The sequence below is a fragment of the Papio anubis genome, unplaced genomic scaffold (assembly GCF_008728515.1).
Source record: "Papio anubis isolate 15944 unplaced genomic scaffold, Panubis1.0 scaffold71, whole genome shotgun sequence".
Lineage (NCBI taxonomy): Eukaryota > Metazoa > Chordata > Mammalia > Primates > Cercopithecidae > Papio > Papio anubis.
In genome coordinates this window covers 285,001-338,432 of record NW_022167319.1, presented here as the reverse complement: position 1 = coordinate 338,432, position 53,432 = coordinate 285,001, and the positions used below count along the sequence as shown (strand labels likewise).

Sequence of the window (53,432 nt, the reverse complement as noted above, 5' to 3'; positions counted from 1 at the left end):
TTTAAATAGAGACAGGGTCTCACTGTGTTGCCCAGGCTGGTCTCAAACTCCTGGGCTTAAGCAATCCACCCACCTTGGTTTCCCAAAGTGGTGGGTTTATGGGTGTGAGCCACCCTGCCTAGCTAAATGTCCATCTCTTACTGCTTTCTCTCTCTCCCCACTGCAATTTCAGCCTCATTCACCTTCTAGTTCCTGGGATTTGACCCATTCGTTCCCACCTTTGTCATTGCTCAGAATGCTCTTTCCCCTAATTTTTGAATGGTTAGCTCCTTGTCATTTAGATCTCAGCTGAAATGTTACCTGCTTCAAAAAGCCCTCCCTAACCACCTGATAGAAAGCATTGCCAGAATCATTCTCATATCACATCATCCTTTTTATAATTATTGCATAGTACTTAGCATCTGATATTTTATTAATTTGTTTTTGTTTTTCTGTGACATCACAACAATATAAGCTCCAAGCCCCATTGTCTACAAAAGTGCCTGGAACCTGGTACTTTTATGGTATTTGTTGAATAAATGAAGTCTTAGTACCTACATAGTGGTTATGTTAACTGAGAGTCCCATTCTTTGAGCATAACCTCTTCCACTAATTCTTAATATCCATTCTCAGGTGCCTCATCTCATTTCCATATGTTTCTCATATGGAATCTCACTGACATTCCAGTTCTTACCTAATTTTTTTAAACATTTGTTTTTAAAAAGAAAAAGTGTTTCAGATACTAAGTTCCAGTTTCTCAATACCAGAACCAGTATACTGTTACCTGTGTGTGTCTTCACAAATGCCAGTATTAAGTAACCAAACTAGGACCTACTTTAAGAAATAGTAGGCCTGGTGCAGTGGCTCATGCCTGTAATCCAGCACTTTGGGAGGCCAAGGTTGGTAGATCACTTGAGGTCAGGAGTTTGAGACCACCCTGGCCAATATAATGAAACCTCATCTCTACTAAAAATACAAAAATTAGCCGGACATGGTGAAGCGCACCTGTGATCCCTACTCAGGAGGCTGAAGCAAGAGAATTGCTTGAACCCTGGAGGCAGAGGTTGCAGTGAGCCAAGGTCATGTCATTGCACTGCAGCCGGGGTGATAGAACGAGACTCTGTCTCAAAAAAAAAAGAAAGAAAGAAAAGAAATAGTAAGTGTATTTGTGTATTCTCATGCTGCTAATAAAGACATACCTAAGACTGAATAATTTATAAAGAAAAAAAGGTTTAATGGACTCATAGTTCCACATGGCTGGAGAGGCCTCACAATCATGGCAGAAGGTGAAAGGCACATCTTAAGTGGCAGCAGGCAAGAGAGAGTATATGCAGGGGAACTCCCCTTTATAAAACCATCAGATCTCATGAGACTTAGGAGACTTATTCACTATCACAAGAACAGAATGGAAAAACCCACCCCCATGATTCAGTTACCTCCCACTGGGACCCTCCCATGACAGGTGGGGATTATTACAATTCAAGGTGAGATTTGTACAGAGCCAAACCATATCAGTAGGGGTTACAAAAAGTAGTAACTCATTAATTAAAAATATAGGACACTGGGACTGCTTTTATTGCATATTATTTTTCAGTTAATAGGAGTTACTTACCTAATGCTAGTCAGAGAATAGTGATTTATTTACAATTTAGTATATGGGATTATGTGTTTGCTTTATGGGACTGATAATATTTTGTTGTATATATGTCTGTCTGTGCTTATATATGCTTGTGATTCCACAGATACATAATCCTAACATTGTTGTTAAACATTAGGTTTTTACTTACATTGTAGATATGTTTCCTTGTCAAAAGTAGATATGTCATTATTTTAGATCTAACTGAACCACAGTATATTTAACCAGTCTCATATTGTTGAATATTTAGGTTGATGCCAATTTTTTTAAGTTGGTATAAACGTTTTCATAAACATCCTTGGACATTTGGCTTGGTGTACTTCTTCCGTTATTTTCTGGGGATAAATTCATAGAAGGAGAATTTTTATTCGCAATACTCAGTTGTACATCATGAAGTAAAAAGGACACTTTTTATTTTTATTTTTTGAGACAGAGTCTCGCTCTCTTGCCCAGGTTAGAGTGCAATGGCATAATCCCAGCTCACTGCAGCCTCAACCTCCAGGCTCAAGTGATCCTCCCTCATCTGCCTTCCGAGCAGCTGCAGGCACGTGCCACCACATCGGCTGATTTTTGTAGAGATGGGGTTTAGCCAGGTTGCCAGGCTGATTTTGAATTCCTGAGCTCAAGCAATCAGTCTGCCTGAGCCTCCCAATGTGCTGGGATTACATGCATGAACCACTGCCCCTGGCTGGACATTATTTTTAGATAAACTTTCTTAGCAGCAATTCCCCAGGCTGTTCCCAGGCCTCCTTTTCTATGTTAATTCATGGCATAAGAGGCCTAGGCGCCTTCTCCTTCCCTGGCAGGCCTTAGGGAAAAAACAGCGTATATAACAGCCTAGCAATGGGAAAGACACTCTTCTTTCACTCCCATTGAAGTAGCTTTGAGCCATCCTGGTTTGTTTGTTTGTTTGTTTGTTTGTTTTCCTAAATCAAGATGTATGTGTATATAATGAGTAGTGCTTCAGCTGGGCTCCTGGTTAGAGTCTCTCAAGAAGGAGTTAGTGGTTCTGGTCTCTCTCCTGTGGTTTTTCTGAAGAGCAAAGCACCATAAATTCTCAGAGTTGGACAAAACCTGAGAACAAGCCTAATTGAGCCACTCGCTTACATAAATCTCTTCAGCCACACCCTGGCAAGTGTTTATGAAACTTTCCTTGAACACCTCTAGCAATGAAGAATTTACTTCTTAGTCTGTTTCGTCTACGGATCACTCCGGTTGTTCAAAGTTTTCCCAATGGCTAAGTTGTTCACTTTTCTCGATGGACAGAACAGGTGGGGAATTTTAAGAAGCTGCTACACTCCAGAACCAGAAGAGCATGCAAAAGCAGTCAGTCTGATCATAGCTCCCAGACAGCCTAGTGCAAGCACAATCCTCATTGAGGTCTTAGGTAAAGGGACCCCCAGAACTGTGTTTTCATTGGTTAATCACTGGTGTCCAGTGATCTGTCCTTCATAGCATGTGAAAATTTATAACATACTTTCTGTTCTCTTCAATATTACATTTTGTGTCCAATAATTTATTTTTCTTTTCTTTTTTTTTTTTTTAAGACAGTCTCTCTCTGTCCCTCAGGCTGGAGTGCAGTGGTGCAATCTCAGTTCACTGCAACCTCCACTTCCTGGGTTCAAGTGATCCTCCCATCTCAGCCTCCCAAGTAGCTGGGATTACAAACATGCACCACCATGCCTGGCGAATTTTTGTATTTTTAGTAGAGACAGGGTTTCACCATGTTGGTCAGGCTGGTCTCAAACCCCTGACCTCAAGTGATCCACCTCCAGGAGTGAGCTACAGGAGTAAGCCACCGCACCTGGCCAAATAATTTATTTCTTCTAACATGCGAAACTGGTAAGAAGGCCTAGCAGTTCATATTAGTCTAGATTTGAAACATTTTTTTTTTTTGTAAAAGTAGACTTTTTCAGGTGCTCTAAAATCAAACTTTATTTCTAGTGTGAGCTGTGTCCTCAGAATATCAAATTAGATCTATTGAATTCTCTTTAGTCCGACATATTTCGCAATTATTGGTCATATTCTTCAGTAAACTCTGCTGTTGTGTTTAGAGGTTGACATTATAAAAATGTTAATGATGTAACTTTTCTTTAAAAAAATTTTTTACTGCCAATTTTCAAGGACAATCTATAACAATGTAACTGTTCTGAGGACTACTATGATTTAGTATTCTCGTTTATTAAAGTTAGACATTCTTGACAAATTTCTAAAAGTTGTCATCACATATCACTTGTACTTAGGTAATACTTTATGTGTTTCAAAATACCATTGTATAATCCATAGTATTCCTTTCAATACTTATGTAATAGTTACACCAGTAATTAACAGATAACTAGTATCATCTCTAATCTTTGTTTCAGATTTTTCATTTAAACATTTAACACCCTTGCTGGGCGCCCTGGCTCACGCCTGTAATCCCAGCGCTTTGGGAGGCCAAGGCGGGCGAATCACGGGGTCAGGAGATCAAGACCATCCTGGCTAACACGGTGAAACCCCATCTCTACTAAAAATACAAAAAATTAGCCGGGCGTGGTGGCAGGCGCCTGTAATCCCAGCTACTCGGGAGGCTGAGGCAGGAGAATGGCATGAACCCAGGAGGCGGAGTTTGCAGTGAGCTGAGATCGCACCACTGCACTCCAGCCTGAGTGACAGAGCAAGACTGTCTCAAAAAAAAAAAAACATTTAACACCCTAAGTTCAGTAAGTCATCTGAGGGATTGCAAACTCCAGTCATGGTTTTGAAGTTTGTTTAGTTTGTACCCTACAGAGACAATGACCAAAGCAACCAAATTTTAGTCCAATGTTACATTATTTAAAAGTGGCTTGGGGCAGTGGCTCACATCTGTAATCCCAGCACTTTGGGAGGCCAAGGTGGGAGAATTGCTTGAGGCCAGGAGTTTGAGGTTAAAGTGAGCCATGGTCACGCCACTGCACTCCACCCTGGGCCACAAAGCAAGACCCTGTCTCTAAAACAAAAAAGAAGAAGAAGAAAATACTCTTTTGTAACAGTTCAGTGTTTATCACTTTAAACTTGATAATTCCTACTGCAAGAGTTAGCCACTCCATTCCAGGAGCTTTGGAAATGTATTGCAGCTTTGCAGGCATAAGGATAACAAGTCATAGAGTCCTGGTAACATCTATCTATCTTTCAGTCATTGCACTTTCTCCACCTTCTTCCCCACTTTGTATGTCCTTTCCTAATCTAACCTGTTAGTTTTGCAGAATTTTATCTCTGCAGAAATGATCAGGTGCTCTTTAGGATATGTATAGTGGTAGTGGTAGTGTTTAAAAAGTAGTTTTAAGAGACATCCTTGTTAAGAGTGAAGAAAAATTGGGCTGAGTGCGGTGGCTCACACCTGTAATCCCAGCACTTTGGGAGGCCGAGGTGGGCGGATCACGAAATCAGGAGATTGAGACCATCCTGGCTAACACAGTGAAACCCCATGTCTACTAAAAATACAAAAAAGTTAGCCGGGCATGGTGGTGGGTGCTTGTAGCCCCAGCTGCTCGGGAGGCTAAGGCCAGAGAATGGCATGAACATGAACCTGGGAGGCAGAGTATGCAGTGAGCCAGTAATGTGCCACTGCACTCCAACCTGGGTGACAGAGCAAGACTCTGTCTCAAAAAAAAAAAAGAGTGAAGAAAAATAGATGAGGGCAATGATGAGTTTTTAGCCAGGCTTTGGTATACAGTATTTGGGGAGATCATATACATTAATGCTCTGGGTAGAGGCCTGCAGATGAGTCATGCTTGATACCAAGGTGATAATGCAGAGGTAGTCAGTCAATTATGTGTTACAATTATGTGGATTTGGTTTTAAAAGAATTATGGGCTTTCTTACAAATTTTACATATTTATTTATTTATTTTAAATAATATTTATTCAGAAGTGGAGACTATGTAATGTGATGTGAAAAATAAGATTAAAAGCTACATTGTATGAACCTAAGTTTGTTTTAAAAGTTGTATATATGCGGCCGGGCGCGGTGGCTCAAGCCTGTAATTCCAGCACTTTGGGAGGCTGAGACGGGCGGATCATGAGGTCAGGAGATCGAGACCATCCTGGCTAAAACAGTGAAACCCCGTCTCTACTAAAAAATACAAAAAACTAGCCGGGCACGGTGGCGGGCGCCTGTAGTCCCAGCTACTCGGGAGGCTGAGGCAGGAGAATGGCGTAAACCCGGGAGGTGGAGCTTGCAGTGAGCTGAGATCCGGCCACTGCCCCCAAGCGGGGGAAAAAAGGGGAGTCCCCTTCGTCTAAAAAAAAAAAAAAAAAAAAAGTTGTATATATGCTTAAAACAAGGCTATTAAGTTAACAATAGATATCTCTGAAAAATGAGTTATTTTTATCTTACTCTCTGAATTTTATAAATTTCTCAGTAAATGTGTTACTTTTTAGTTAGAAAATCATTATTTAAATTTTGAAATAGTCACATTTTTGGAAAGTTTTATTTTCCTCAATGTTTTAGTGTGCTCAGGCTGCCATAAAATACCATAGACTTGGGCGGCTTAAACAACAGAAATTTATTTTCTCACATTTCCGAAGGCTGGAAGTCCAAGATCAGGGTGCCAGCATGTTCAGGTCCTGGTGAGAGCTCTCTTCCTGGCTCACAGACAGCTGCCTTTTCCCTGTGTGCTCATGTGGCCTTTCCTTGAAGAGAAAGAAAACGAGAGGGAGACACATGCGGGCTGTGGGAGGTGGGGGAAAGCAGGGAGAGAGGAGGTCACTTTCTCTTCTTTTAAAGCTACCTGCATTACCACCCTTATGACCTCATTTAACTGTAATTACCTCCTAAAAGCCTTATTTCCAAATAGAGTCACAGTGCCGGCTAAGGCTTCAACATATGAATTTCGATTCAGCCCATCACTCAGTTCTCATTTATAGACTAGCAATTTTTTTGTTTTTGATGATTATCTTCTCTAATTTCATAACTATATTTTAGTTACTAGTCAAGGTGCTTTTGATTAGAAATAATTCACTCAACAAGCTTAAAGGAATTGATTGCTAGGGATACAGAGTTCTCTCTCAGTAGGTTTATGAGGGACTGGAACATTGTCAGGAATCAGGCAACTACTTTTTCTGGCTCTCTATGGCTACAAAGTCTCCTTTCTCTCTCATTCACTATGTAGCTTATTTCATTCTCTTATTTTCTGTTCCATGCCCATGGCAGTCTATGATCATTACATAGCTCCTGGGTGTACGTTGCCTCAGTTTAAGTCATAGCAGATAGGGACAAACTAACATCTCTGAATCCTAACTCCAGTGTCTTGGGAAATAGACTGACCCAGGATGGGTCAAGTGCCCACTTTGAATCAATTGGCTTTGGTGGGGTTGGGAAACAGGGTCACACTTTTTTGTATATATAGTAGAGACAGGGTCTCCCTGTGTTGCCCAGGCTGGTCTCGAACTCCTGGGCTCAATGGATTCTCTTGCCTCAGCCTCCCAAAATGCTAGGATTATAGGCATGAACCATCACTTCCAACCAGGGGTCACACAACTTAAAGAAGGCTGCCGGTGTTCACTCTTGACAATGGCCACTGTTAAAATCTTGCTCTATGTGATCTTCCTAAAGCTCTTTCAGACAACTAGGCAGATGTTACCCTCATTTAATGGAAGAAAACAGTAAGTGACTTGTCTCAAGCAACACGTCACTCCTGTAGAACCCTTCCTCACCACTGTCTTCACCACATACCCCTTTAGAACCTTTCCTCACCACTGTCTTCCACCACATACCCCTACCCAACTACTGGCCACCAGTCTGTGCTCTTATAGATTGCTAATGTCTGTACGAGTGGTTATCACAGTATGGTATGTATTTGGTTGTTGTGTCTGCTGCTCTGAGAATTTTTAAAGTGTATGATCCATATATTTTTTAACCTGGGGATGTATGATAAACTGAATGAATTGACTGGGAATAGAACTAGAGCCCAGGTTCTGGAGCTAAACTGTCCAGCTTCCAAATTCAACTTTGCTACTTCCTAATTGATGATCTTGGGCAAGTTACTTAATCTTTCCATGCTTCATTTATCTGAAAAATAGAAGCAATAGTCCTCACCTTCTAGAGCTGCTCCGAGGATTAAATGAGTTGATGTGTAGAAAGTACTTCGAACTGACAGTGATAAATTACCAAATGTTGGCTGTCATTTTATATGTTCCAAATGGTCACTTTAGAGAAACTTTTCTGAATGGTCTTAAAATGCCAGTTCAATAAAGTTTACTTTAAGGCTTCTTCCTTTTCTGATAAGCCTTCCTGAAGCTAGAAAAGAGCATTCTTCATCATACTCTTCAAAGCTATTCATAATCTGGCTCCAGTCCTTCTTTTTGCATACTTTTCTCTATAAGAAATCTCTGCTCAAATTCACCTTCTCTCTTCCCATTTCATGCTGCATTGTTCTGTTTGTTTTTAAAATTCTTTGAATTGTAAAGGTTTCAAAACTAGGAACTATGTGCATATGACTCTGTGTCCCCCTATTACCTGAGGTATAATAGGCACTTGAAATATTTGTTGCTTAATTGGCAGAGATAAGAGCAACTTTTTGTACAACAAATTATACAACAAATTGAATAGTATGTGCACTTTTGTGTATGAACAACTTGTATAGCGGGTTAACAGTTTTTAAAATTAACTGTTAAAAAACTAGGAGCACGCGTGAGAAATATTTAAATTACCATAACTACATGAAAAAAAATCTATAGATTAGATTGTTTGAAACTGTAATAACCAAAATACCACATTCCACATATTGCAAATCAGGCTTTGTGCCGCTGCTGGATAAGTATAGCATTTCTTCCTTAGCAATTGTTACTACTATATAGTAAAAGCACAGAGGACCCCATGACTATGAATTTTCATGTCACAGAATTAGTGCTGTGAAACTAAGGAACTAGTAAAGGAAGGGAGGGGGAGAGAAAGAGAAACATGCAGTGGATCTGTATCTTTTTCTAATATGTAAATAATAGCAATAGAACATCTTAGCTAAAAATACGACATAAGACATTTTAACCTTTTAGCTATTAGTGATTATTTGTGTGCAAAAACTATTGTACCTGACATCCAAAAATATAATTTTTTTTTTTTTTTTTTTCTGAGACAAGAGTCTTGCTCTGTCGCCTAGGCTGGAGTGCAATGGGGCGATCTTGGCTCACTGCAACCTCCACCTCCCGGGTTCAAGCGATTCTCCTGCCTCAGCCTCCTAAGTAGTTGGGATTACAGGCATGCACCACTGCACCCAGCTGATTTTTGTATTTTTAGTAGAGACTGGGTTTCGCCATGTTGGTCAGGCTGGTCTCGATCTCCCACCCTCGGGTGATCTGCCCACCTCAGCCTCCCAAAGTGCTGGGATTACAGACATGAGCCACCACACCTGACCCAAAAATATAATTATTATAGGCTATAAAGTTAAAATAGATATCTCTGAAAAATGAGTTATTTTTGTCTTACTCTCTGAATTTTATAAATTTCTCAGAAAATGTGTTACTTTTTAATTAGAAAAGTAAGCCACCACACCTGACCCAAAAATATAATTATTATAGGCCAGGCGCAGTGGCTCATGCCTGTAATCCCAACACTATGGGAGGCTTAGGCGGGCAGATCACCGGAGGTCGGGAGTTCGAGACCAGCCTGACCAACATGGCAAAACCCCGTCTCTACTAAAAATACAAAAATTAGCCATTCATGGTGGTACATGCCTATAATCCCAGCTACTTGGGAGGCTGAGGCAGGAGAATCGCTTGAACCCAGGAGATGGAGGTTGCGGTGAGCCAGATTGTGCCATTGCACTCCAGCTTGGACAAAAAGAATGAAACTCTGTCTCAAAAAAATAATAATTAGTATTATTATCATAGGATGATAAATGTATTTCTAAACCTTCAGTGTTTTAACTAATGTTTATGTAAAAACAATTCCATAATTTTAACCAGTTCAACTAGAATTTGGAATTATCCATCATCTCCTCACTTCTGTATAGTTTGTGAATCAAGAGTTTAGTATATTTTGATTGTCTTGATTTTATTATTTTCACTCTTTGTTAAATGAATATTCTTAAATGTGTAATGTGACATTAGTTATTTTAGGCAGACCAGATGAGTTCTTACTAAGAGTACATTAAATTGAGGACCCTTTGCCCCTTTTTTAATATCAGATACTCTGGATGAATATTTTGAATATGATGCAGAGGAGTTCTTGGTCTCTTTGGCCTTGCTGATAACAGAAGGACGAACACCTGAATGTTCTGTAAAAGGTCGAACAGAAAGCTTTCATTGCCCTCCAGCACAGTCTTGTTACCCAGTAACTACCAAACATGAATGTAGTGACAAGCTGGCCCAGGTGAGAATCTTGTGTTGAATGCTTTATATCTTTTATATAAACTAGTTTATGTTCATCATCACCTTTATTTTGTTACAATTATAATTATCACATTTCAATGTAAAATTGATCATAATCATAAAGGGGAAAAAATCCAAATCCTGGACCATAGCTAATAAACTTAGCTCTCAAATAAGGCTCTTGAAGGCATTGCAGGTAGTTTTGCTGATCAGTGGGGAGGTGGGCACCCAGTTTCGTACCGGCCATCTCATAAGCTGGATTTAAGACTATCTATGCTGTTGGATTTTACTTTGTTTATTTATTTATTTATTGGAGATGGAGTCTTGCTCTGTCGCCCAGGCTGGAGTGCAGTGGCGCAATGTTGTCTCACTGCAACCTCCACCTCCTGGGTTCAAGCAATTCTTCTGCCTCAGCCTGCTGAGTAGCTGGGACTACAGGTGCGTGCCACCACACCCGGCTAATTTTTGTATTTTTCGTAGAGATGGGGTTTCACCATATTTGCCAGACTGGTCTCCAATTCCTGACCTCGTGATCCGCCCTCCTCAGCCTCCCAAAGTGCTGGGATTACAGGCATGAACCATGATGCCCGGCCTGCTTTATTTTTAGAATCTCAACCCTGGCTCTTCCACTTTGTATTGTTATTCATTTGGTAAATTGATGTTGTTATGATTATTTTCCCCACATTAACCAATTTCCCTTTTGTATTCCTTTTTTTTAATGGTAAGATTTTTGTGTAACATTGTTCAAAATATTTTGGTGTAGGTAGCAAACAATTTGCTTTAAGAATTTTTCTCCCACTTATTAGTTTCTCAAATGTGATCCAAAATTTTAAACTTCAAAAATCTTGTCTATTTTGAGGCCTGGCCAACACGGTGAAACCTCATCTCTACTAAAAATACAAAACATAGCTGGGCGTGGTGGCGGGTGCCTGTAATCTCAGCTACTCAGGAGGCTGAGGCAGGAGAATTGCTTGAACCCGGGAGGCAGAGGTTGCAGTGAGCCAAGATCATGCCATTGCACTCCAGCCTGGTCAACAAGAGTGAGACTCCATCTCAAAAAAAAAGATCTTGTTTATTTTGAGTGTTTAATGAAAATGAGTTTTTAATATTTTGGTGTTCAGATTTAAGAAGTAATCTTTCCTGTGAAATGATGAAATTAATAAAGTAGTCAAGGCTGGGCCAACTCAGAGGCCTGTCAGACATTGGATATAGCAGTTGTTTTTCCACAAGGTAGAGCAAAGATACACTCCTCAAGAAAATTTGCATTACAAATGTTCAATACAGCCGGGGCACAGTGGCTCATGCCTGTAATCCCAGCACTTTGGGAGGCCAAGGTAGGCAGATCACCTGAGGTTAGGAGTTTGAGATCAGCCTGGCCATCATGGAGAAGCCCTGTCTCTACTAAAAGTACAAAAATTAGCCCGGCATGCTGGCGGGCGCCTGTGATCCCAGCTAATTGAGAGGCTGAGGCAGGAGAATCGCTTGAACCCGAGAGGCGGTGGTTGCAGTGAGCTGAGATCGTACCACTGCACTCCAGCTTGAGCGACAGAGTGAGTCTCAGTCGCAAAAAATTAAAATAAAATAAATGTTCAGTACTAATCATTGCACTCTAGAGCTCACTAGCATAGATCCATTATTAAATGAGGAAACCTAGATAGCATTCTGAGCAAAAGCTCTACAATAGATGACTCATTTCTCATACAAATGTCTACTTTACAATTATAATTTTCTATAATACAAAATTAGGTGGGTTTTTGAGACATTTTGCTCATATTCATTTTCTCTAAGTGCCGCCAAGCCAGACGAACTAGGTCTGAGGTCACATTGTTGTGGAAGAATAACCTTCCAGTCATGGTGGAAATGATGCTACTACCAGACTGCTGCTACAGCGATGATGGGCCCACCACAGAGGGAATTGATCTAAATGATCCTGCAATTAAGCAAGATGCATTATTATTAGAAAGATGGATCTTGGAGCCAGTTCCTCGACAGTAAGTTGTTGAACGTTAGTTCAGAGTTGTTCTTGGTAAATCACGTTTTCCATTACTTCCTATAAATTATTTTAATGTATCATGTCTTTTAATTCCTCTATTTATGTAATAAAATTGAGATAGTATTTATATTTGGCACTAAATATGAGTAAATGTAGTACTTACATTTAGTAGTTGTGACTTCAAGTGACATCGTAAGTGCATTCCTATGCTCTTCAAAGCACAAATCCTGAGTGATAAGTTTATGGATATCAGCTTCTGCCATTCTAAAATTCAGTCATTTTGTACGTGCTTACATTTAAATTATGCTTTGTTACTTCCCTTAGGAATGGTGACCGATTTATTGAAGAGAAGACACTTCTGTTGGCTGTCCGCTCATTTGTGTTTTTTTCTCAGTTAAGTGCGTGGCTGAGTGTTTCTCATGGTGCTATTCCACGAAATATTCTCTACAGGTATGTCTAGGGCCAAAAAAAAAAAAAAGGACAGTGCATATTCAAACACCTTGGTTAGCAACCGAATGGTATTTTACCTTTTAAATGGATTATTTCCTGCAATTCTAAATATAAATGGATAAAATTTACTGAGGTTTTTCAAAACAAGTTAGAGAGATTTAGATTGAATCAGTATAAATTTTGTTTGTTGTATTAAATTTGATATAGAATAATATCAAGAGAACTTTTAAGCTTACTTTAGAGAACCAATGGACTTAATGCTACTATTATAAAGTAGAAAAGTTTTCTGGGCTGCTGAATTTCTGTGTTTTACTTAATTTTTGGCATCTTGGATAATGTTAACAGGCTGTTAACAATTAGCTGTTTAGCTAATTGGCTTTTTAGGCAAATGGCCATGAGATAGGGTGTCTCTTAATCACCTTGCACAATAAAATTAGCTGAATCCATTTATGTACTAGTAATTACAAAGTCCTTTTTTTCTGTTTTAACAAATATTTTTAAATTATAATATTCTTGAGCTTTAATGCTTAAGTGATCTGTGTTCTTAAAAAGGTCATCTCTTCCAAGCATAAGCTATTGTATTACTTACATTGGTTTTATCAGAATTATATGCATGGTAAAATGGCTAAAAGTAAACCTCAGTGGTAATTAATGCAAACAAAAATAAGTGTATGACTGCTTTACATTTACAATAATATGCAATAATAAGGATATAACCTTTGTAATCCATTAATACAGTATTTTTCTGTGTGATTCTAGAATCAGTGCTGCTGATGTAGACCTACAGTGGAATTTTTCACAGACTCCAATTGAGCATGTGTTTCCTGTTCCTAATGTTTCTCACAATGTTGCCTTGAAAGTCAGTGTTCAGTCCTTGCCCAGACAATCTAATTACCCAGTTTTGACCTGCAGTATTCACACTAATATTGGCCTTTATGAGAAAAGAATTCAACAACATAAACTTAAAACCCATCAGCACCATAATCCAAATGAAGCAGAACAATGTGGTACAAACAGTTCACAGCGTCTGTGTAGCAAACAAACTTGGACCATGGCACCTGAAAGTGTATTACATGCAAAAAGTGGCCCAAGTCCAGAATATACTGCAGCTGTCAAAAACGTCAAACTATATCCAGGCACTGGCAGTAAATCTGACCATGGGACATCTCAAGCCAATATTCTGGGCTTTAGTGGTATAGGCGATATAAAATCACATGAAACATCAGTGAGAACTTTAAAATCATTTTCAATGGTTGATTCCAGTGTCTCTAACCGCCAGAGTTTCTGGCAGTCAGCTGGTGAGACTAACCCTTTAATAGGCTCTTTAATTCAGGAGCGGCAAGAAATCATTGCAAGAATTGCCCAGCATTTGATTCATTGTGATCCAAGCACTTCACATGTTTCTGGACATCCATTTAATATTCAAGAGTCTAGTTCACTCCATTCAAAACTTTCCCGTGTTTCACAAGAAAATGAGAATGTGGGAAAAGGTAAAGAAACTTTCTCCATGTCTTTTGGTAATCCAGAGTTTACCTCCCCAGAAGACAGCAATGAGGGGAAAATTCGACTAAAACCAGAAACTCCTCGAAGTGAAACTTGTATTTCTAATGACTTTTCTTCTCATATGCCTGTTGCAGAGACTAATCCTTTGATAGGCTCTTTACTCCAGGAGCGGCAAGATGTTATTGCAAGGATTGCTCAACACTTGGAGCACATTGATCCAACAGCATCACATATCCCCCGGCCGTCATTCAACATGCATGACTCCAGTTCAGTTGCATCTAAAGTGTTTAGGAGTTCATATGAAGACAAAAATTTGTTGAAGAAAAATAAGGATAAGTCCTCAGTTTCCATTTCTCACACAAAATGTTCCTTGTTAGGAGACACCAGTGATGGGAAAAACTTAGTATCTAATAAATGTTTTACTTCTTTTAAAAATAATAGTAAAGAAAAGTGTTCTTTGAAACGTCAAACAAGAAATCAATGTCAGAACAATCCTAGTGAAATCATCCAAAGTACATATCAGGAAACACGGAACAAAAGTTCTAGTTTGTCGACTTCCTCAATTTTGTCTCAGCACAAAGAAAATAACTTAGATTTGACAAGCAGATTTAAGGAGCAAGAAATGAGCAATGGAACTGATAAGCAGTATTCAAATTGCAGCAGTATTGACAAACAGATTTGTACAAATAAGTATAAGGAAAAAATAATAAATGAGAACTATAATCCAAAATTATTTGGCAATCTTCAATCTGATGATTCAAAGAAAAATGACTCAAAAATAAAAGTTACTGTGTTGGAAATGTCTGAATATTTGAACAAATATGAAAGCATGTCCTCAAATAAAGACTCAAAAAGGCCTAAGACATGTGAGCAAAATACTCAACTCAATAGCATAGAGAATTACCTCAATAAAGATAATGAAGGTTTCAAATGTAAAAAGTCAGACCAATTAAAAAATGAACAGGATAAGAAAGAAGATCCAACTAATGAAAAATCCCAAAACTATTCTCAGAGAAGTATGCAAGACTGTTTTTCTACGTGTGAGCAACCAAAAAATACAGAGGTATTGGTAAGTAACATCTAATATGTCAAATATAATTCTGAAATATTTGTTATGATTTAAATTTTGTTCACAGGAGATTTAGTTATAAAGTCCCAAGGTTCCATTATCTATAGGACACACAATCTGATACAGCAATAAACCTACAGAACTAGTATTAACATCCTTGCAAATAACCCACTCTCTTAAGAACAAAAAGTAAATGGAGGAAATAAAGATCAGGCTGTTTAAAAACTAGGAAGTGGTACCTTTTTTTAAAGCTATTAATAGGACAGTAATTGTTTTCATGAGGTGTTACGTCTATTATTTAGGTCTTTTAGCTCTGTTCTCCGCCTGCTCCCCCATCTTAAAGGCCTCTTTTTCTTCTAGTCAGAAGCACCCAGGCCAGGCACAGTGACTCACAGCCTATAATCCCAACACTTTGGGAGGCCAAGGCAGAAGATCACTTGAGCTCAGGAGTTGGAGACCAGCCTGGGCAACATAATGAGACCCTATCTCTACAAAAAAAAATAAATAAATAAATTAAAAATTAGCTAGGCATGGTGGTACATGCCTGTAGGCCTAGCTATTTGAGAGGCTGAGGTGCAGGAATCACTTGAGCCCAGGAGTTCAAGGTTGCAGTGAGCTATGATTGTCCCATTGCATTCCAGCCTGGGTGACAGAGTGAGACTCTGTCTCAAAAAAACAAAAACAGAAAAAAACCAACCAACCAAAAAAAAACACAGAAGCACTCAGCTTTTTAATATTTGATCTGTAATGTCAAGAGAATACTATATAATATTTATAAAATATTACTAGGATTTTGTATGTTGCTTGTATATAACGTTCAGTTATATTACATATTAGGTTTCTGCAAAAGTAATTGAAGTTTTTGCCACTGAAAGGAATGGAAAACCTCGATTGCTTTTGCATGAACCTAATAGGATACTTGGTTCTTTGTGGTACTTCACCATATGGGACAGGTAGGACAGTTATGAGGAAACTGGGACTCAAAGAGAATAACTGACATACCAGTAGCTGTACAAAGTCCTTAGTGATTCAACTGGCACCCTCACCCCAGTCTCTTGACTCCTAATCCAGGCTCCTTTCTACTACCTGACAATAATCAAGGACAAATTTGTGGACTATACAAGTCCTTGGTTCATCCCTCCTGTTGAGAAAACAAATTAATCCCTCCTGCTGCCCTTTTTTGTTTATTTCAGCACTTACAAACAATTCTTGGAGTGTAAACAAGAGTCAGAAATCAAATTTGTATTAGCTTAATGTATTATTTGTTAGCAGGTCCGACCCAATATTAGCGGTGTGCCGATTGTGCTATGCCATTGGTCAGTTAATGACTTTCAAATTGTCTATAGGGAAATCACCAAGCTACTGGTCAAAACACCTGAGTTCTAGTCCTGGCTTCACAGTTTAATCCTTGAGTGACTATAAATAAGTCATATTACTTCTAAAAACCTGTTTCCTCAATTTTACAAGATTCATGATTAATATCTTTTGCCTTAGAGCAGTGATAAACAATTTATAAATATTTTGTAGTCCTTAATGTACTATATACATAAAAGATATTTTAAGTTATTTTCATTTTATTTGATTTCCTACCGAACTACCTTTTAATTTCTAAAAATCATTAGGCTTCACTTTCCTTTACTTTTCCAAGCAGTATCTCAATTATATGGAAAACTTCTTCTTAAGTACCTTGATCCAAGTCTAAATGACCTTGGTTTGTCTTTTTTATCACTCAAATTCGTTTTTCTGGACATTTCAAAATTATGTCATGTTTCCAGTTTATATTTTTCTTCAGAAGATCTCACCCTAACATGGGGTTTAATCAAATGGTAGTTTCCAATTTTCTAAAAGCATAATTGTCACAAAAACCTACACTGGCCTTAAGAATATTCGGTTCTTTTGATCCTGTTATCTAATAGGGAGGCTTAACCCTGGCCATGGTATTTTTCAAGCCCACTAAAATTCATTTTTTTCATGTACCTGTTTTAAATATAATAAACAGTTTACTGTGTGCCCCATCTGAATATTTTACACATGTTGACTTACTTAATCCCTCTCACTTTGATACGAGATTAAGTGATTTTACTAACTCCAGTTTACAAATGAGGACCTTGAGCTAGGGAAATTACATAACTTGCCCAGGTCACAAAGCTAATAAATGGTAGAGCCAAGACCCAGAATAGTATTTTATAATTTTTATTCATGTAATTTTTATGAATTTCTGATCTTTGGGTATAAGCTTGTCCAGTCCTTAAGAATTAACCTATTTCTTGTATCACATCAAAAACATAGTGCTGTGACTGCATTATATATAATTTTAAATTTACAGTGTTTCTTATATTTCTATATGATGTTCCACCAAATTATATCATCTGAAAATGGTTTTAATATTGACATAGTTTTATATTTTTCATTATACTAGTATTTATATAATATAGTAACATTATACTAATTTTTCCTGTGAGTACAGTAGTCGCCCCTTATCCATGGTTTCCTTTCCATGGTTTCAGTTTACTCATGGTCAACCAGGTCAGAAAATAGGTGAATACAGTACAAAAAGACACTTTGAAAGAGAGAAAGACTACATTCACACATAACTTTTATTACATCATATTAGTATAATTGTATTTTATTATTACTAATCTCTTATTGTACCTAATTTATAAATTAAACTTTAGGATAGGTATGTATAGGAAAATATATATATATTGTTTGGTACTACACGTGATTTCAGGCATCCACTGGGGTTCATGGAATATATCCCCTGAGCATAAGAGGGGACTACCATAGTAGTTTTTTCACAAATTGAAATAATCAAATATTAGCTTGCTAGATGATAAATTCTGAACAAACATGAACATATAAGGCATTTACATTTGGACATATTTTCTTTAGAACTTAATTCAACATATTACAATAACCATTTTAGACATTATTTTCCAATTGAAATATATATATTGTGTGTAAACATAAGATGTAGATATACAGGTTGAGCATCCCAAATTTGAAATGTTCCAAAATCCCAAACTTTTTAATTGCTGACAAGGTGCTCAAAGGAAATTTTCATTGGAACGTTTCAGATTTGGGATTTTTGCATTTAGGGTGCTTAACCAGTAAAGTATATAGGATGCAAGTATTCCAAAATTAGAAAAAAAATCCAAACTTCTAAACACTTCTAGTCCCCAAGTATTTTGGATAAGGGATATCCCACTTGTATATCACCAACTTCACCAGCAATACCTCAGAATGTATTAGGAACGAGTCTAAAAATGAAAAAGCTGTCCACATTCTTTAAATGGTATTTAAATATTACAATTAAAATCTAATTATTTTCCTAACAGAGAACTACACTGAAACATTCAAATGTCTGGCGAAAACATAATTTTCATTCCTTGGATGGAACTTCAACCAGAGCCTTTCATCCTCAAACTGGTTTGCCTCTTCTTTCAAGCCCTGTAAGCATTTTTTTTTTTTCTTATCTCATGCTTAGAACTTGCACACATCTGAAAGGTTTACAAATAATTTCATTTGAATTTTAATTGAAAAAAATTTAAATATCTTTAAATTTCCAGTTATGAAACATTTTATTTTTTGATCACACATTTAACAGCTATGTGATAATACAGGGAAAGACAAAAATGTGAATAAAAATGAAATGTATTAGAGTTATAAAATTTCTCTGAAATTCTTTTGCCTAACATTTTAACTGTTACTAGATGTGAAAAAAGCAAAAACCATCAAGTGGATTTGTATCTTACTGATACCACTAACTGGGTCATCTGCAAGTTAAATCTATTGCTGTTTTTGATTTGGAATCCCTTCACTTAATCATCTTGAGACATATAAATCTGTCCACTCCTCAATTACAAATAGATTTACAGATCTGAGTGCAGTGGTTAAAAGCATCACTTTGGAGTCACATTGACTTCCCCCTAGTTATGCGACACAATCTCTTGGAGTCTCAGTTTCCTCATATGTAAATCAGGATGATAATGTCTACCTTAGTGTTGTGAGGATGGTTAGTATCATCCCTCTTTCATGTAAGCAGTCAGTAGTTAGTTGGTATGGCTACCATTTCAGTTAAACTTGAGGTAAGCAGTAAATTGTGTAGCAGAACTAAAAATCCTTTTAATTTGCTACAAACGTATTTTTAGTTGTATGTGTTTTTTAGTAACTAGAAAAATACAGTATCTTGTATATGTTCAAAAAATAATTATTGGACAATAGACGCAGAATTTAAATGTATAACGTGGACCTCAGACTTCTATTTTAGAAAAATTAAAGTCCAAACAACTTTTAAACAATTCCAAATGGTTTTTGCTGTTTTTTAAAAAAATTCTTATGGGTACATAATAGTTGTATATATTTATAGGGTACGTGTGATGTTTTGATACAGGCATACAATGTGTAATGATCAATTCGGGGTAAATGGATTATCCATCACTTCAAGCCTTTATCATTTCTTTATGTCAGGAACCTTCCTATTTCACTCTTATTTTTAAATATACAATAAATTATTGTTAACTGTAGTCACCCTGTTACGCTACCAAATACTAGATCTTATTCATTGTATCCAACAGTGTTTTTGAACCTATTAACCATTCCCACTGTATCCCTGCTTCCTCACAACTCTTCCAAGCCTCTGGCAACCATCCTTATACCCTTTATCTTCATTAGTTCAATTGTTTTTGTTAAGCTCCCCCATATGAGTGAGAACATGGAATATCTGTCTTTCTTGCCTGGCCTATTTCACTTAGCATAATGTCCTTCAGCTTCGTTCATATTGTTGCAAATGACAGGATTTCATTCCTTGTGTGGCTGAATAATATTCCATTGTGTATATACTACATTTTCTTTATTCATTCATCTATTGATGGACACTTAGGTTGCTTCCATATCTTGGCTGTTGCAAATGGTGCTGCAGTAAACATTGGAGTGCAGCTCTCTCTTTAATATACTAATTTCCCTTTTTTTTCCTTAAGATATATGCCCACCAGTGGGATTGCTGGGTCATATGGTAGTTCTATTTTTCGTTTTTTGAGGAACTTCCATAGTCTTCTCCACAGCGGCTATACTAATTTACATTCCCACTAATAGTGTATGAGGGTTTCCCTTTTGTTCCATTCTTGCCAGCATCCATTATTGTCTGTCTTTTGGATAAGAGTCATTGTAACTGGAGTGAGACAGCATCTCGTTATGGTTTTAATATGCATTTCTCTGGTTAGTGGCATTGAGCATTTTTTTATATACCTGTTGGCCATTTCCATGTTGTCTTTTGAGAAACGTCTGTTCAGATTTTTTTTGTCCATTTTAAAATAAAAACTCCAAATGTTTGACCTACCTGTGCGGTGATTTAAAATGCCCAAGAGATCAGGGAAAAAATTTTCAGCGTCTTGCTAGTGTAAAAAGCACCACAGACTTCTGGTCAATATGGTGGACTGAGTCAATATAGGAAGACACTTGCCCCTTCCCCCCACAGAGGTTCTAGAAGAGGTATAATAACTTCCAAATGCATAACGTTGTGTAAGAGCAAGAAAGAAAAATTCCCAAGGAGTAACCTGGGTCAAATTTTGCTCCGCTAGGATATTTGAACCTAAAATAGCACTAGGGTTCAATGCCCCTGCTGAGACAGGAGTCAAGGCTGCAAGTCTGTAACAATCTTAGCTGAGACCAGATTCTTCATAAAGCCAGGCACAGGGAAGACTGGCCTTCTCTAAATGAGAGAGGGGGAAAAAATATCCATCTATTTACTCAGGGGTGGAGTACATGGGAGGAAAGGAAGCACCCGAAAGAAATTGTACCTAAATCTAAGCCACACATAGTAGGGGTTCTGAATTTATGCTACCTGTGAGATTCAGAGATGTCCAGCTAAGAAATAGCCATAAAAACTAAAGAACCCATGAAATCCATTTAGTATTAGTAGGGGAAACATGAAACTATCCCACATCTATAACCCAGGGCAGCAAAGATTTATTTTTATGGAAGATACCTCTTACTGAAGATGATCTTAGAGGAAAAAAAAATTACAGAGCACCTTAAAAGAATCAGCAGGAGCAAGAAATGGAAGGATGCACATATAGGAACTCTGTTATCAGAGCAACTTGAGAGTTAAAAACTCTTTTAAGTGTTCTGGGAGAGAAATGAAGGCAAAGATAGGGAATTTAGATGAAAGAACATGGATTTGAACTAAATAGAAATTCTAGATATGAAAAATACATGAAGTGTATACACACACTTGCATGCGCATACAGATGAATTAAACAGCAGACTAGGATCAACTCAATAGAGATTTTGTGAGTGGACGGACAAATATTTAGGAAGCACCTAGAATGAAGCACAAAAAGGAAGAGAAATAGTAAAACACGAAAAAGCCATAAAGAAAAGAGAATGAGATGTTCAATGTAAGTCTGGTAGAAGTTTAAAAGGAAAGACTAAATAGAATAAGAAAATGCAATATTAGAAATGAAGGTAGAGAACTTTGCAGAATTGAAGACATGAGGATTTAGATTGAAAATTTCACAATTAAGTTCTGACTACAGTAAATAACATGGTGCACTTGTACAGCTCTCCAAAATGTTGAGGTGGTTTAAATTTTCAGTGTCATCTGTCTCTTCAGTCACCAATTAGACCAGAGAGTCAGGTACACATATTTAATATTCTAGAAACGAAACTGTCTAACTTGTATGTTGTGTATGATTTTACCTTTAATTAACATTTAGGTATTTTATTTTAGGATATTTTGAGCTAGGTGGTGTTTTGCTTTAAATGTAATCTGGTATACAATGATGGTTGAAAACCTAGGAGTGTAGTACTTTTCAAATCTATTCTCTGTAAAACATAGGATTCTTGGAAATGTTGCAGTAGGTGGAATGGGCAAAGAGTGGGCAGTGCTGGCGGGACCTCAGGCTCCTATCTGTATTTTTGTTTTTTTGGTTTTTTTCCTTTTTATTTTAAAGTTGGAAGTGTTTTCCACCTCCCCAAAAAATAGAGAAGTATATAAAAAAGCAAAATATTATTTATACTATATATTGGAATTCCATGCAATTTTTTCCATGTTTTTCCAAACAGGTTTTGGAAAAAACTGTTTCTGCTTCTTAAAAAATCAAAACATAGTAAAAGTGCTTTTATTAATCATCTGTCTTTTCAACACTAGTTAATAAAGTAAAAATAAGAACAATATGTAATGAACAGCATGATTTTAAATAAGCAATTATAGGAGAAGTTGTAGTATTTCAAAGATATGCTTAAATTTCATTTAAAAACTCTTTTATCAATTCGAGAAAGAAATTACGGGTTTTTTTTTAATATCACAAATGATCATTTTGACTTTAGGTTCCTCAGAGAAAAACACAATCAGGTTGCTTTGATCTGGATTCTTCATTACTGCATCTGAAAAGCTTCTCATCTAAAAGGTATTTATCTCAAAATTCATTTGTGTGTTTCAAACAGAATTTCACAAAATTCTGGTCTTTAACAATAAATAATGTTGATTCTAAAAATCAGAATTGTAACAGGAATCTTATTTACAGCATGATACCATGTACACACACAGTTATTAAGGATGAGTGTGGAAGGAATTAAGGCAGTGAGTAGCAACTATATAGTGGTCATCATAATGAACTCTTACATTGGTTTTAACATTTAAATGGTTTTATATATTTCTAGTTACTAACCTCTACTACCTTTCACTCTTTCAGGGGGGAAAAAAAAACAACCCTGGCCATTTTTTTCCCTGTTGGCAAATAATACTCTGATTATATTCTTTAGTGACAAAATTTTGCCCTTGTATTCTCATACTTAAAATAAGATTGATATAGAAGTCTGAATTATTTATTTCCAGTAGATGCCACTATGTGATATGTTCTAAATTCCACCTCGAAATCTTTTAGGATATGTGTGTGTGTGTTTATAAAATATTGTAACAAAGATAAAATCTGATTGGGAATTTTAAACTTGAAATTTTATATTGTAAAATTTGGTAACATTAATATGGTAGTTTGAGTAGGATTGTTCAGATTTTCCTAATTTTGTACATAATATTATGTACAAAGTAATAATATTGTGCCTTGGCTTGGTGGCTCACACCTGTAATCCCCAGCACTTTGGGAGGCTGAGGCAGGAGCATTGCCTGAAGCCAGGAGTTTGAGGCTGTAATGAGCTATGATGGTGCCACTGTACTCCAGCCTGGGTAACCGAGTGAGACCCTGTGTCAAGATTAAAAAAATAAAGTATTGTGGCTAATGTGTTCTTTTGCTGATTTGTTTTTCTAATAGTCCTCGACCATGTTTAAACATTGAAGATGATCCAGATATTCATGAAAAACCATTTTTGAGTTCTAGTGCTCCACCTATAACAAGTCTTAGTCTCCTAGGAAATTTTGAGGTAATGTGCTTTGAAACTGTTTTTTAAATGAAAATTTTATACCCTAGGTTCCAGGATGTCATTTTATGTCTTTAACTTTGGTTGTGAAAAAGAAATAAATAATTGTCTTTTTTCAAGCCTTGAAATCTTTTTACTTTATTTTCACAAGAAGGGAAGTCAGAATTGTTGGCACTGACATCTTAGATTTGGGTAGCTGGTAGTGGAGAAGAGAAGACCTGGTGAAATTAGGTTGGATTGAGGAATCTCGTACTTAAGCCAGGAGGATAGATTTGGCTACATCTTCTTACTTGGTAAAATTGGGTCTAGGACCCAGAGAAAATAATGGGGGACTATTAGCAGCCTCTTCATAATCAGGAAAGTTGATTTACAAAACCAAAAGGTTCTCTGTACTTTATTTGCAACTTCTTTGTAAATCTACAGCTATTCTAAAGTAACAAGGTTATTTTTTAAAAATTCAAATAAAGATTTCTGATGTGTTTACTCCCAATATTTTACTTGGGGTCAAGTAGAAATCATGGGTTTCAATTGTCTATAATTAGAAATCAGCTTAACCTTAAACATGAACGTGTAAATGACATTTTTGAAGTGATTTTAACTGGTGAGTTTTTTTAGGGGAAAATAATTAAAATTTTGTGTTTTTAAGATAGTTTTACAGGAGTTGTGTTTTGATATATTAACCATTTGCTTTATAACTATTTTACTAGTGAAGCTATCTTCCAAAGTTTTAGTGGGAATGAAAAGATATTTCATGGTAAGTAAGTCTTTTCCATGTCACTTCCAAGGTATCAGTTCAAAGATGTCAAGCTTTCTATTCCTCTTTGTCATCAAATTAAAAGTGCATAGGCCATTGTGAGGGTCGGGTGGCTCTGCAGCCTTTGTACTACAAGAAATTTTTTTTATTGCTCCTTTTGAGGCATGCATGTACTACAAAAAATGTATAAGGGAAAAAGAAAGTAGTCTGATATGTGAAAAGTTTAGAAAAGGGAGTGTATTAGGCTGTTTTTGCATTGCTATAAAGAAATGCCAGAGGCTGGATAATTTTTAAGAGGTTTATTGGCTCACAGTTCTGCAGGCTTTACATGAAGCATGGTGCTGGCATCTGCTTCTGATGAGGCCTCGGGGAGCTTTTACTTGTGGTAGTAGGCACAGCGGGAGCAGGCAAATCATATGGTGAGAGCAGGAGCAAGAGAGCGAGGGGGGAGGTGCCATATGCTTTTAAACAACCAGATCTTGTAAGAACCTACTATTGCAAGGATGGAACCAAACCGTTCGTGAAGGATCCACCTCCATGACCGAAATAGCTCCTACCAGGCCTCCACCTTCAACATTGGGGATTACATTTCAACATGAGATTTGAAGGAGACAATATGTAAACCATATCAGGGAAGATAGTTAAAAATCAGTACACAGTTTTTTTCAGAGGATTCTATTTGTGCAGATATACATACATTTTTCAAGTGACTTAAGGAAGAAATAGAGATGCTCTGAGACTGTCCAACCCATAGGTCTTATTTATGATGAATTTGATGTTTTCTTAAGTAAATTACAGAAGATATTTCCTCAGCTTAGTGAATTTGACATTCTGTGCAATAAAAGATGGGGTTAGACTTGAGTCACTAAAATGACACATTAGACTTGTTTAGTGAAAACAGGGAAAGTCTTATCCCTGTAATGTTGTTGGGGGAAATCATCATCCTTAGACATTATTTGTGGGGCATTAGGTGGAGTCTGGAAATACATGGACACAGAATAACACCCAAATAGTCTACTAGCTAATAGTCACCTTTTCTTGCCACCATTTAGAGCAAGCTTGTCCAGCTTGGGGCCTAGGACAGCTTTGAATGCAGCCCGACACAAATTCATAAACTTTCTTAAAATGTTGTTAGATTTTTTTTGTGATTTTTATTAGGCTTATCAGCTATTGTTAATGTGTGGGTATATGTATCTACCTATCTATATATAGAGAGAGAAAGAGAGAGATTTTTTTTTTTTTCTTTTTGAGGCAGTCTCACTCTGTTCCCCAGGTCTGGGTGCAATGGCGCAACCTTGGCTCACTGCAACCTCTGCCTCCCAGGTTCAAGCAGTTCTCCTGCCTCAGCCTCCCAAGTAACTGGGATTACAGGAACACACCACCATGCCCAGCTAATTTTTGTATTTTCAGTAGAGACGAGTTTCACCATGCTGGTCAGGCTGGTCTCGAACTCTTGACCTCAGGTGATCCACCTGCCTCAGCCTCCCAAAGTGCTGGGATTACAGGCATAAGCCACCATGCCCAACCAGTGTTAGTATATTTTACATGTGGCCCAAGACAATTCATATTTTACATATGCCCCAAGTCAATTATTCTTCCAGTGTGGCCCAGGGAAGCCAAAAGATTGGACACCCCTGATTTAGAGTTTTCTACTGCAAAACCTTGTCATCATCCATTCAATTCATCTGTCCTGTGATTTTCTTCAGTCAGTTCAGTCAAGCATAATACAACCATTGGAAATGAGTTATTTTTCCTATATGAGGGAATCTTAGTGCTTTCTGTCAGTATAAAATAGCTTGTATATTCTAGAATTGTATATAAATACAGTCACACAGTATGTACTCTTAGGGGGGTGGCTTGTGGATTTATTTAACTCAGTGTCATTTTTTTAAGATAATCCGTGTTGTCCTGTGTATCAAGAGTTCATTCATTTTTAATGCTGTTGTATGGATAGACCACAGTTTGTTTATTCATTCACCTGATTTTAGACATTTGGGTTGTCACCAGTTTGGGGTTATTAAAAATAAAGCTGCTATAAACATTTGTGTATGAATTTTTATGTGGACATAAATTTTCATTTCACTTAGGTAATTACCCAGGAGAGGAGAGGAGAGGAGAGGAGAGAATAGAATAGAATAGAATAGAATAGAATAGAATAGAATAGAATAGAATAGAGTAGAGTAGAGTAGAGTAGAGTAGAGTAGAGTAGAGTAGAATAGAGTAGAGTAGGTAATAGGATAGATGTATGTTTAACTCTTAAGAAACTGCCAAGCTATTTTCAAAAGTGATTATACCATTTTAATTTGCATCAGCATTGTATGAGAGTTCTAGTTCTTCTACATCCTTGCCAATGTTTGCAATGATCAGTCGTTTTCACCTTAATTATTGTGGTTTTAATTTGTATTTCCCTGATGACTATTGATGTTGAGCCTCTTTTCCTGCACTTATTTGCCAAATAAGCATATATGTTTTCCAAGTCTGAAGTTTGGCTGTACATTTTTGTGACAGTGTCTTTACAAGAGTAAAAGATTTTAAGTTTTTTGATGTCTAATTTAGTAACATTTTCTTTAATGAATCTTACTTTGTGATGTTGAATCTAAAAAAACATTGCCTAGCCCAAGGCTTCTTTACACTAGTACTGTTGACATTTGAGTTAGATAATTCTTCTGAAGGGCTGTTTGTGCTTTGTGGGGTGTTTAGCAGAATCTCTGGCCTCTACCCACTTGATTCCAATAGTACCCCCGTTTCCAGTTCTAGTAACCAAAAATGTCTTCATATATTACCATATATCCCCTGGGTGAGAACCACTGGCTCAACCCAAGGTCACAAAGCTTTTTTTCTGTTTTCTTCTGAAAGTTTGTGTTAGCTCATATGTTTAGATCTGTCATCTATTTTGAGTTGATTTTTACATGATAGGAGGTGTGCAGTCAAGGTTCCCTTTTTTATGCATATGGATGTTCAATTTTCTAGTCTTGAAATCAGGTAATGTGAGTCCTAACTTTATTGTTTTTTCTCAGAATTGCTTAAACCATTTTAGCTCCTTTGTTTTTTCATATAAATTTTAGAATCAGCTTGTCTATTTCCACAAAATAGCCTGCTGAGATTTTGTTTGGCTTACTTTAATATAGATCAATTGGAGGAAAATTGACATCTTAAAAATATAAAGTCTTTCAGTCCATGAAATCTATTTATTTAGATATTCTTTTATTTCTTTCATCAGTGTTTTATAGATTTTAGCATGCATATCTCAGACATCTTTTTTTAAAAAAATAGGGGTAAGGACTTTTCTCTGTTACCCAGGCTGGAGTGTAGCTGCGTGATCATACCTCATCGCAACCTCGATCTCCTGGGTTGAAGCATTCATCCCACATCAGCCTCCCGAATAGCTAGGACTCCACACTTGCACCAACACACCCAGCTAATTTTTTAAAAAATTTTTGTAGAAATAGGACCTTGCTGTGTTTGCACAGGCTTTTCATAAACTCCTGGACTCAAGCAGTCTGCTCACCTCAGTCTCCCCAGCTGCTGGGATTACAAGTGTGAGCCACCACGCCTAGCCCAGATTTTTGATATATTTTTGTAGATGTATACCTAAGTATTTCATGTTTTCTGGGATATTGTAACTTAAAAATTGTCAATTGTTCATTGCTAGTATTTTTAAATGAATGTATGTGTGTGTGTTATCTATAAAAAATCAGTGATCTTGTTCAACTCATTAATTTCAGTAGATTTTTAAAAATAATCCTTGGGATTTTTCTACACAGACAGTCTTGTCCTCTATAAATAGGGATAGTTTTGGCTTTTTATTTTCATGCCTTTTTTTTTTTTCTTGTCATACTGCACTGAGTGGGGCCTAGCATATATGCCTGTATATTAAATTTACAAAAATCTAAATTATCTCAGATAGAGTCAGCAACTAATATTGGTCATTTGCCTTAATCCATAAACATTTTTGTATGTGCCTCTCCTATGAAAATTTTTTGCATCTTCAGAATGGACTTCTTATTTAGGACACATTAGTTGAGTACTTACTATATGCTAGGAATACAAAGTTTAAATGATAAAGTTCCTGCCTTAGAGACGTTTATTGTCTACTGGAGAAGGTGGGCATATAATTTACCCAGATGGGTAAATAATTTATAAACTCAAGTAATTAGCATTGTAATAGAAGTTTCCTAGTACTTGTATATCTACTGTCTCTGCTAAAAAGGGATTGAGGAAAGCTTTACTGAGGAACTGTCATTTGAGCTTGGTCACAAAAGATGAGAAGGAATTTGCCGAGTAAATTTGTGCAGGAATCAGAGATTCTAGACAAAGGGAACTGCATGTGCAAAGGCATATGTGCAAATGTAAAAGAGCATGGCGATGTTGGAAAGGATCAGCTGGAGCTGGAGCATGGGACTCTGTACATATTGGGAGAGATGAAACAAGAGGCATGGTGGAGCTTAAGTGCTGTGCTATGAATGTTGACCTCATTCTATAGACAGCAGGAAACAAAGTTTTTAAGTGGTAGATGATACTATAAGCCTTTAAAAAAAAAAAAAAGAACTCTGGCAGTACTACAGAGGATACACTACAGATAGAAAGACTAATTAGAAGATGGAGCGTTAATTTAGAGGAGAGGTTATGAGGATCACCTAGGTCACTAGGATAGTGGTGGTGGTGGGGATGGAGATGAGGCCATGAGACTGAGAGGTAAAATCAACAGGATATGGATTGGATTGATTAGAGGGCAAAAAGGAGATATAGAAGGTTGATTGTGACCCAGGTCATTTGGCTTTATCTTTTTGATCAGGAGATTAGAATTGCTGATATGTCACTGTTTCGCATTTAGACTACACAAACTTTTAGAATCATGAGGCTTTGTAACCTTTCTTTTCAAAGAATTGAAGGAATGCTACTCACGTTTCATGATGTATGCATATATGTGTTGATATATGTATATAAAATAAAGCTTGTGAAAAGTTTTATATGTTTCTCATAACTGGGAAGATAACCACTAAATTGTTAAAAGTAGTTATCTCACTAAGTGACCTCGGGTGAGGGATGGATAAGGGCTTCTGTACTATTTCTGTACTTTTAACTTTTCATAAATGCATGTTTTTATGTTTTAAATTAAACGAAATAAAACTTGTCACATACTACAGTATTTATAAGAGAAGCAATTATTTCTTGGTTAGAATTATAAGTGCTTGACTTCATCTTTTAATGGAACTTCCATATATAACCTGTTAGGTTTTCAAGTGTTTCTCTGTGCCTAGCACCATGAATAGGCACTGCGAGGGATAAATACCTGCTCTGATAGAGCATATTTTTAAATTTACAGATATAAAAACAACGTAGTAAATAGTTAGGCCTAACTAATGCTGAAGTTGCAGGAGAATTCAGTGTGAGTTGGAATAGTGAGAGAAGACCAAACTGTTGTAGGATGGTAGAAGACTGATGGGAGATGGAGTTGACTTCAAGTCAGATGAAAAGCAGAAATAAGGACATGGCAATGGTAACAACCACTGTTCTAGTGCTAGAAAGCATAGTAATATATTTCTTGTTATCACTTCTCTGCCTTTAGGCTAAGTGTATATTTCTTTAAATAGAAAAAAAATGAATGTGTTAGCTTTTTAAATTGAGTTATAAAAATTATTTTGTCTTCCAGGAATCTGTCTTGAACTATCGTTTAGATCCTCTCGGCATTGTTGATGGTTTTACTGCCGAGGTAGGGGCAAGTGGTGCTTTCTGCCCCACACATTTGACTCTTCCAGTTGAAGTGTCATTCTACAGTGTTTCAGATGACAATGCTCCCTCTCCTTATATGGCAAGTATTTTTTATATTGTGTGTTTTCCTGCCAAATCAACCGACTTAATAACAAATTTCTTTAAGTGCTTTGGTACAATACTTGAAAGTATAAATCACTTCCTAAGAGCTGAATACAAACTAACATGCCAAAATATTACCTCACGACTTCTTTCTAAGCTAGTTCAAACAACAGATAACCTCTTTTACATTTAAGGATGGTACTAAAAACGTACTTGTTTCTCCTTGTCTTGAAAAAATGGTAAAAATTGATTAGTGACACTGTAATTCCATCGTGCTGAGTTCACACACATTCTCAAATGCTTACTGTGCACTCGGCCCTCTAGTCCTACAAGGCTTTGGTGACATAAGGCTTCTGTAGGGCCCTTTTACTCCTTTTTCTCCTGTTTAGTTTGGTTTGTCTTTGGGCCTATTCTTTTCTAATCCTAGGGTTCTTTTTTTTTTTTGGATAAGCTCTCACTCTGTTGCCTAGGCTGGAGTGCAGTGGTACAGTCATAGCCCACTGCAGCCTCAAACTTCTGTCCTCAAACCATCCTCCTGCCTTGGAGCTCCTAAGTAGCTGGGTCTGCAGATATGCGCCACCATGCCTAGCTCATTTTTATGTTTTGTAGAGGCAGGGCCTCCCTATGTTGCCCAGGCTGGTCTTGAACTCCTGGCCTCAAGCAGACCTCCCACTTTGGCCTTCCAAGTGTTGGAATTACAGGCATGAGCCACCACAACTGGCCTAATCCTAGAGTTCTTTAGGATACTAGCTACTTCAGACTCATGCTAATGTCTTAATGGAGAGTGAAATAACTAAGAGGAGTTAGAGCAAGCTTGTCCGGCCTACAGCCCACATGCAACCCAGGAAGGCTTTGAATGTAACCCAACACAAATTTGTAAACATTCTTAAAACATTATGATATTTTTTGTGTGATTTTTTTCTTTTTTTAGCTCATCAGCTATTGTTAGTGTTAGTATATTTTATGTGTGACCCAAGACAATTATTCTTCTGCCAATGTGGCCCAGGGAAGCCAAAGATAGGACACCTCTGAGTTATAGTGTTGAGCCTTAAGATCAATTTATGATTTTACCTTTCTGATTTTTTTTTATTCCAATGGCTTGTGGATAATATAAGCATTCATTTGCAAAAACGATACTGAGTACTAGTATATGATTAGTATCAGCCCTCCTCCAAAAGACAAAGAGAGGTAAGTAGCTAGCTATGCAGGTCTGTAAAAAGTTGACAGTGATGGTATCAAATATGGAGTCAAATCTGGGTTTTCATGTTAGGTGTTACTTTTGAGAAATGCAGATTACTGTAGGCATTGAACATTATAGCCTAGTCTTGCTGCTTGAATTTCCTAACTTACTACCTGGCCCAACTGCTTCCTCTCCTAACATGCCTGTCTCCAACCTTCTAGGTTTTCAAGGACATTAGTAACAATGACTTTTGTTATTAAATAAAAGCTGTAAAAAGGGACATCTATATAATTGAGAAACAACAGACAGGAAAGGAAGCTACTCTTAGGAACCTATATGTGACCTACTCATTATTGGCCCAGTTTCCTCAAGGAAAGCTTACTCCATTCTAAGGGTGAAGATTTTAGTCAAGAGCTTGATTAGTGTTTCACACTTTGATAGCAAAAGCATAGTGGTGTCTGCTTGTTTATTCAAAATTTTCTTTTCCCAACAACATTTACATCTGTGGGTCATAAGCGTGAAGATGCCCAGCATAGGTTATTATCGAATGAAGAGGCCCCCCTTCACAAACCTGCCCAGTTATTACATATGCTACCTGTTCATTTACCATAGAAAGATGTACCCACTTTCCCAGAATTATTTTGGAAAAAATAATTTTGGACAATTAATGAAATGGAAAGTACCACTGAGATAAGTTTAATACCAGAATAAATGCATATCATACTCAAATACTTACAATATGAGAGTATATCTACAGCCTGTTTGCCTTACCAGGACATCAAGAATCTCATCAGTTTCACACCTTTTATTGGCATGTAGTAATAGAGGATGGAAAGATAAGGTCTAAAATACTGTGATCTGGCCGTGTGCGGTGGCTCATGCCTGAATCCCAGCATTTTGGGAGGCTGAGGCGGGCAGATCACCTGAGGCTGGCAGATCACCTAAGGCCAAGAGTTCAAGACCAGCCTGGTCAACATGGTGAAACCCTGTCTCTACTAACAATACAAAAAATTAGCTGGGCATGGTGGCACACGCCTATAATCCCAGCTACTTGGGAGGCTAAGGCAGGAGAATAGCTTGAATCCAGGAGGCAGAGGTTGCAGTGAGCCGAGATCGCATCATTGCACTCCAGCCTGGGCTACAAGAGCAAAACTCTGTCTCAAAATAAATAAAATAAAATACTGTGATCTGTCATTAGTGAACAGAGTCCCTGTTGGCCATTAGGATGGCTTGGAAACAAGATAAAAGGGTAAACTGGCTGAAAATCAGCTCAAATAAATATCTTTGATGGAAATTAATGAGCAAAAGGTAATTTGAACTATGCTTTTAAAAAGCAAAACGCATTAATCTTTCACCTTAGTTGATGTCTAAAAAATGAAGGATTGAGAGATAAAAGATTTTATCACTCCAGAAAGTACTAGAGATGTACACACAGATGATTGCAGATCGTTGAATAGATATTGGCAAGGGTATGAATCAGGTTACTGAATTTAATCTATCCTTTTGAGAATCTCTGATTTTCTTTTCTCTGACAACATTCTTCAATCAACTATCCCGTTTATATTTTTCCTATGAAAAAATTAGAATATTTTCAAAAAATAGTCTGTATTTTTCTATTAAAAGTTTACTTATTAGGAATGCATTCTTTTTGCAAATGACCCAGTCCCAGTGTTTCCTGCTATGGATTAATTTTGTTCCTCAGGGAATATTCTCTATACTTTTGTAGTTGAGTCTGTTTTCAAAGAACTGATTATGTTTTGGTAAGACTATGCATATCACAGACCAGCAGGGCGAAGACATAAAACTCCTATTTGTTACTCTTATAATAACCTTGTTACTCTGATAATAATTTTGGGACCTCTTATCACAGATTATAGAAATGACTCACACGGGTAAAATTTTAGCACAGAAAATCCTATCTTTGTGGTATAGAGGTGGTATAGGATTTCTCATTAAATGATTCCTTAAAGACTAACTCAAAGCCATATAATATTATTCTCCGGTTGGGAGTTAGTGGTAAAAATGTTCTCCAAGTGTTATATGACAACACTTAGCTGTCTAGAAACTGTTGTATTGTGAAACCAGGCAGAAATATCTAAGGCAGGTGTGCCAGTGGCAAATTTATAATATGACTTTCATTATAATATTATCAGGGCCATGTATGATTTCCTTTCATTTGTAATTAACCAGATCAAGATACATTTCTTTCAGTTTTCCACTTATTTGTGCATATTTACTATTCCATAATAATTTGAGGAATTTTTGTATAAGATTTTGACCACATTTATTTTAACCCTACTATTCCATTTTAAAATCCCAGAAGAAAGGCCAGGCATGGTGGCTCACACCTGTAATCCCAGCACTTTGGGAGGCTGGGGCAGGCGGATGCCTTGAGGTCAGGAGTTCAAGACCAGCCTGGCCAACATGGTAAAACCCCATCTCTACTAAAAGCACAAAAATTAGCTGGGTGTGGTGGTGGGTGCCTGCAATACCAGCTACTCGGGAGGCTGAGGCACAAGAATCGCTTGAACCCAGGAGGCAGAGGTTGCACTAAGCCAAGATTGTGCCACTGCACTCCAGTCTTTATGACCGAATGAGGCTCCATCTCAAAAAAAAGAAAAACAAAAATGCCAGAAGAAAATGTGTTTTTCTCTTTTGTGTTAAATATGGTAACTTTTCGTAGGTATTAATATGCTGATCAGTTAAAATGATGAAATTATTACAATAATGATGAATAATAATAAAATTCCAAATAATTTCCCAGTCCCCTTCTAAAATTCCTAACTTGCCAATGCTACTAGTCTTAACATTGCTTACAAATTGTTTTAAATTGTTGCCTTAAACTTTATGGTTTTTTTCAAAAAGCTATTTTTTTAAATAAATTGATTTAGTTACTGTTACTGTGTTCTAAAAACTATTGGAATTGAATGTATTAAAGGAAACAAGCATAAACTTGGTAGTAGTTGCCTTACCACTTTTACTGTATGTATTTGGTGGGGAGGCCGATGGCTGTCAAGGAAGAACGGTAGTATATTACATGTAGTTATGTGATTTTAAAGATAGCTATTATTTAGGTATATTTTACTTTTTCTTTCTGAAACTAGGAAGAAGATGCATATAATATTCCATACCTTTTTCATGTAGAGTAAATAGCCACACTGTGCTCATTAAAAAAATGTGGTATACAGAGTACCTCATTAGGCATGTAGGGCAGATTGTAAGAGATAAATTGTTTAAGTTTCATTGCTGTTTTGGTTAGGGTTGCAGTTTGTTGATGTGCTTTTTTCATGCTTTAAATAACCACTTGACAAATCTGATTTGTCAAGAACCACGTATGTGTTAACCTTAATGTGTTAATTTAATAATCTGATGTCAAGTGTTGTTCACTTGACGTTGAGGAATCCATATGTCAGAATGTGGCTTTCCCTTTTACCTTTATCCACTCCTTTTTACTTCCTAACCCTGGAACCCAACAGAGAGATGTCACCTAATAGGACAGTCCTGTTTTATATTTGCTTTTACATAAGTTTGGCATGTACAATGTATAATAATGGAATCATGAAATGTAGAACATACAGTTCTCCTTAACTACCTTAACTGCTTGAAAGAAAAGTATTATCCCAGTTAACATAAATGCATCAGCATTCATTTTTTAAAGCTCTTAAGTATCACAGGCTGGGCACGGTGGGTCACGCCTGTAATCCTAGCACTTTGGGTGGCAGAGGCGGGTGGATCACCTGAGGTCAGGAGTTCAAGACCAGCCTGGACAACATTGTGGAACCCCCCCCCCCCAGCCGCTGCCATCTCTACTAAAAATACAAAAATTAGCTGGGTGTGATGGTGAGCGCCTGTAGTCCCAGCTACTTGGGCGGCTGAGACAGAAGAATCGCTTGAACCTGGGAGGCAAGGGTTGCAGTGAGCCAAGATCACACCACTGCACTCCAGCCTCGGTGACAGAGTGAGACAGCGTCTCAAAAAAAAAAAAAAAAAGTATCGCAATTACCACCAATAGTCATTTGGTTATCCTAGTTATTGATCATCCTGGTTATTGAGAAACTTTTACACATTCCGTTTGAACTTACCTTGTTTTAACAAATACGCTTTTACCCCATTGATTGGATTTTGCAGTAATGAGAACATCCTGAGAAAAACTACTTCAAATACTGGAGCAGGGCTCCCAAACCTTAATGTAAATTGATATCATCTGGAGAATCTTGTTAAAATGTATATTTGACTTCATAAGGTCTGGGAAGAGGCCAGACATTTCACAGTCCTAACGAGTTCACAGGTGATGCTGATGATGCTCATCTGAGGATTGTTCTTTGAGTACCAGAACAACTGGAGGACTCCTAATGTCCTCTTTTAGACTTCTCTAATGAAATGACCCTCATTTAGCTTTAACCTTGACTCAAATCAGCTCTCAATCCATTGTGTTCTGATTTAGAATCAATTTGGATTCTTAGATTCCTTAACAAGTAAATGACCAAACAAAAGCAAAATACCTTAATAATATCCAGATTAAAACACAACATGATATAAGGTTGTTTCTGAAGAAATATTTAATTTTAGGAAAGTGAGATTTTATAGCTTTACTATAGAACATTCCACAGCCTGAAAGTTATTGATTTAACTTTCATTTTCCACATTTTGTCTTAAACATCTCTTATCCCATAAAGTAGTACCAGGCAGGAACTACAGACTTCCAAATTCCTTTATTTTTTTTCTGTCTTTATTCGGAAATCCAGATATGTAACTTAACTCCCAGACGGAAGAATTGACTTTATTTTGGGCCAAGACTTACTTTCCTACACTTGTGACTTTTTACATGCCCAAAGACCAATAAATTACTTGCTTCTTCATTTCCCCTCTCCCTCAAGATACATGGAAAGGGTCCTGTTACCTTCCTTCATTTCCTTTTTAGTTAGGAACTCCTTACTTTTATTCCTATATCTTAATAGTAATTTTGAGTGCTGTGGCCATTGATGTTATATATTCTTTATAGTGACATCACCAGGAAGAACAGTAAAGTGTTTCCTTAGGGGTAGAAACATAGAATGTATCTCTATTAATTCAATATGAATGTTTTTCCATAGAAATAGAATTCTGAAATTTTAATAAATTACATGAGTTATTTTAGTCTTTTATGTACATATGCATCAGTTTGTACTCAATTTGTCTTCTTTTATTTAAAGGGTGTGATTACTTTAGAGTCCCTTGGTAAAAGGGGTTATCGAGTACCTCCTTCAGGAACAATACAAGTGGTATGTGTTTTATAGCCTACAATTGCAATAATCATTCTCTCACATACATATAGAACTTAGCCCTTTCTCCTGCTACTGCTGCTGCAACAACTTTGGTAAGTAACAGTGGGGCTGCAGCTTTGTTTGGAGTTTCCCTGCTCTGCCCCAGGAATGACCATTTGGGGACCTCCATAAAAGGAAAGCATTAATAAGCTAATCAAGGTGAATACTTAAGAAAAATAGCATATGACAGTTTGCATAACTTCAATAGGGCTCTTTTCAATATATTTAGAACCTAATATTACTGGTGCCTTCTTTTTAATAAATCAGATTGAAATGAACCTATTTAAAAGGAGACCCCAAATATTAGAATTGCTTTGGCAGGAAAACTTGGGAAACAAAATTATTTCTAATAATTTGTAAAATTGATTTAATGAGATGACCACACAAAGCAGAAATATAGTCTGACAGATGTCAGGGCAGAGAAGGCATCATTCCTTTTGGTGTAGGCATTGATCTCGTTTTGGCTCAGGAGAGTCCTCCTATCTCAGAACAGTCTTTCATCATCCCTGGTCTAGGGTTCTGAGAAGAATAATCTGATATTAAGGCCAGCTTGAAATTGAGTTCACTCTAGATCTGACCCAGCATAATCCTGCAAGCCCTCAAATCTATTATAGAGTTTGCAGACTGAAAGAGAGTCTAGCTAAGGTTTGCTCCTCATTCCCAGGATTTGATCTAATCCAGCAAGCCTTTTTATGACCTTTGACCTCAGTGTGTTCAGTACTTTGTCAGATCACTTTTACTCATCATCATTGTTCCAATACTGCAAGGAATCTGTACATTTGTTTATTTCCTATCACACAGGAATGAAACAGAACTATGTAATATGTGTACGTGTGTATATATATATACACATATATAGTAATACATATTTATATAAGTTTTGCTGAGGAGGAATTACCACAAGAATACCACAAGTAAACCGATTTCTTGAAGTAAAGGAGTGACAGTGTTCTCTTGCCTTTGGCTATGTAGCTCATGAGAAAGTGTGGGTCAGCAGAAAGCTAGCTGTCAGTTGTGATCATAGCGAAGCATAAACTCGGAGGTAACACATTCACCTCTTGTTTGGACACTGCCAACTTTAGTGGTTAATTATAAGTATGAAATGTGGGTATGTCTTCTATCCTGTGTACAGTTTAACTGCGTATAAACATGATTTGAACTCCTGGCTTATGAGGTGTGGTTGTTGAATGTATTAGCCTTAATCTTAAGACTCACTAGATTTCAAAAATTGGATTATGATATTGATATATTTCTCATTTTGATTCAGTGAGTGATGTCCAGTGCCACGGATGAGCTTCTGAAAGCATGGGTACCAAGTTACCTATTGATGTGTTGGTAATTTGGTTAAAGTCAGATCAGCAGCTTGGGGTTTTGTTTAAAAATGAGTACTTTAAAAATAATATTCCTTCAATTATTCATAACCAAGCAACAATTGAATTTAATTCAGTCGTCACCATGGATACATATTTTGGTCTATAATGATATTGAGGATTTTTTTTAAAGCTTAGTTTTGCTACAGATTTTGAAATGATTCCATGTATGAGTAAATGAAGTATTAAGCCTACTTTAGATCTAATATTAATAGATCTAGTGAGCTTTGTTTTCTAAACTTGGGGAAATGTTCAGATAGGAAAAAGTCTCTTCTTTGAGCACCTATTTTAAATTTTATAATAATCATATGTCCTTAAGACATCAAACATGCTAATTTTACTGAGCTTGTATTTTTATTTGAAATATTCTATTTGGTATTAAAATGTGAGAAAAATTAAAACTCAATTTTGAGAAGTTTGAAGTTGATACTCTTTAGCAAAGCTATTATGTTTGAAATAATTGAACTGGAATATTTTAACCCAATAAGGATGTATTTTGCTTAAGCTAGTAGAACTATTCCTTAAAGTTACTCCTCTGAACAAGGAGTAAAATTTATACATATGAAATTTGTGACTAAAGATTTTGATTTTTACTGGACCTTATATTATTGTAAAACAAAAAATTGAACCTTTTAAAAAATACTGAATATTATTTCATAAACTTTTGAAATTATGTTAATTTTAGTCCCTGAAACTGAATTATATTCAGTAGTATTACCTTGTTGTTTAAAATCTTGTTTGATTATTGGCACAATCATTCTGAGTCACAACAAATCACTATTTTTAAGGAATAATTTCTATATTGTTTCTTCAGACCTTATTTAATCCTAATAAGACTGTGGTGAAGATGTTTGTTGTGATATATGATTTACGAGATATGCCAGCCAATCATCAGACATTCCTACGACAAAGAACTTTTTCTGTACCTGTTAAACAAGAAGTGAAGAGAAGTGTTAATAAAGAGAACATCCGACACACAGAAGAACGGTTATTACGCTACCTCATACATCTGAGGTAATGCTTCAAATTAATATGAAAATGTTACTTTAGAACAACTCCGAAATTTTTAGTTTTTTTTTTTAAACTGTGACGCTAACTAGACCAGTGTCCCTTGGGACTTTGCTTAGCTTGGGGACTCTTGATGATGTGCCAAGATGCCGAAAGTACATGACGTACCTTCCTGTGGTTGTTATTACTTGTTGAATTAAGGACGTTTTCATTTATAGCTGTTTAATATAAAATATTTTATGCCAAAACAAATGCACCTGGGGCAATGAAACACATTTTCTAAATGAATACTATTTTAAAATATAATACGAGGGCCGGGTGCAGTGGCTCACACCTGTAATTCCAGCACTTTGGGAGGCCGAGATGGGCGGATCATCTTCAGGAGTTTGAGACCAGCCTGGCCAACATAGTGAAACCCTGTCTGTACTAAAAATACAGAAATTACCTGGGCGTGGGGGTGGGCTCCTGTAATCCCAGCTACTCAGGAGGCTGAGGCAAGAGAATCGCTTGAACCTGGGAGGTGGAGGTTGCAGTGAGCTAAGATCACACCACTGGACTCCATCCTGGGTGACAAGAGTGAGACTCCGTCTCAAAAAAAAAAAAAAAAAAAAAAAAGTAATGTGAGCCGTATAAATCATTCTATATTTTTCTTTTTCTTTTTTTTTTTTTTTTTTTTCCTGAGACGGAGTCTTACTCCATTGCCAGGCTGGAGTACAGTGGCGCAATCTTGGCTCACTGCAACCTCCGCCTCCTGGGTTCAAGTGATTCTCCTGCCTTAGTCTCCCGAGTAGCTGGGACTACAGGTGCCCACCACCACACTCAGCTAAATTTTTGTATTTTTAGTAGACACGGGGTTTCACTATGTTGGCCAGGATGGTCTCAATCTCTTGACATCATGATCCACCCGCCTCCGCCTCCCAAAGTGCTGGGATTACAGGTGTGAGTCACCACGCCCAGCCAAATCATTCTATATTTTTCAATAGCCATGTTTAAAAAGTAATAAACAGGTAAATTAATATGTTTTATTTAGCTCAACCTATCCAAATTTAGCTCAACCTATCCAAATTTTACCATTTGAATATATAACTGATATAAAAATTATCAATGAGATATTTAATATCACTAACTCCTTGAAATCAAGTATGTATTTTACACTTAAATTTGAGCTAGCTACATTTCAAATGCTCAATAAGCACATATGGCTAATGGCTACTGTATTGGAAAGAGAAGTTCTTAAACTCCATTCATTTCTTCAACTGATGTTTATGGGCCAGGCATGCTTCTAGACACTAGCAAAACAGCAGTGACAAAAATCTGCTCTCGTAGAGCTTATACTCTAGTCCTTCCATTATAAATATCTTTCCCTCTAACTTTTACTACCCAACTCATGGTTCAAGGTTGTGAGAAGCCACTTGTTTGCTCTTGAGGTCAAAGTTGTCAGTATACCAGGGTAAGGTTTTCAGCCCTGAAATCCTAGTTTAGCTCTCAGGATCAATGAGTGAATTGATTGGTTAAAAGAGGGCTCAGTAGACTTTTGCCTGTAACTCTGTTTCTAATAATTGTCTGATCCCTTCCATAGAAAGTCCTCAGTCACATCAGTGATGTTTATCTTAGACTAACTCCTTACAGTAAGGAGCGTTACTCATCAAGAGGAGTCAACTTTCATCTCAGGTCCAGGCAGAAGACTTCTTCAATCTGTTACTGCTGATGGTGACCACCTGCTATCTTTCTTTTTTTTTTTTTTTGAGACGGAGTCTCGCTCTGTCACCCAGGCTGGAGTGCAGTGGCCGGATCTCAGCTCACTGCAAGCTCCGCCTCCCGGGTTTATGCCATTCTCCTGCCTCAGCCTCCCGAGTAGCTGGGACTACAGGTGCCCGCCACCTCGCCCGGCTAGTTTTTTGTATTTTTTAGTAGAGACGGGGTTTCACCATGTTAGCCAGGATGGTCTCGATCTCCTGACCTCATGATCCGCCCGTCTCGGCCTCCCAAAGTGCTAGGATTACAGGCTTGAGCCACTGCGCCCGGCCCTATCTTTCTTTATATATGCCTTGCAGTGGTGATCTAGAGTGAAAAAGCAGCGAGCTGTACGCTCAGGTCCCATACATGAAAGTCTGTTAATTATTCTTCCCAAAGCACTATTTAATTAGTTCTTTCATCTCAGTCTTCTGCCTGTTGTTCTGTATGCAAAAGACATGTTCAGCCAGCATATTTAAACCAAACCTGATACTACCTGATGTAAGCCACATGAGAAATGTTACACAGATTGTGGGAATGAAAAATCTATGAAAAACAGACTTGGAAAACTTTTTTTAAAAGACATGGTATGGCCAGGCGCAATGGCTCACACCTATAATCCCAGCACTCTGGGAGGCCGAGGCAGGCGATCACCTGAGGTCAGGAGCTTAAGACCAACCTGGCCAACATGGTGAAACCCCATCTCTACTAAAAATACAAAAATTAGTCAGGTGTGGTGGTGGACGCCTGTAATCCTAGCTCCTCAGGAAGCTGAGGCAGGAGAATTACTTGAACCTGGGAGGCAGAAGTTGTAGTGAGCTGAGATCGCACCACTGCACTCCAGCCTGAGCAAAGGAGCAAGACTCTGTCTCATAAATGAATGAGTGAATAAATGAATGACATGGTATGAAATTGCAGACTATGAGAATACCTCCCAACCTAGAAAAAGATTCAACCCTCTCTGGTTAAACTTGCATTTGACACCATTCCTCTTGAAGTTTAACAACCATAGCTAATTGTAACCAATACTGGCCAGAGTAAAAATCAGCCACCTTAGCTTTTATAATCTCCACATAATGACAGGACATTTTAAAGAAACCTTTTTAGGGAAAACAGTATACTTCCCAAAGAATGTTCTCCTTCAGTTTGGGAAGGTGAAAAACTTCAGAGAGGAGGGAAGAGTAAGCCCAGTCAGAGCCAGTCTGCTTTAACATACAGAGCTGTAACCACTACATCTTTCAGCTAGTTCAGGAGTAAAATCCACAAACCCAGAGAGTATTTATGCTATGCCAAGGGAAAAACAAAGAGAAGTTAACACTACAGGGTATGTTTGTCTGTTTGGTAGGTAAGTTAATGTGAGTGAAGATTCCAAATCCCTGCACTGTATTACAGATATTGGCAGTGGATAGAAACAGTTTCATATACGGTTTTGATAGCCATTTTCATTTTACTGCTAACTTTTCTCTTGACTTTTGATGGTGGCTGGGTTTTACTTAGCCTAGCCACTGTTGATTACAGTTTTTTATCATCTGCCCCAAATTATGGGAGGCTAAGTTGTGTGAAATGGGTCTATGGAGCTAGAAGATGCCAGGGCTACAGAGCCCAAATGTAATGTTATTGAGTAATGTGAGTGAACTGCCATGTGAACCTGCAGATGAGGAAAGGTGCGTGTACTGTGGAGTCAGGGAGGAAAAGTAAGATTCTATTTGACACTCAAGATTTACAGGAAGAAGCATCTCAGGCATTGAGGGAAGGAAAAGGAGTATGAGGTATTTAGGGAATGGTAAGAGAGCACGTTTAAATAAAAGCATATGCTTTGGTCTTTAGAAAAGACCTTAAATATCATGTTAAAGAGTTAGTGTTGACCTAATATTGTAGCAAGATTAGTTCTTCCTGCTTTCAAATTTTAATTATTCTAGTTTATTTTAAAGACTCATTCTCTGAAATGTTTTATATTTTGTTTATTTGTTTAGGTTCCAGAGTTCTAAATCTGGAAAGATCTACCTCCATAGAGATGTACGGCTCCTGTTCTCTAGAAAGTCAATGGAGGTTGATAGCGGTGCTGCATATGAACTCAAATCTTACACTGAATCGCCAACAAACCCTCAGTTTTCACCAAGATGTTGATAAGGAGTGATGATTTAAAGTATTTACTCAGTACCCAAGTTTGCAAGTAAAAATTAGCATAGAATGGAGTGTACCAAATTAACAATCAGGAGAGTGGATCCTCTCCCGTTATCCTGGACCAGTTTTTATGAAAGGATTCCTGAAATGAAATCCATATATTCCATGTAGACTGGAAAAACTCATGTCCTAATACTTTTTGTACTGTTGAAACCACTTCATTGGACGTGTTGCAATAGCAAAACCCCCAGTTAGATTAGTGTTTACACATTTTATTTCTCAGTTATTTAATATTTAATGTTTTCCTTAATACTCAAGTGATGTTTGTCTCTAGTGTTCTAATGTAGCACAAATCCTATGTAAAATCATACTATGTATTTTTGACATTAATGTTGAAATCTGAAATATATGCACAAGTCTTTAATTTTGTGTGATGTGTTAAGTGCTGTTCATTTAAGTTATTGAAAATGAGAATAAAATGTTGAGCTTCTTTAAAATTAACACACTATGCAAGCATGTGTACTTCTTATATCTCTCATGTTTAGTTTTTATAACACCATATCCAGGTTGCTATCTCACACAGTAGCCCTTTAACGTATTGTATTAGCAGTGCAATGTGGACTAAGCTGCTTCACATTCCCTTTGCAAGTTCAGATCATCATGCCCATTCATAGCCAGGATTCCTTATCCCCCAAACAGTTCTATTTTTCCTTAATCACTACTATAGAGTCTTTACATTAAATTACTGTCCTATGCTAGATAATTTTCTCAAACTGTTAAAAGAATATGTACTTTGGAAACAAATTAGTATTTATATTGTAAATATATGCAAAAAAAACTAAGACACGTGTACTTGGCTTTTATTTGTAGGTGAGACATTTATGTGATTGAGTGAATTAGCCATTAGGCATTTTCATTCTAGCTCTACAGCTGCAAAGAGGAAGGGGGAAGATGTCTTGAGTGTTGTTCCCAGTTTATCACTAAGCACATCAGAAGTCTGTCTTCCAACACCCTTGGAAAAAACAGGGTGGTTTTTAGATGTTCGTGCTCAGACAGTGGGCAACAGCAGATTAAATAACAAGGCAAAAATACTAGAAATGCTGGTAGAAATCTATGACTACAAGTTAAAAAAACATACCACTCAAGTAGGCCAGACCCAGGAGACCTGGGAATCTAGAACCTGGTAAGCAGTCTGGAATTGGGAAAGGGGAAAGTCTACTTTCGGACCCAGGCATTAGACAGACTGCTTAAGAGAATCTATCTGTCCAGGTGATGAGTATGTGGCTGCAGGCCAGCAGACTGTGGAATGGCAAGCAGATACCTCTTAATATATTTCTTTTAAAATATCAGTTTAAAAAGGCTATTTATATTCCATAAAACTAAAAAAATATATTTCAGTGGTGCAAATTTATGAAGATTGTTTTCAATCTTTAGACTGTGTGGAAAACAGATGGGACAAGGACCCAAAGGTTTGGATTGTAGTCCCAGCTCTAATGGTATCTAATGGAACTGACTCCAGGAATCCCCTAATGTTTCCAGGTCTGTGTGATTGAGAAAATGTGGCGAGAGTATGATTAATGTGCCTTCTCTTCTTAAATTCTGTTATCTAATTCTTGAAATAAGTATTTCAATATATAAATCTAGATATGCATGTGGTAAAAGTCAATATTGATAATTTTATATAAAACTTGGAAAACATCAAAAACATTTTAAAATTTCTTTTTTGACCTCTCCAGTAAAGTTTACCCAAAAAATAGTCACATACTTGTGTGCAGGTGTCTTTTTGCATGGATACCACACTGCAGTCTTTCCGGAATTCTTTCTAGTACATGGTCTTCCAACCTTTCTGAGCAGTTTTTAGAAACTTTGAAGTTGAATGGAACACCTGGGTACATCCTGTGCTTTCTTCCTGGTAAGTTTGTGCAGAGCAAGCACGTGCTGACCTTTTGCTCCTCTACTTCTTAGGGCCTTTTTCACTTATGTTTTTCCTCTGTGAGGTAAAATTACCCAGCGTCTGTTCTCACTTGCCCTGGCATTATCTCTATCACACTGGTTCTTTTTCTACCCTTGGTAGGCCAAGGCATTACCACATCTCTATTATCTGTATTCAGTTATATCACTAGATTATATAACAGTTGAGTGTTGGCATGCACAGAAAGACACCAGCAGACAACCAACATTGTTACCTGTGATAGATACTAGAGATCTTACTGCAGGCCCAGTTGGCAGTGTTGCAGATCAATAAAATGAGTCATAACTGATAACTAACTCCCTTTAAAAAGGAACTACGGTTGGGAGGCCGAGGCGGGCGGATCATGATGTCAGGAGATCGAGACCATCCTGGCCAACATGGTGAAACCCCATCTCTACTAAAAAAAAAAAAAACACAAAAAATTAGCCAGGTGTGGTGACGCATGCCTGTAGTCCCAGTTACTCTGGAGGCTGAGGCAGGAGAATGGCGTGAACCTGGGAGGCGGAGCTTGCAGTGAGCCGAGATCGCCCCACTGAACTCCAGTCTGGGAGACAGAGCGGGACTTCGTCTCAAAAAAAAAAAGGAACTATGGATCACAAATAACCTGTGGAGATTTTCTTCGATTACAATGCTAAAATCTGTCATGAGAATTAAAAAAATCAAAGTGATGAAATGAGGTCTAGCTGGAAAATACCCAACAGAAGGTTCTCCCCTCTTGCCATTTTCCCTCACCAGATCTGTCATTCCCTGAGGGCTAACGAAGGGGAAAATTTCTCCTTCAAAGGCTTCATCTTTGAAATCCTCACTCTTTCCTAATTAACTTTGTGAATAAAGTGGTGATTCTTTTCTGACTTAATTTATAAAATACATGTCTATTATAAAAAATGTTCACACCATATAAGTATATAAAGTAAATGAAAAAGTCCCCTCCCTCAAGTTGATCTTTGCAGCTACTGCTTTAACAGGGCTGGTGACGGCTGAAAATTTGGTATGTGATACACCATATGGTTTACTAGACCTAGGAAAACAGGATCAATCTAAATGGAAGTAGGCTTTTCATATTGGTGAGCATTAACTCTAAATCCCTAGACTATCCCTATATAGCACTGGAATCAGCCCATTCTACTCCATCATAGGCTGTCTGTGGGAGATACAGCAAAAATGTGGACATGGGGAGAAGGAAGAGAACATATGAATGCTTGCAATGTGCTAGGCATTGTACAGGCAGTTTATATGTCACAGAGTCCTTAAAAACCATGCTTCAGAAAAAGAGTGAAAATTCTACAGTTATTCTCCAGTTAAAAGGGGGTTTGAAGCTTGCCCAAGGTCATACTGGCAATAAGTAGAAGAACCAGAATTCAAATCTGAGTTAAAGAGTGTCTTTTTCACTCTACTACACTGATATTTTGCCTTTTTTCCTCATTTCCATTGTATTTTTCCACCAGAAATATACTTTCCATCAATAGTCTTGGAAGTAAAGATAATAACTTTCCACGTGGTAAGTGAGGTATAGTAAGGAAATGCCTACCTCAAGTGTCCAATTTTTTTAAAACCTACAACTTTGGGAATGAATATCCTAATGCAACTCAGAGGCTATTCAACGTAATATACTATCAGGAGGCATGAGGTAAAGACTCAGTTTTTCAGGTCTCTTCCAGATCCCCTTTTACCCTATTGTTCACTGTATTGTTTTGTTTTGGTTTTGGTTTTTGAGATGGAGCCACGCTCTGTCACCCAGGCTGGAGTGCAGTGGCATGATCTTGGCTCACTACAACCTCCGCCTCGCAGGTTCAGTTAATTCTTCTGCCTCCACCTCCTGAGTAGCTGGGCACTGCCACCACGCCCAGCTAATTTTTGTATTTTTAATAGAGACAGGGTTTCACCATGTTGGCCAGGCTGGTCTCAAACTCCTAACCTCAAGTGATCCACTCACCTCTGCCTCCCAAAGTGCTGGGATTACAGGCGTGAGCCACCACACCCAGCCCTTTATTTTTAATTTATTCAAAATTTTCCTGTTCCAACCACTAAGTCTAGAGAAGTGGGATCATCCACTTTCTAAGTTCCACTTTCAACACGCAAGTTGTTGAAACTGCTGTTTACAGTTATCTGACCTGTTTATTCAGTTAATAATCTCTGGGCTTTGCTCACAGAAATCACCATTCATCCCAGGATTTTTGGTGTTCAGTATCTCACTTGGTTTCCCTGAGTTGATTTTCCAGTCTCTTCCTCTCATTCAAAATGTGTTCTGTTCTTGGTGTTTGCTACACTCTGATGATGCAAGTGGACTTCCTCTCTCAATTGTTTGAGGATTGAATGGAGGGAGACATTACTTCATCTCCTTACTCCTATAAACTCTTGAACTAGGCCAACTAAACCTCAAAAGGAACCCTGTTCTTTTTAAAGCTTTTATACACCTATCAAGTTCCAAATCAAAAAAATATTTTGTGCGTGTATGCATCAGAATCACCAGGGGAACTTTGGTTAAACATCAATTCTTGGACCTTGCCCCAAACTTAATGAGAATCTCTGTCTAAAGGGTCACTCTGTGATTCTATTCCCTATGGCTAATAGAATTAATTAAAAATTCAATTCCTTGGTTGCCCTAGTTACATTTCAAACGCTCAATAGTCATATGTAGCTAGTGGCTACTGTATTTGAGAGCACACATATAGAACAGTTCCATCACACAAAGTGCTATGAGACAGCACTAATCTAGAATACACACATACCTTGGAGATGTTGCAGGTTTGGTTCCAGACCACAGCAATAAAGTAAGTCATACACATTTTTTTATTTCCAGTGCATATAAAAGTTACATTTGGCTGAGCGCAGTGGCGCACTCTGTAATCCCAGCACTTTGGGAGGCTGAGACAGGTGGATCACCTGAGGTCAGGAGTTCAAGACCAGCCTGACTAACATGGTGAAACCCCATCTCTACTAAATACAAAAAATTAGGCATGGTGGCGCATGCCTGTAATCCCAGCTACTTGGGAGGTTGAGGCAGGAGAATCAGTTGAACCCGACAGGCGGAGCTTGCAGTGAGCTGAGATCATGCCATTGCACTCCAGCCTGGGCAACAAGAGTGAAACTCCCCTCAAAATAATAATTTTAAAAAGTTCTGTTTATACTATATTATACCTTAGAAGTGTGCAATAGCATCATGTCTAAAAAGTGTGCAATGGCATCATGTCTAAAACCACACCCTAAACAAAAAACAGATGATGGGGCTGGGCATGGCGGTTCACACCTGTAATCCAAGCACTTTGGGAAGCTGAGACAGGTAAACCACTTGACACCAAGAGTTTGAGGTTACAGTGAGCCAAGATCACTCCAGCCTTGGTGACAAGTGAGACCCTGTCTCTAAAAGAAATAAAAATAAAAAATAGTTTATTGTCACTTGAGCCCAGGAGTTCAAGGTTACAGTGGCCTATGATGGCACCTCTGAACTCCAGCCTGGGTGACAATGTGAGACCTTGTCTCAAAAAAAAAAAAATTAATCTATTGCTAAAAAATACTAACAATCATCTGAGCCCTCAAGAAGTCATAATCTTTGCTGGTGGGGGATCTTGCCTTGATGTTGATGGCTGCCAACTGGTCAGGGTAGTGGTTGCTGAAGGTTGGAGTGGCTGTGGGAATTTCTTAAAATAGACATCAATGAAGTTTCTCATCAATTGACTCTTCCTTTCACACAAGATTTCTCTGTAGCATGCAATGCTGTTTGATAGCATTTTACCTACCCACAATAGAACTTGTTTCAAAATTGGAGTCAGTCCTCTCAAACCTGGCCACTGCTTTATGAGCTAAGTTTATATAATATTTTAAAACCTTTTGTTGTAGCAATCAATCTGAAAACAAAAGCAATTACATTTACAATAGTTATAAAAAAAGTAAAATACCTAGGAATAAATTTAAGCAAAGAAGTGAAAGACCTCTATGAGGAAATTTATAAAACACTGATGAGGGCGGAGCAAGATGGCCGAATAGGAGCAGCTCCAGTCTTCAACTCCCAGCGCCAGCGACACAGAAGACCGGTGATTTCGGCATTTTCAACTGAGGTACTGGGTTCATCTCACTGGGGAGTGCCGGAAGATCGGTATTGGTCAGCTGCTGCAGCCCGACCAGCGAGAGCTGAAGCAGGGCGAGGCATTGCCTCACCTGGGAAGCGCAAGGGGGAAGGGAATCCCTTTTCCTAGCCAGGGGAACTGAGACACACAACACCTGGAGAATCGGGTAACTCCCACCCCAATACTGCGCTTTGAGCAAACAGGAACACCAGGAGATCATATCCCACACCTGGCTGGGAGGGTCCCACACCCACGGAGCCTCCCTCATTGCTATCACAGCAGTCTGTGATCTACCGGCAAGGCAGCAGCGAGGCTGGGGGAGGGGCGCCCGCCATTGCTCAGGCTTAAGTAGGTAAACAAAGCTGCTGGGAAGCTCGAACTGGGTGGAGCTCACAGCAGCTCAAGGAAACCTGCCTGTCTCTGTAGACTCCACCTCTGGGGGCAGGGCACAGTAAACAATAACAAAGCAGCAGATACCTCTGCAGACCCAAACGACTCTGTCTGACAGCTTTGAAGAGAGCAGTGGATCTCCCAACACGGAGGTTGAGATCTGAGAAGGGACAGACTCCCTGCTCAAGCGGGTCCCTGACCCCTGAGTAGCCTAACTGGGAGACATCCCCCACTAGGGGCAGTCTGACACCCCACACCTCACAGGGAGGAGTACACCCCTGAGAGGAAGCTTCCAAAGCAAGAATCAGACAGGTACACTTGCTGTTCAGAAATATTCTATCTTCTGCAGCCTCTGCTGCTGATACCCAGGCAAACAGGGTCTGGAGTGGACCTCAAGCAATCTCCAACAGACCTACAGCTGAGGGTCCTGACTGTTAGAAGGAAAACTATCAAACAGGAAGGACACCTACACCAAAACCCCATCAGTACATCACCATCATCAAAGACCAGAGGCAGATAAAACCACAAAGATGGGGAAAAAGCAGGGCAGAAAAGCTGGAAATTCAAAAAACAAGAGCGCATCTCCCCCGGCAAAGGAGCGCAGCTCATCGCCAGCAACGGATCAAAGCTGGACGGAGAATGACTTTGACGAGATGAGAGAAGAAGGCTTCAGTCCATCAAATTTCTCAGAGCTAAAGGAGGAATTACGTACCCAGCGCAAAGAAACTAAAAATCTTGAAAAAAAAGTGGAAGAATTGACGGCTAGACTAATTAATGCAGAGAAGGTCATAAACGAAATGAAAGAGATGAAAAGCATGACACGAGAAATACGTGACAAATGCACAAGCTTCAGTAACCGACTCGATCAACTGGAAGAAAGAGTATCAGCGATTGAGGATCAAATGAATGAAATGAAGCGAGAAGAGAAACCAAAAGAAAAAAGAAGCAAAAGAAATGAACAAAGCCTGCAAGAAGTATGGGATTATGTAAAAAGACCAAATCTACGTCTGATTGGGGTGCCTGAAAGTGAGGGGGAAAATGGAACCAAGTTGGAAAACACTCTTCAGGATATCATCCAGGAGAACTTCCCCAACCTAGTAGGGCAGGCCAACATTCAAATCCAGGAAATACAGAGAACGCCACAAAGATACTCCTCGAGAAGAGCAACTCCAAGACACATAATTGCCAGATTCACCAAAGTTGAAATGAAGGAAAAAATCTTAAGGGCAGCCAGAGAGAAAGGTCGGGTTACCCACAAAGGGAAGCCCATCAGACTCACAGCAGATCTCTCGGCAGAAACTCTCCAAGCCAGAAGAGAGTGGGGGCCAATATTCAACATTCTTAAAGAAAAGAATTTTAAACCCAGAATTTCATATCCAGCCAAACTAAGTTTCATAAGTGAAGGAGAAATAAAATCCTTTACAGATAAGCAAATGCTTAGAGATTTTGTCACCACTAGGCCTGCCTTACAAGAGACCCTGAAGGAAGCACTCAACATGGAAAGGAACAACCGGTACCAGCCATTGCAAAAACATGCCAAAATGTAAAGACCATCGAGGCTAGGAAGAAACTGCATCAACTAACGAGCAAAATAACCAGTTAATATCATAATGGCAGGATCAAGTTCACACATAACAATCTTAACCTTAAATGTAAATGGACTAAATGCTCCAATTAAGAGACACAGACTGGCAAACTGGATAAAGAGTCAAGACCCATCAGTCTGCTGTATTCAGGAGACCCATCTCACACGCAGAGACATACATAGGCTCAAAATAAAGGGATGGAGGAAGATTTACCAAGCAAATGGAGAACAAAAAAAAGCGGGGGTTGCAATCCTAGTCTCTGATAAAACAGACTTTAAACCATCAAAAATCAAAAGAGACAAAGAAGGCCATTACATAATGGTAAAGGGATCAATTCAACAGGAAGAGCTAACTATCCTAAATATATATGCACCCAATACAGGAGCACCCAGATTCATAAAGCAAGTCCTTAGAGACTTACAAAGAGACTTAGACTCCCATACAATAATAATGGGAGACTTCAACACTCCACTGTCAACATTAGACAGATCAACGAGACAGAAAGTTAACAAGGATGTCCAGGAATTGAACTCATCTCTGCAGCAAGCAGACCTAATAGACATCTATAGAACTCTCCACCCCAAATCAACAGAATATACATTCTTCTCAGCACCACATCGTACTTATTCCAAAATTGACCACGTAATTGGAAGTAAAGCACTCCTCAGCAAATGTACAAGAACAGAAATTATTACAAACTGTCTCTCAGACCACAGTGCAATCAAACTAGAACTCAGGACTAAGAAACTCAATCAAAACTGCTCAACTACATGGAAACTGAACAACCTGCTCCTGAATGACTACTGGGTACATAACGAAATGAAGGCAGAAATAAAGATGTTCTTTGAAACCAATGAGAACAAAGATACAACATACCAGAATCTCTGGGACACATTTAAAGCAGTGTGTAGAGGGAAATTTATAGCACTAAATGCCCACAAGAGAAAGCAGGAAAGATCTAAAATTGACACTCTAACATCGCAATTAAAAGAATTAGAGAAGCAAGAGCAAACACATTCGAAAGCTAGCAGAAGGCTAGAAATAACTAAGATCAGAGCAGAACTGAAGGAGATAGAGACACAAAAAACCCTCCAAAAAATCAATGAATCCAGGAGTTGGTTTTTTGAAAAGATCAACAAAATTGACAGACCACTAGCAAGACTAATAAAGAAGAAAAGAGAGAAGATTCAAATCGACGCAATTAAAAATGATAAAGGGGATATCACCACCGACCCCACAGAAATACAAACTACCATCAGAGAATACTATAAACACCTCTACGCAAATAAACTGGAAAACCTAGAAGAAATGGATAATTTCCTGGACACTTACACTCTTCCAAGACTAAACCAGGAAGAAGTTGAATCCCTGAATAGACCAATAGTAGGCTCTGAAATTGAGGCAATAATTAATAGCCTACCAACCAAAAAAAAGTCCAGGACCAGATGGATTCACAGCTGAATTCTACCAGAGGTACAAGGAGGAGTTGGTACCATTCCTTCTGAAACTATTCCAATCAATAGAAAAAGAGGGAATCCTCCCTAACTCATTTTATGAGGCCAACATCATCCTGATACCAAAGCCTGGCAGAGATACAACAAAAAAAGAGAATTTTAGACCAATATCCCTGATGAACATCGATGCAAAAATCCTCAATAAAATACTGGCAAACCGGATTCAGCAACACATCAAAAAGCTTATCCACCATGATCAAGTGGGCTTCATCCCTGGGATGCAAGGCTGGTTCAACATTCGCAAATCAATAAACATAATCCAGCATATAAACAGAACCAAAGACAAGAACCACATGGTTATCTCAATAGATGCAGAAAAGGCTTTTGACAAAATTCAACAGCCCTTCATGCTAAAAACGCTCAATAAATTCGGTATTGATGGAACGTACCTCAAAATAATAAGAGCTATTTATGACAAACCCACAGCCAATATCATACTGAATGGGCAAAAACTGGAAAAATTCCCTTTGAACACTGGCACAAGACAGGGATGCCCTCTCTCACCACTCCTATTCAACATAGTGTTGGAAGTTCTGGCTAGGGCAATTAGGCAAGAGAAAGAAATCAGGGGTATTCAGTTAGGAAAAGAAGAAGTCAAATTGTCCCTCTTTGCAGATGACATGATTGTATATTTAGAAAACCCCATTGTCTCAGCCCAAAATCTCCTTAAGCTGATAAGCAACTTCAGCAAAGTCTCAGGATACAAAATTAATGTGCAAAAATCACAAGCATTCTTATACACCAGTAACAGACAAACAGAGAGCCAAATCATGAATGAACTTCCATTCACAATTGCTTCAAAGAGAATCAAATACCTAGGAATCCAACTTACAAGGGATGTAAAGGACCTCTTCAAGGAGAACTACAAACCACTGCTCAGTGAAATAAAAGAGGACACAAACAAATGGAAGAACATACCATGCTCATGGATAGGAAGAATCAATATCGTGAAAATGGCCATACTGCCCAAGGTAATTTATAGATTCAATGCCATCCCCATCAAGCTACCAATGAGTTTCTTCACAGAATTGGAAAAAACTGCTTTAAAGTTCATATGGAACCAAAAAAGAGCCCGCATCTCCAAGACAATCCTAAGTCAAAAGAACAAAGCTGGAGGCATCACGCTACCTGACTTCAAACTATACTACAAGGCTACAGTAACCAAAACAGCATGGTACTGGTACCAAAACAGAGATATAGACCAATGGAATAGAACAGAGTCCTCAGAAATAATACCACACATCTACAGCCATCTGATCTTTGACAAACCTGAGAGAAACAAGAAA

At 37.9% G+C, this 53,432-nt stretch overlaps 2 protein-coding genes across 5 annotated transcripts in view; both read left to right on the top strand.

Moving 5' to 3' along the window:
- Window positions 1–9,446: 9,446 nt before the first annotated feature.
- On the top strand, window positions 9,447–43,462 carry LOC116273453 (protein FAM214A-like). 3 transcript variants are annotated; one of them, XR_004181777.1, is made up of 11 exons: window positions 9,447–9,943; window positions 11,731–11,933; window positions 12,260–12,385; window positions 13,145–14,957; window positions 18,296–18,409; window positions 22,287–22,366; window positions 23,228–23,336; window positions 29,741–29,899; window positions 36,274–36,437; window positions 38,569–38,768; window positions 42,470–43,462. XR_004181777.1 is itself a non-coding variant. In XM_031662512.1 (11 exons), exons 2-11 carry the CDS (start codon window positions 11,794–11,796, stop codon window positions 42,621–42,623), a joined length of 2,964 nt encoding a protein of 987 aa, XP_031518372.1. In that variant the 5' UTR covers window positions 9,469–9,943; window positions 11,731–11,793; the 3' UTR covers window positions 42,624–43,462. The 3 variants fall into 3 exon arrangements, 2 of the variants coding, with proteins under 2 accessions (XP_031518373.1, XP_031518372.1); XM_031662512.1 differs by having other exon boundaries at window positions 9,469–9,943; window positions 36,274–36,342; XM_031662513.1 differs by lacking the exon at window positions 36,274–36,437 and having other exon boundaries at window positions 9,466–9,943.
- A 3,882-nt stretch (window positions 43,463–47,344) lies between these two features.
- Window positions 47,345–53,432, top strand: part of LOC101006310 (cAMP-regulated phosphoprotein 19) — a 36,665-nt gene continuing 30,577 nt past the window's right edge. The window contains exon 1 of one of the 2 annotated variants that reach the window (XM_009210194.4): window positions 47,345–47,363. The gene's annotated coding sequence lies outside the window, so the exon portion shown is untranslated. The remainder of the gene's footprint in view (window positions 47,364–53,432) is intronic. The other variant, XM_009210197.4, reaches the window with a different exon arrangement.

Bases quoted from the DNA above. Each gene is read 5' to 3' on its own strand.
- LOC116273453 (XM_031662512.1), top strand. From the start codon at position 11,794: ATGGTGGAAATGATGCTACTACCAGACTGCTGCTACAGCGATGATGGG. The intron at 18,410-22,286 runs GTAAGCATTTTT...TTTTGACTTTAG, and splicing joins TGCCTCTTCTTTCAAGCCCT to GTTCCTCAGAGAAAAACACA. The intron at 38,769-42,469 runs GTAATGCTTCAA...TTATTTGTTTAG, and splicing joins CGCTACCTCATACATCTGAG to GTTCCAGAGTTCTAAATCTG.